The sequence below is a fragment of the Nesoenas mayeri genome, assembly GCF_963082525.1.
Source record: "Nesoenas mayeri genome assembly, chromosome: 1".
Classification (NCBI taxonomy): domain Eukaryota; kingdom Metazoa; phylum Chordata; class Aves; order Columbiformes; family Columbidae; genus Nesoenas; species Nesoenas mayeri.
Genome location: NC_137541.1, coordinates 41,203,267 through 41,273,891, shown reverse-complemented (window position 1 = coordinate 41,273,891; position 70,625 = coordinate 41,203,267). Strand labels below are relative to the sequence as shown.

At 49.4% G+C, this 70,625-nt stretch overlaps 2 protein-coding genes across 2 annotated transcripts; both read left to right on the top strand.

Moving 5' to 3' along the window:
• Positions 1-11,093: 11,093 nt before the first annotated feature.
• On the top strand, positions 11,094-26,308 carry LOC308052265 (suppressor of cytokine signaling 1-like; the record flags this gene model as incomplete). Its single annotated transcript, XM_080363140.1, has 3 exons — positions 11,094-11,107; positions 21,804-21,928; positions 25,559-26,308. Exon 3 carries the CDS (start codon positions 25,625-25,627, stop codon positions 26,306-26,308), a length of 684 nt encoding a protein of 227 aa, XP_080219266.1. The 5' UTR covers positions 11,094-11,107; positions 21,804-21,928; positions 25,559-25,624.
• Positions 26,309-42,832: 16,524 nt separating this feature from the next.
• NFAM1 (NFAT activating protein with ITAM motif 1) lies at positions 42,833-56,453 on the top strand (the record flags this gene model as incomplete). The annotated part of the gene is made up of 6 exons (XM_080351113.1): positions 42,833-42,887; positions 44,985-45,323; positions 46,367-46,476; positions 49,015-49,122; positions 53,648-53,734; positions 56,394-56,453. The coding sequence occupies 6 exons, from the start codon at positions 42,833-42,835 to the stop codon at positions 56,451-56,453; spliced, it is 759 nt and encodes a 252-aa protein (XP_080207239.1).
• Between the last annotated feature and the right edge of the window lie 14,172 nt (positions 56,454-70,625).

Below are 70,625 nucleotides of genomic sequence, written 5' to 3'. Positions count from 1 at the left end.
ATTTCTTCACAACAAGCCACGAGAAAGCAGAGTAATTGTTAGGCAGTGGCTGCTAGGCTTGCAGTTGTTCTGTCTATGGCATGGATGTTGAGGAAGAGAACGCTGTGTCAGCAGCAGAAGTGATGCAGACCCCTTGCACAAACCTCTGCACTTGGTGGGACAACAGGCCCTGGCCGGGAAAATCTATTGCCACTTAACTGCAATCTGAAAAGGAGAGAGCATCAGGCACATAGACCTGAAGAACAATACACAGCCCATCTTTGTGAGCCAGGCCCACCTCTGGCGAGCAGCGGAATGAACCCACCAAAGGCAGTGGCATTTTCCAGCCAGCCATGCAGGCAACAGTGCAGGGTATCACGCCAGGGTCCTCAGGCCTTGTCTGCCACATGTCCCCAGGGCATGGGGAACTTCACCTCTGAGAACTTGTACCCACAAGCAACATCCTCTGAGACCTACATGCTGAGAGCTGTCCCAGGGAGCTTGTTAACAGCCTGGAGGTCTGGATAGAGCTTGTGGATATGTGGTAGTCACCAAATTCATCTGGCTCCCTCACCTCTGCTTAGTACCAGTTTTCAGGCACAAGCCTTGTTTGGGATAACCCCAGGATCTTGCTGTAAGTGCTGACCCTGGTAGTATGTGCATCATCATTCACAGGTCTTGGACCTTCTTCCCCACTCCAGCAGCCAGTAGGATCTGGGCTCTCTTTGCTTTGGGTCACACAGAAAGGAAAGGTGTGTTCTCCAGTGAATTCTGACTCCTGTGACTTGCAACCCAAGTCACTTCTCATAGGAGGCTCCATCAGCCTCCTCATGGGAAAGAAAAAATTCCTCGTGGAAATCATCAACAATAGGGGATAGAGCTCCAAGTGGAGAAGGTTGCACTGGGATGCAGCCCTGGACTGTGATCCTATAAGCCAATGCCGGGTTGTTGAAATCTTCTCCAGGTCCCTCATGTCTTCTCCAGCAGTGCTATTTACCCCTCCAAAAGAGAAGCCCAGCATCTTACAATACCGCGTATCTCCCCCAGCATCACTGGCAAACCACCCCCCAGGAGGAGAGCCCTGTGCAGGATACATGGCAAAACTTGGGTGCCTCACAAAGTGCATTTTGCTGCATTTACTTCTAAGAAGTGCTGCAGGCTACTTGCAGTGGAATTGCTGCCTGTGGACGTGCAAATTAGACTCCACCTGGCAAGGTGCTGGGGTGTTGGCTGGACTGCACTGGCCTGGTGGTAAGAACTGGGAATTAGAGATACCCCATGTACTTAGCCAAGGGTAATTTAACCTCTGTGTCCTTGCAAATGAGGAGAAGACTTGCAAGGGTGAATGCTGGGACATGCAAAGCTGTTACGCTCTGCTGACTTGGAACAGCATTGATCAGTTTGTGCCAGCTGCAGATTTGGTGAGGAAACTTAAAGTACAGCAGATTGATTGCTACCAAGGGACAAATTCCCTGTAGCTGGTTGGATTCAAGCACTGAAGTACTGGCGTATTGATCTATTTATGGTGATTTATTAGTAATAGCCCTGGACCCCAAACTCTCTTGTGCAGTTATACAAGTAAAAAAGCATGCTATTGCCAGCCTAACCGATTTCTTCCAGAGGATATATAGAGGCTTATATACCTCTGTATAAAGCCCGACATTGTGGGCATATGCTGCAGACAGGAAAATAAAAGTGATCCCAGGGCAAAATGTATCACATAACCAGCCTCAGCATGCTGGGTCCCAGGCAGCAAGAAGGTCTAGGGTGCTGTTGGGGCCCACAGAGTGGTTCTTTCTCTGAGACAAGGACCAGCTCCTTCCCTGCTCCAGCAACCTCAAGCAGGGGAAGGATCCCTGCAAGGAGACGAGGGAAATCTGGCAGGTGCCAAGCTGTTGGTGTTAGGTGCAGGCACTGCCTGTGCAGCCCACAGTGGGGTCAGCGGGAGCAGAGCGGCACTTAATGACCAGAGGGAAGCCCCCACCTCCCCGGTGCGTGGATCCTTCATGGGTTTTGTTCCCTTTGCCATGCATACTGCTTGATATCCCCTTGCCTGACGAAAGCTGCCTGCTCACACCTGCCCCCTGCACAAGGTTGCAGAGTTGAGTACTTTATCCCCTAATTTGACTTGTTCTGGAAGGAGAACAGGACTTGTGAAAAGGAGAGGCCTCAATGAGGGGCTGAACCACAGGTTTGCACCCTGCAGACATTTCCCAGGAGACATCTCCCTCCCTTGATCCCCATCCACTAGCCTTGCTTGCCTTGGAGATGGTCCCAGGGAGTCACAAGGATTTAAATGAGCTGCCCACATGGGAAGAATTGAGGTAGCATATAAACATTCTGCAGCCCAAGAGGTTCTGCCACCCCAGGCTCTGCTCGACAGCAGCACACCCATCCAGGTACCTCATGTGGTGCACTTTTCCTTCATTTTTTTTTCCTAATTTCATGTTGAATTTCACTGATGTGAATGAGTTTCTGATGACTGAAATAGCTGCTGACATTTTACGCTCAAAAAATGCTGTGATGGCTTAAGTTGGCTTCTCTCCCCTTGCTCCAGGCAGGTGCCTGTTGCACTCCTTGTCCCAGAGCTCTCCAGTCCTGCAGAAGGCGAGAGAGACAAATGGATGCTGGCTCTGTACCCAGCACAGTCTGGGGCCAATGTGATAGTTTAAATGGAAATCTTTGTTTAAGTTAATAAGCCAAGCTATGAGCGGTTGAAAAAGTGGCGTGCATCTGCTCCAGGGATTAACCTGCAGCAGAATTTGGATAGTGGGGCTGCTGGAGTGTTAAATCATCCCCACATGAACCACCGCTGTTGAGCTGGAAACAGCCGCAGGCACACACCACACATCAGCGGCAAGTGGTGCACATTTGTATCACTTTATTTGCAACTAATGAAATAGCTAGAAACATTTATTGCGTATAAATTATATATGAGCACCCATCATACAAATAAACTCCTGTCTCAGCTTTCCATTTCCTCCTTTATCAGAAAGTCTTTTATATTTGGGGCAAATTCAGGAGTCCCTGCTGGTGCACATCCCCTGGGCCTGTTTTGGTTAACTAGCAAGCTACTCTCCAGGTCTCTCCAAAACCCATACACACCTTTAGAGTAAGCACCTATTTTAATGTTTGAAGCACCAGGAGAAGGAGAGGAGTTTCTAGCCAGCTCTTGTCTAGGTTTAACCTTCTTTCACTTGGAAAATCTGGCAGATTCCCCATATGCTGAGACAAAATAATAGCAAAAACCAGAAGTAATCTGACACTTGTAATTACAGGCCTACCAGCTCCTTAGTGACCTCAGACAGAATAAGGAAATAGCACATACAGAAATCATTTAAAACAAGGGAAGAGTTCTAGTTAATGCCAAGTCTCATGTGTTTATGGAAAAGAATCCATAAAACTGCTTGGTAACTTTTGGAGATGTAAGTTATAGGTTTGGGTTATGGATTTGGCTGATAAATGTAATAGCTGTTGATGTAATAGGGCTGCCGCAAGGAATATGATACAGTTTTTTATTTAAAAAAATAATGATAACAAATTAACAATTTTTGCAGTAATTGGATTGAAAATTGACTTGCAAGTGAGAAAATGTTTAAGTTGGTACAAGCACATAACGTGTGCTTTAGAAACAGCCCAATGGTAAGTTATTCCACGTGGGCCACAGTTCTGGTCTGGCAGCTCTGCCTGTGGAAGAAGTGACGCCAGCAAAGGCTTGACTCATGGCGTAGGAGCAGCTGACTGTGAGCTCCCCATGCAACGCTGCAGTCAGAAGGTCTAATTCCACCCTCAGATGTATAAGCAGGGAATGTGGAGCAGGTGTAATGAGATTAGAGTGCAGGAGGTTACATTGCGTCTGCTAATTGCATGGATGTGGTTACTGATGTGAAAGGATTCCCAGTTTTGACACCTACAATTCAAGGAGGAACCTAACAACTTGGAGAGGCTTCCTGCAAGAGCTCTAAGGCCTGTTAAGGGATTGGAAGACATCTTATGGAGGAGGAGCACTTAGGACTGATATGATCCAAGCCTAAATACACCTATGTAGGATTAAGTTTTTGCTCCTCGGATTGCTGCTCTGCCCAACGATGGTACAAGAAAAAACAGTGTAGAGATGAGGTATACATTTTATAGTGAAGAAAGCCATTAAATAATTGAGCAGTTTACTTAGGGTGGTGGCAGCTTCCCAACCATTGGCAGTTTTTGAATTAAGGCGGGATGTTTAATAAAACAACAATGATTAATGTGACAGAGTCTTTTGTCCTGTGATCATCAGGAAAGCAGACCAGTCTGGAAATCAGTCTAGTTCAACAGACACTGCTGTCAGATAGTACCAGCCTGCAATGCTTCTGCTACAACCGCTCTCAAAATTATAGCCCATTGCTATACTCCTTCTTGCCTTCAATGTGTTTTTTCTTCATTTAGAGGCTCAGCTTACTCAGCTGAGGAAGCCCCAGCTTCTGGGTGTTGCAGTTGAGACGGACAAACGACATGGACCAAATTCTTTCAAGATGAAAGTAATAGGTGCCATTTATTGCTACAAGTGCATTTTTATACAGTTCTACCAGTTCATGTGTCTTTTCACTATTGGTTACAAGTTACAGCACTAACATCTCATTGGTTAATTTTTCTATCATCCATGTTATTCTTCTATCCCCTTCTCTCTCACGGGTACATCTCTCCTCTCTCCGGATACTCCTTTACTCCCATCCTTCTCAAGGGTAAATCTTAATATCTCAAGGCTGATCTCTACTCTCATATTTTCTGTCAAGGATTCCACAGACCCGCTGCAGTTTCCCACATCTGGGTCCAGCTTAGGACCTTTCTGCCATGGGGTCTGTGTCTTGGATTGCTTCCTGCACTCCTTCGGGGTGGCCTCTCGACGTCTGGGTTTTGTTTCCTTTGGGAAAAACCCTAAAGCAGTGGGCACAGGTCAGAACTCAGTGCCTGGCTCCTGTGAGTGGGGTTCAGCATCAACTCCTATCTCAGCATGGGGGAACAACTCTGGGGAAGCAAGGGCAGGGGTGCTCCAAGAAAGGTTCACCATTTTTGGACAGCACTCCAGGAATGCGATCTGAAAATGTGGGATAATGTTGGTGTAGCAATAGGCCTCATGTGCACAATGAAACTCCTAACTGAGCTTCTCCCTCCATATCTGGTAGGCAGCAACATTAGGAGGAGTTAGCTGAGGTGGTAACAGATTTACGGGGACACAGAGCCCCCAGGAGCTCACACCTGAGTCCACTGGTGCAGGTATCTCCTCTCCCTGTCATGGATCATCCTCTGTTACAGCTCTGGGGTGTTTGACATGCAGGCCAGATTCAGAGGTGAGGGAGCAGTTCACTGTACAGTTAAAAAAGGCTCGTTTTTTTCTCCGCAGCTGTTTAAATCTGACCTTAATACCTTCCAGTCTATGCAGCCTGGTACTTTCTTTGAAAACCTAGAAGGTCACTGACAGCTGGGTCTTCCTCCCTCAAATGAACCAGGGAGATGTATGGAGCCATAACTGCACTGGCAACAAGCAGGAACTGCCCTCCCTTTTTTTTCCACTTCTCTGCTTTTGGAGTTTGGCAATAATAAACATACTAGGAGTTGCTAGACTTGTGTCCTCACAGAAATAACCATGCATATTATAAAAACCCAAAGTGGTAGATTGGGGACATTTTCATCTCAGCTTTTTGGGCCTACGTGACTGTGGGGAAAGGAGCTGGTTGTGCCCACCTGCCCTGCTTTGCATGGGGAAGACCCTTCCTTGGCACAGCAGCCTGAACAGCCACTAGGAAAGCATCTCTCTGTCCTGCTGTACCTGGAGGTGTTGGTCGACAGCCAACTGAACATGAGCCAGCAGTGTGCTCAGGTGGCCAAAAATGCCAACAGCATCCTGGCTGGTATCAGAAATAGTGTGGCCACCAGGACCGGGGCAGCAATCATCTCCCTGTACTTGGCACTGGTGAGACCTCACCTCAAATACTGTGTTCAGTTTTGGGCTCCTCACTACAAGAAGGATATTGAGGTGCTGGAGAGAGTTCAGAGAAGGGCAACAAAGCTGGTGAGGGGTCTGGAGAACAGGTCTGATGGGGAGCAGCTGAGGGAACTGGGGCTGTTCAGCCTGGAGAAAAGGAGACTGAGGGGAGACCTTATCACTATCTACAACTACCTGAAAGGAGGTTGTAGCATGGAGGGTGTTGGTCTGTTCTCCCAAGTAGCAAGTGATAGGATAAGAGGAAATGGCCTTAAGTTGCACCAGGGAAGGTTCAGATTGGATATTAGGAAAAGTTTATTCACAGAAAGGGCTGTTGGTCATTGGAACAGGCTGCCCAGGGAAGTGGTTGAGTCACCAGCCCTGGAGGTGTTTAAAAGATGTGGAGATGAGATTCTTAGGGACATGGTTTAGTGACAGTGTTGGATTAGTGGTTGAACTCTATGATCTTGAGGGTCTTTTCCAACCAAAATGATTCAGTGATTCTATTCCCCACTGCTCCACGAGCCTCAGGCCCAGCGAGGGCTGTGCAGGAGCCCTGTGCTGGGCTGGCAGCACCGGCTGAAGCACACGAGCACAGTGCCCCCCACAGCTGTGGGGGGAAGCCAGGACAGCAGCTGGTGTTGCAGACTGGAACGAAGGCACATCGGCAGCACTGTGTGGGGTGCACATTGCACAGCTGGCCATGGCCCCCCACCCTCCACGACACCCCCCACCCTCCACGACACACAGCATCGCCGGGCACGGGAGCACAGCTGGGTGCCGGGGGTTAGCAGCCTGCAAGCAGCGGCACACGGCTCCCCGCAGCTGCGCTGGGTCACTCGGCTCTGAGCAGCCCCTGTACCTTCGCTTTCCTGGAAAGCAGTTTCTGTTCATTACTGAGAAAGCCCTGCTCTTGGAGGGGAAGGAGGGGCCTGGCCACCGCTTCATGAAAAGGGACCACTGCTTGTGCTAATTTTTTCTCATAGGAGTTGAACTAATACAGCCTCCGCTCGCTCTAAACCACAGAAAGGTGTTTTTGTTTGGTTTTTTTTTTTTTTCTGGGGGCAGGGTAGGAAGGGGGCTGGGGGATTTTTGTGTGTTGGTTTTGTCCTCCTGGCTTTCTCTTTCTGTGGTGGTGTTGGGTTTTTTTCTTCTTCTGAATGCTTCACTGTGAGCATCTCCTAAAAGGAGGCTTTTAAGAAAGTTATGAGAGGGACCACCTAGAAAGGGGAAGAAGGGTCAAAAGGGAAAACCACCTGTGACTGTATGCAGTAAAAGGTTGTACATTTGTACTGTTTGCAAGCTGGACTTGCAGCACATCAGGAGATTGTGGCAGTCATTTCCTATCCACCCCCCAAGCATCCTTCCACCCTTCTCTCTGTACCAAATCTCATGCACTGCCTGCATCATCTCTCATGCCAGGGTACCCACCCCTGCCCTATGCTTTCTTCTCTCCTTGTCTTCCCATTTGACCACCTGGCAGGAACCCCCCAGATCGCCCCATCGCCAGGATGGTGTCACCTCCTACTTACATGCTATCCACAAAGCCAGTGTGCATACTGGTAGGCGACAGCACATCTGGGTCTGGCTGGGGGCCCAGTGAGGCACTGAGCCCCTAAATAATTGGTCACTCATCATCTGGAGATGATGGTCCAGCCCAAACTGAGCTTCCACTCACAGGTTTGTGGGCTGAAGGGCAAAGCAGTACTGACAGATCTAACATGTTCATCCATCTTCCCACCCCAGTCCCCTTTATGTTCTTCTCCTTTTGCTTTTCTGTACCTCTTTTCCTTTCTGCAGATTTTCAGTGCTTCATTCTCTCCACCTCATTTCTTTCCCTCACCACACTACCTTCTCCCTTTGTCTGGGGCAATGCATGCCTTTTGCTTTCCCAGAGAACCATCTTTATTCAGCAGTTTGCAGTGACTGCCCCAAAATACCTTTTTTGCTTCCCACCTCTTTTCTTCCCACACCTCCCAAACTGACAGGGCCAAATAAGCAGCTTGTGGCTTTCTACCTTGTGCAGGCTGTAAGGAATCTGCACACTGAGAAGGAGCAAAGCTATTAGGGTGTTACTGGCTTTTGGGCTGTTGGATATCAACATCTTTGAACTTACCCAAGACTTGGGTGTTGCTGAAGAACAAGCAGAGAAATTCCACAAAGCAGAACTGCCCAGGGAGGTTGTGGAGTCTCCTATTCTGAAGGCATTCAAGACCTGCCTGGATGCCTTCTTGTGTAACCTCATCTAGGTGTTCCTGCTCCGGCAGGGGGATTGGACTAGATGATCTTTCGAGGTCCCTTCAAATCCCTAACATTCTGTGATTCTGTGATATGAAGTTAGGACGAACTCAGACCTACTGCCTTCAGCAGCTGGACTGCAGACAAAACTTTCTGGAAAAGGTTCATTCTGTCAGCATCTTTATCAATTAATGCTTTCATGTTTAATGTTTTTTAAAGTTTTAGTATCAGGGATAGTGAAGGAATATGTATTCTTAGGCAAAGGAAAAAACGAGGGGTGGAACAAAACTTGTAAATCATAAGAACAAATCTTGGCATCTTCTTGGGAGCTATTCCTCTCCAGGCTGTCAACAGCATTCTGGACATCTCAGAAACCCCGTCTTTAGGGGGGATCCACTTTTCTCCAGAGATGCACCAGTAGACAGTGTTCAAAGCAAGTTGCTCCTGACAGGACCATTACCCTGCCTGCATCCTCACTGTAATCACATGGAGCTTTTCAGGTGGGTATCCATATGTTGAAAGCAGTTGGAAAAAAAAAAAAGGATCAGTCCAGTGGTGAGAGCATGGGGAGTCTCTTGGTTCTAGGGAATTTACCTGTATTCTATTTTTCTTAAGAAAACTCAAAGACAGGGTTTGTTTTTCACCTTAAACACATCCAGGTGGTTTCAGGCTAGCAGGGAAGAAATGCAGCACCAGCAAAGCCACTGCTTGAGCATGGTTTGGTTGCCGTCTCCTCCTTTGTATCACAGGACACAAAGCTACTTCAGCATCCTCGTGTTTTCCATCTATAATGAAGCCACCTCAGAGGCACCTCAATCATGAACACATTTTGGGCCATGTGAGTCAAGTCTGGGCTTTGGAAAACTGTGGTTAATGGTGCCATCGTGTCGTGTCTCACCAGCTTTTATTGCTGAAGAGGATTGCAATACATTACGGCTGTAACTGCTGCGAGGTCATGATTTCAAGTGGATGAGAGAGGGAAGAGTGAGACCCACAAACCGTCTCCAAGCAGTGAGGCTGGTTGTTACTTTTCACAGGCAACGATGAAGAATAAAAGGCAGAATTAGACTAGTCCATTTAATGTTAAGGCAAGGTAGCTGGTACAGTCTGTGAAGTCACCCAATAAACGCTATAAATATCCACAGAGGGAAACGGAGTCCCTACTAGGCAACTGTAAAGCAAACTGCAGGGTATTTTTGAAGCTGCCATCCAAAAATACAAAGAAAAGTGTGACAAGTCTACTTAAAAACCAAAAATGGAACAGATGAGCACTTAGTCTCTGCTGTGATTTAGGGCTCCAGTGGCAGGTCCTCCCACTGAAGCCTCCCTGTAAAAGAATGCTTTGCCCAGACTCTTGTGGAAGTTCAGAAATCCTTCTGTGGTCAGCAGCATCTTCATGCTTGGTTGAAAGAAAAAAAAACCACCAAAACAAGCACTGATGTCTCAGTACACAGTGGAACTTCTGGCAAGGCTGCAGATCAGATTCGGTGGTGTGTTTCTGACTGCTTTGTGCTTCTTAGCAATGCAAAGCAGCTGTAAACCCCTTTTAGTCAGCTGTTCAACCCACAGTTACAGCTGCTTTGCATCGCTAGAGTGGTGCAGAGCAGCCAGAGCGCGTCTGCGTTGCGTGTTTGCATACAGCTTTTTCAAGAAGGCAATTCATCTGGCACGCAAGCAGCAGTCTCGGATCTGGCAAAGGTATACAGGTGAATGAGAGCTCTCATAGCACAATCAAGTCGTAGCCTAATTGCAGGCTAGGCCTTAACTGTGGGGTTTGTATTTAATTGTGAAGTTTATCTTTTGTACTATCATTTCTCTTCGAGCAATACTACACTTACTGTATACACCACGTAGAGCATTATTTATATTTTACTTTTTTGTGTGTGTGCGTTTTCCCATTTTTTCTGTGATTTCCAGTATTTTCATTCGACCTGCTAAGGCGGCAGCGTGTATTTTTAGGCACGTTCCTCAAGTGCACATTATGCTGCTGCTCACTCTGCGCTGCCAGGGTGCCAGGTGCCCTTCTGGGGGCTCCTACTGTGCCCGAGCAGAGCTGGGAGAACTCTGGCAGTGAAGATCAAGGCCAGGACAGCCTCCCCTGTTCTCCGCCGGTGTAGAGGGGCCCTCGTCTGCCGGCTCCGCTGCCCGGGCCCTGTGCACAACCCCCCGCCCCGGTGACTCATGGCCCTGCGGCCCCAGCCCTGGGCACCGTACGAGCTCCAGTGTCCCAGCCCAGTGTTGGAGGGCAGCAGACGGTAACCGGGAGGAGGGGCAGAGCCCCGGTCCCCCGCTGCCGCCGTCGGGCCCCACCGCGACGTCCCTGGGCCGGTTCGTGGCTCCGGCGGGTCCCGGGGGGCGGTGGATGCTGCGGTGCCGCCCCGGTGGGGTCCCTCTCTCAGTCTGCGGCGGAGGGGCTCCCACAGCCGCTTTGTGGGTTTTTATTTTCTCTCTCTCTCTCTCCCAATCCGTCCAACCTTTCCTTTTTAGAAAAATATAACTTTTTTCTTCTTTACCTTTTTTTTTTTTTTTCCCCTTGCAAGAGCCACGCCGTGGAAAGACGGGGTGGTGGAGGAGGGAGAAACCCCTCCCCTTCCCCTCCCCCGTGGCTCCTTCCTCGGAAAAGAAACACTTGGGGGGTTTCCTCCCCTCCGCTCCCCGGAGCCGAAGCCGCCGCCGCGGCGCCCTCCCGCCCCGCGGCCGAGGAGGGCCCGCCGGGCAGCCGCGCCACCTCCGGTAAGCCGCGCACTGGCCCCCGTGTGAGTTGAGGGGCCGGGGGGAGGGATGCGGAGTGGGGCCGCCTGGGTTTCGCTTCGGGGCGGGAGAGCGGCGGCGGGGGCAGGGCCGGGCAGCGCCGCGGTCGCCCCGGCACGGAGCGCTCGCTCGCACCGGCGGCAGCGCCGCCAGCCCGCGGTCCCGGCGGTGCCGAGAGTAAGTTGTGCGGCGTTAACTGAAAACGGCCTTTTTGGGGGGGTGTGTGTGGGTGGATGTTGTCTGTCTGTCTCCTCTGGTCCCCCTTTCCGAGGGGTGGAGTGTAGAGGTGCAGACCCAGCTGGTTTGGCTCCGAGGAGCATTGGGGCAGTTGCTGGTTGTAGAAGAAAGAGGTAGCGTGCCCCGGGGGATGGCGGCGAGGATTTGGGGTGCCGGCATCTCTGCTGGCCCTGGGGGGAGACCTGTGCCGTGGTGGGGGACTGGTGGGGTGCTGGGAGCAGCCCGGGGGGGCCTCCCGCGGGGCTTGGGGTTGTCCTTCCGTCAAGGTGTTCTCCACAGCATCAGGGCAAGGAGATGCTCGTTTTAAAGTGAAACCTGCAAATTATGTAACGTCTCAGATGGGTGTGTAGCCAAGCAGCCGAACGGGTCCAGGGAGCGGGTAACTTGGTCTTTGTGTCACTTCTTTTCCTTCATATAAACTGCTGGAGATGCAGCACACAGAGTGTTAGACTTAGTCTGAGCTGGAAAAGCCAGCTGCCTGCCAGAATCAGAGGCATTACAGGGAAACGGGGTAACTCTGAACCAGGAGTGTATGTGCCCCTTGGGGTTGCCTTTGCAAGGCAGAGGAGCTCACCATCCTCCAGAGCCCGCACAGTCAGAACGCAGCCTCACACCTGCCTTTTCTCAGAAGATCGGTGCCGTGCACCCATGAAAAGCCTCATCGGCAAAGGTTATCGCTAAAACCTCCTCCTTTATGCAATCTGAGTCATGGTGCTTGCAGCCATGTAGGATCCGCTACTCACTTTTTCCCACAAACACACATGCTCTTACTGAGAATTTTGGAATAGTTACCACCTAAAACCTCAGCTCATGCTGCTCTTAGGATTTTTTTTTTCCTTTTTTAAAATGTAGTTTAAGAGTATGTTCTTTCCTGCTCACTAGAAGCTTGGAAACAGGATCTGGATGAACCCTAGAGGTAACTGAGAGGAACTCAAGAATGTTAAATGAATGTCCCTGGCTTTTTTGTTCCCCTGGATGGGTGAAGGAGGGGGATGTGGCTTGACCGTTGTTCTGGAAATGTGAGGGTAATGAGTATTGTTAGCAAGCTGCTATTTAGGACTGTGTGGTCCAGACGGTGTCATTTGCTAGTTCTAGTCCTTGCAGCTCTCAGAGAACTTAAATGAAAAACCCAGTCACATGTTGACCATGCTCAACAATGTAAAATGGGGTGGGATCAGAAATAACTAGTTTCCTGATGTTTCATTCTCTATTGACCGTGCCCTTAAGAGGGTATACAGACATATCTTCTTTCTCCAAACAATTGTGACTGCGGTTCAGATGCTGCGTGAACGTCAAATAGCCCATTCAGTCACAGCAGGGCTACGGTCATGTGCTTAAAAATTATGCACATGCACAGAAGTTTGTGGAACTGAGGCTCTATTATCACATAATGTTGGTCTTGGTTGAATGAAGTTACGTCGAGATGTGGCCAGTCGCTGCAGATGAAGCCAAGCTTTGTTTCTGGGTATGTGATTTAAAACGTAGTTGTTGAAGTGGGGATTCTTGTCTCTTCCAGAATGGAAGGCTCTTGGGCACAAACCCGTGGGATTACTGGGATGCCAGCCTCCCACACAGGTTCCCATCGTTTCCTGAGCTAGGCTGGGATCTGGGCCTTTGTTATTTCTGTGCTCTTTGTTATCGTTCAGCATGTCATATGTCCTTCGATGACCTGGCTTGCTTATCACTGACTTAAATGTAGTGGGGTTGAGAGGTAGCACAGGGCTTTTGTTTCAGATCACATTGGAAGGCACAGGCAAACTGTGCCGGGGTCCCAAAAAGCAGGCATAGAGGAGCAGCAGGGAGAGCCTGAGCTGCTGCAGATCCCGCTGCAGTGCGTCCCTGCCACGACTGCCCAGAGAGGGCCAAATTCAGATTCTAGATGACAGCTTCAAACATGCAGCCGGTGCCTCTTACCCTCAATCCAACTGGGAGTCCTGTGAAGTTGATGGTCGGTTTGCGCAAGGGTAGAGCTGGAGTTGGGTGGTGTAAATTCTTAGTTGCTGTCACTAATACTGTCATTGCATTGCTGAGAAACAAAGGAGAAAATATGCCTTTTGGAGCTGAGTTTCTTCCCTTGCTCCTCATTTTCTCCATCCCCGCTGGGGCTTTGCTCTGCCCTCCCAGTCTTTCCCTGCAGCTCCTCACCACCCCCATCTGCCCTAACAACCCACAGGCTTCTCTCTCCTGGTTTCTCCCACCTTAGCATGGTCAGCAATAAACAGATGGTGCCAGTACTTAAATATGACATCATTTCGGTCAGGTTGACACTGTGGTTAGATTAATAAAAGCTTTGGGGAGGTGACATGTTCCTGAGCTGTTATTCCAGGCCGCTGCAGACCTCAACTAGTGGTGTTTGCCAAAAGCTCACAACCCAGGAGAGGTAAATGTAAATGTGGATGGTACAAGAACTGAGTATGCCATTCAGGGATGATATATTTTTGCAGAGTAAATCTATTAAGTGTGTGTGTCATTAGGAGGCATCATATATTTATTTTAAATCGTGCAACTAAATGCTACATTAATTAGACCCTTGTTTACATGTAAGTAGAGAGGCAGAAGGCAGGCATGATATCAACTTACCCCATTCTATCCTGTCAGTCTGCTTCACTGCTGGCTGCTCTTCTGGTTTGCATTTGTGCACATCCTGCAGCCTTCTGCCTCAGTAAGGTATTTATTAGGTCACCGTTTTGCCAAAATTGGTCTCAGACCCTTAAAAAAAGTGCAGTGGTGTTTGATGTAGCAGGATTTGGTGGCTTTGTGTTAGTGAGTGGTCAAAATGACTCGAGTAAAATTCATTTCCCCTGTGACCAAGTGCAAGATTTCATGTTAAGATTTAAAAGTGAGTGGTGTAAAGTCCTACTTTTTAAATTTCAGGGAATTTCTGCTTCCCTTCGTAGGTATTTAATAGTATGAAAACATTAATTCAGTTTTAGTAAAATCGCTAAATGCTGGTTTTGTGTTGTCTTTGGAGACTTTAGAGCTGCCCCCTTATTTTCGTCCTCTTCAGTGGAGAAATGAAAAGGCCTGTGTGCACTTCACAGGAAATGAGTGTCTGATACAGGCTTGCAGGCTGCACATTTCCAAGAACTGCTCTCAAGGTATTTTGATAATGCACATTCTCTCTGCCTTCTCCCTTCCTGCTCCCCATGCGTTTTCTGTGCCTCTGCTTGTTCGCAAACACACGCAAAGTATGAGGGAAAGAATCGAATGGTGCCAATATTAACTTTGCAAACAGGCTACTCTAGCTTTACATCTGCTCTTTTGGAGCTGTGGCTGGTAAAATTGGGTTAAGCTGGCAGCATTCAGTTGCCTTTGTCTAAGCAGAGAGTTTTTGTCCTCCTCCTCACTGCCTGCAAATGCTGAAGAAAAATTTTGACTTCAGATTGTGACTTGTGCAACAGGGTTTTTTTCTGTGTATGTGTGATTCTGCAGTTCAGAAACAGTTTGGATCTACTTTCATACTTCCTCAGTAGCAAACTTTATTTGGAAACTTAGGCTGAGGCTGTCAGGGAAGAAAATAAGCATGACTGTTAGCAGTTGGAAAATATTGGAGATCTCCATTTGTGCGATCTAAACTGCATAGTTGGGCTCCTGTACAGAAGGTGCCTTGCTAAAATTGAGAGGGGGCCGGTGTGGGTTTGCCTGGGTCAGCACGCTCATAGTGATGTGCACAGGTGCCCGCAAAAATGGTTTGATGAGGCTTTTTGACAGACCAGCAGTGTTGTTCTTCATCTGTATTTGAGTTCTTCCTTGTTTTCAGGTGGGAGTTTGAGATGTGGAGGGAGGAAAGCTGGAGCTAGAGAAGCATTCTCCAGTCCTCCCTGCTAGAAGTTATGTTTGTCCTCCAAGGTCCAGCTAAGTGACGTGATGGACCAAGAGCCCCACTCAAGGGGATGCTGAGAGAGAAGGAATGTCTCCTACCAACCTCATTGCCACAGCCATTTCTGATTCTGAGCTGCTTTAGCAGTAACCACTGAAATCTGCCGTTTGCGTAGGATGCACACTGATATTCAAGTCAGCACATCCAAGCAAGTGATGCTGTTCTCTTTCGTCATTAAAAAATGAGATAAAAATGGGCTGAGCTACTTCTAACTACTCTGCAACAGCTCCATAGTTGATTCCTCATCATGACTTTATATGCCATTGTTTACTTCTTCAGTTTTGCACAACTAAAGGGCCTTTGTGCTTTGTACTGGGCTACTCTTAGTCTTATATAAAGTTTGAGTGGTTAGGAGGTGGCTTAAAAAGGTGATGCTAAAAATCCCAGCCCTTTGCTGCTGAATTCCTCTGCCTAAAGTCTAAAGCATAGCGTAGTGGGTGCTTTACCGAGACAAGGCAGGGACATTTGAGAAAGAAGAGAAATGAGACTCTTCAGATCAGCTCTTTCACTTTCCCCAGCAGCAGCATTTTAATGTCTATGTGATTGGAGTTTTTCCTTTTATGAGTTTTAAAATTAGTTACTTTTCAATCTCAGTCACCTTTGAACTTCCTCTCTTCTAGTTTTATGAAAGAGCATAAAAAGAATGGCCCGATTGTGCTGTATCTTTCTCTTGCATCCCCCTGTATCTCTCTGCTCTCTAAACTGAGCATGAAGTTTCTCCACGCTCTGTCTGAACACTTACATGCGACTTCTTATCGCCTGTCTTTAGGCCCATCCCCTTTGTTTCAGCTCTGTTTTTATTTAAGGTGACTGGAACTGAATGTGTTATCTCAGGTGATGACATTACTGTTACGCTCCCACCCATCCATTTTGCAACCTTACACTCATGTTTGCTTCTTGGTTTTTAATGACTGCTTTTGCATTCGGAGCTAGAGCTTTCCTTAATGAACCCTCAGCGTGGTTACTTGGCTCATTGATCAGCTGCACCACTTAATTTTTTGCTCTTTAAAATACAGAGCCAAGTCTGCATGCACTTGCATTGGTCAGGACAGAGTCTTGCCCCTGACCCTGGTGCTTGCCAGCCTGCCAAATCTCGAGTGACCTCTGACTTCTCTGGCCTGCGGAGAGTGAAGTGGTTTTGTCACTGTTCACCCTGGGAAGGTGATGGAGGGGGCTCGCTGCTTTTCCAGCTGACTGCCTGGATTTAAGGAACGCAAGGCTGGCAGCTGCCTGCTGAGGGGAGAGGTTATACCTCTGGTGTTTGAAGTGTCATGGGCAATAGCAGCTTGAAGACAGGGGGAGCTGATTTCTAGAAAGGGACCTGGATCAACGTGTGTGTTTGGATGGGCAGGGGGAAGGGAGCTGCTGGCACCTGATCTAGGGGAGGCTTTGGGCTTCTTGTACCCACCAGCTCATCACAGGGAGGGATGCTCTGGAAAGTGGTCAATACGGGGGGAAGGTGCAGCGGCTGGGAGGGTGGCAGAAAGGTGGGTGGATATGCAGGGGCTGAAATGCCTTGATTTCCTCAGGACACCCCTTTTCCACGTCCTGTCACCCTGGAGCACGACTTCTCCTTGCCTTCTGCCCATCTGGTGTACAGGTCCTGGGGTGCTGCTGGCTCTACCTCGTGCACTGTGTCTCACATTTTGTTGTACTTCTGACATGGAGAATTTGGGGAAGCGCAAGGCATGTCCCAGCAACTGTTGCTTCTTCAGATATTGTCTTCCTGATGGGGAGCTTTGTCTGGGGATTGCCTTTCCCCTGCAGCCAGGCAGACGTGTGCTGCTCCTGCCTTAGCAGTGTATGTCAAAAAATGTTCCCTACAGCACTTGCAGCCCTCTGGAAGCTGTTTTGATTGAGAGAGCACCTCTCTTTGCATCTCAACGAGCCATTTCCAAACTCCTTCAAAATCCCTGGGTATACTCCCCTGTGTCCAGCTGACTCTGCTCTAATGTCACTTTCCCCTGTCTCTTCTGATGGAGCCCTCCCCCACTGTTGCCCCTTCAGGTTAAACAACCTTAAATACTGGGGAATCTCCTCAGCATCCTTTGCAAGAAAAAAACAAATATCTTCTTATGTAGCTTTTCTGTGCTGTCCACTTGGTGACATCCCAGTCAATTAAATTATTCCCCCAGAGGTCTTCTGGTTTTGATAGGCTGAAAATGCCATTCGTTTTCTTGGTTTTGTTTTGTTTATCTTGGCTACCTGCCATCCCCATTTCATGACAGCTATCCTCATGTAAATTTGTTCCCTACCGTCAGTAATTTATATTCCTTTGTATCAGCTTTGCCAGGGTGAGCTTTTTATCTTCTGAAGGATTATTGAGGTGGTAGAGAGATTTGGGCAGGGACCGTGGTTTTGTAGTGTGTGTGTTTGGTGCCTCTGATCCATGGCAGAGGCCCTTGCAAGCTGTCACACCTGCGGCTAATACCTGCAGTGTCACCTGTGTTTTCCCCAAGCCTGTCCTCTTAGCCAGACAGCATCTCTGCTCCATTGGTTGTAGGAAGTCTTCATGTTCTGTCACTTTAAGATTTCCTAAATAACTCCTCATGACTTTTTTTTTTTTTTAATATTTATTCTTTTCACTTTTGACTCTCAGGACTGGTTTCTTTATTTTGTATGTTGGAAATCCCCTGTTACAAAACTTAGTGCTGTGCATTTGTACTTTGTGATCCTCACCCCCTTCCTCTGAAGGCACGGTCCCTGTGCTGCCCATGGCCCCTCACATCTTCTGAAGCTTGTCCTTGAGAGCCAAGGGAGGATCTCTGCCCTGTGCCTCTGTGTTCTGGCTCACGTTGGTGAAGTGCCCGGGACTCTTCTCTAAAATTCTAGTTCTGATCATGATACTCAACCAGTTTTAGCTGCAGACACTGCTCATTTCTCAGAGTTTGCTGCTTCTTGGAATTCCTTTCCAGCTAAATGCGATGGTTTTGATAAGAGGGACCGCTGACAGCCTTCGCTTCTCAGGATTTACCAGTTTCCTCACACAGCGCGCTGGGACAACTGAAAAAAAGTCAATTTAGCTGGCAGAGGCTGGACTGGAGGAAACATACCTGTGCTGCTGGCCTGGGGATGGCGGGGCAGTGATCTGCCCCAAGGGAGGGCAGGGACACCACCCTGGGCGCTGCTGCCCTGGGCATCGCTGCTCCCTTCCCACCGATCCCCTTCTCCCAGCGGGGAGACAGGACAGAGTGTTTCCAAAAGGGAACCATGAGGGCCTTGTGTTGTCTTGATCTCCTCGTTGTGCTCTCTCCTCGTCTCCTCATTTCTTCACCTAAACCAGGGCGAGCCCCGGCCGCCTTGCTGGGGTCTGTCCCCCAGCCGGTGGGCAGTGAGGAGGAAGGGGAGGCCGGGCAGCCGTGGCGGCTGAGTTCCCGGCTGAGCACGGGGCTGGGCCTTCACGTAGCTCTGCTACCGACACGCGTGGGGATGGCTGCTCGCTGTGAAACTGCGAGGCTTGGGAGCAACACAGCCTGGCCTCCCTGGCTTACCCAAAATCTGCCGTGCTGGCCAGAGACACAAAACAACAATTCCCTTTAGCCACGGCAGGGTAGCCTCAGCTGCAGCTTTGAAGCTTAGCAGTAACCCATACTGATGTCCTTTTTCTAACTTTCTTTTTTTTTTTTTTTTAAATTCTCTTTTCCTCAGTTACAGAAAAGGAAAAATAACTGAACCAGAATTCAGTCTCCAGTAGAGGCTGTTCGTTGCCAAAAGTCAGTAATTTTGGTAGTTTCACTTGCTGTGCAACAGGCTGTAGTTGCTTGTGGCTACTGTACAGCAGCCTTTGAGTTCAGGGAAGCAACGTGGCTTCTCTGTTACTCTTAAAGGGCAGGATTAGTTTCACACTGGGCTACTTCTACAAGGAGTGAGCTGTTTCACTTGGAAGCAGTTGTTCTGAACGTGCATAATATTTCCAAGGTATGAGTAGGGGACCCTGAAAATGGGGTCTTTCCAGCTCATTCGGTTAGTCCAGCAAAAACAATTAGCTTTCCCTGTAAACTGTCACCGTCCCTTTTCTTGAAGCATGTTACACAGAAACCAAACATGCTTGCAGGCTTCCCTGCCTTGAAGAATGCTCAGTGTACATCACACTGTCTTGTGGGTTTTCTTGGAGTAACAACCTTTTAGCCTTTGTCAGCAAAGTGTCATGTTAGCGCAGAAAGCATGTCATAGAAAAATATGATAAGAAGTACAAAACCTAAATATCAGATCCATGGGAAATTATTTGTGGTTTTGAAATGTGTTCTCCAACCCCAACATTTTGGAAAGGGATTGATGGCTCTCTGATCCTTGTGGGTCCCTTCCAACTCAGGACATTCTATGATTCTGTAAGGCCAGTCCTCCCGCAAGGTCTCCAGCAGCTGGTTCCTGGAGTCTGTGTCCAGGATTCTCCTGCTCTGTGTCTTTACTGCATGGCAGCACGAGCCGTCACAGTGCGTGCTGCTTCAACTTACTTTATATAGCATTTATGTATTTTTTTTAAATATTGCATCCTTGTTGAACACTGGTCTTGCAGGGAAACGCAGTTTTGGTCTGGGGTGTGCGTGTGTGATGTGGTTTTTTTTCTTTTCTCCTCGTATTCCCTCATGTGTCAGACGTGATGGCAGCCTTGCACCAAACCCTATTTATAGCCGTGGCATAAAAGATAGAGGGAACTGCAACGTCTCCTAGGCCTGCTTTGTGCTGGAGAAATTGGCTGTGATTAACGCTGGTCCTCTGAGCTGAGCTGCGCCACATTCCTCGCCTAACCACAGCTCCCTCTGTGCTCTTTGGCGCACGTCTGTCTGTCCGTCTCCTGCCTTTCCCTTCACGCTCCGCGAGCCCTTTCTGGATCAGCCCTGGTTGCCTTGGCCATAGTAGGATGCTCACAAGGGGCATTGGTGTGGCTGTGCAGCCACGTACCGTGGCGGTGACATTGTGGTTTAAACTGGTGCCAGTGTGTGGCAGACGGTGGCGGCTGTGGGAACCAGGCTGGCCCACCATTAAAACCCAGTGCTGCGTGCTTGGCTCTTACCAGGGAGGTTTCTCTTCCAGAAGTTGGCTCGAGCTTTCCTTTGAAACATCCTCTCCAGCCACAAATCAGTAGGCAGCGCATTTTTGTGGGATGCAGACGTGCAAGCAAGGGATGTCTGCTCAGGCTCTGCTGCCTGTAATGGGGAAGCTGCTGCAAGAGATTGTACCTCAGAGAGAGCTTTTCCAAATTATCCCCATCTCCATCCAACTGCTCTGGGAACTGCGGGATTGATAACTGGGAAATGCTGGAGCTGAATGGAGTGGGTGGTTTAGTAATGGGGTACACCAGCAGCTCCGTGAGCTGTGAGTCACCGTGGCTTGTGGGGTGTGTGCCTGGGCTGGACTTGGCTCAGGAGAATGCAGAGAAGTGATGTTAAGTCATGGAGCCCAGGTGTAAGTGAAGCCTTGCAGAGACTGCCTCTTGAAGGCATGCAGAAGACTGGGTTCATTGTTTGAACTTGCTGATGGATCTGCTAACAAATATGGGGTTGCATGGGTGGTGGGTCTGCTGCTCCACTGGGTCAGCAGGTTTAGTTTTCCATCTGTGAGGTGAGAAAGTAAAGCCTGGAGAGCCAGAGAGGCAGGACAGAATGGTACAGGCCACAACAGACTGGGTTGCTATTCAGATAACTCAACAGGCAATGGCCACCTACTCTGTTTCAGATAAAAGACTCTAAATGTTGCGTGTTGCATTGAGCACAAGTTTGAGTTTGGTGTTCTGAATTACAAAATCTCAGAATAGTTTGGGTTGGAAGGGACCTTCAGAGGTCATCTAGTCCAACCCTCTGCAATGAGCAGGGACATCTTCAACTAGATCAGGTTGCTCAGAGCCCCATCCAGCCTGGCCTTGAATGTCTCCAGGGATGGGGCATCTGCCACCTCTGTGGACAACCTGTGCCAGTGTTTCACCATCCCCATTGTAAAAAATTTATTCCTTATGTCTAGTCTGAATCTCCCCTCCTTTGGTTTAAAAAAATTGCCCCTCTTTCCCATTGTAACAGGCCCTACTAAAAAGTCTGTCCCCATCTTTCTTACAAGCCCCCTTTTATTATTGAAAGGTCTACCCAGAACCTTTTCTTCTCCAGACTGAACAACCCCAACTCTCTCAGCCTGTCTTCATAGGAGAGGTGTTCCAGCCCCCTGATCATCCTGGTGGCCTCCTCTGGACTAGCTCCAACAGGTCCGTGTCTTTCTTTTGTTGGAGGCCACAGAGCTGGATACAGAGCTCCAGGTGAGGTCTCACAAGAGCAGAGGGGCAGAATCACCTCCCTTCATCTGCTGGTCACACTTTTGGTGCAGCCCAGGACACGACTGGCTTTGTGGGCTGCGAGTGTACATTGCAGGCTCGTGTCCAATCTTTCATCCACCAGTACCCCCAGGCTTCCTAACCTTAAGAATCCTTAAGCTAATTCCTGTTGTTGTAATCTCTTAACGTTTGGATTTTACAGTTCCTGCTTCCAGGATTTGATGGCAACTTTAAGGTCTTAGTATTTGCCCTCAGACCATCTGTGAGCTGCCTGGACCTAATCAGCTCATGGCTTTGGAAGTAATAATAATGATAACAACAATAACAATCTGTTGTCGTCGTTGCTATCTGAAGTGCTGTATAGATGTTTTTACAATAATACTGGTCAAAGAGGTTGAGACAAACAACCTGTTCCCAGTTTTGTTGTATTTTAGGTCCATATTATGGCAAGCTAATGGGCTTAGTCACCTCTGATGGACATCTCTTTCTTTTCAAAGGATGGATCTGCTCATAGGTAAAGCTTTGCAAAAACTGCAAAGTGCCACATCGGAGCTCTTGAATTTGGACCATTTCCAGCCCTGATGTCCAGAAAATCATCTCTATGGGTGGTAAATTTAAAGAGGTAAGCTCTTTCAAATGTCCTGGGGGAAGAGTGCAAGAACAAATCTTAGCTGAGTACTTGAAGCTGCTGTTGAACGTGCTGGATTTGTCAAGCCCCAGGACACAGAGCTGGCTTGGCTGACACCCGTCGCTGTGTACAGTCCTCTCGTTTACTAGAATTGTCTCCTTATATGAAATACGCTGCTTTGCCTGGTTAGTGAGCGAGGAGGAAAGCAGAATGCCCTGTGTCAGGAGCACTTATTTTGAAAAGCTCTTGAACCTGCAGTAAATCAGAAGGTCTGGGGAAACTCATCCAGCTTTTAATTAGTGGGACGCCATCTTTTTAGGGTATATTGCTTTGGCTGCAAGCACTGTTCTGACTGTCTTGCAGTAGGGAGGCAGTAACATGTTTGGGCATTGGGGTATTTTGGTCATTTGTGGAGGGAGGGGGAGAGATAGCAAATCGTAGTGTGGCAAATCAGAAGAACAACTAATTATGCATATGTATTTCATTACACCCTTGGGCTGGCTTATTCCTAATCCTGAGAGTCAGCTCATCCTCCTTGACGTGGGAGGCCACGTGCACATAGGACCTGTTGACCCATTAAAAGTTAACCTTAAAGATAATATCAGGAAACACTTCTAGAGCTAATATTAATACAACTGATATTGCACTGCAGGCCGGGCAGTCATCTGTTGGAAATGGGTCACTGAAACTAAACAAATTCACACCATCTGAGGCTCTGACCCATATGTAGATTTCAAACCGAGTGAACAAATTATGAGGGTGCTATTTTTGCATTTACTTTGAATTTGAAACGATGACACAGTCTCGGTTCTTAGTCAGTCAGACTTCCAGTAGCAGTGGATTTTTCTTAAAGGACTTGGGAGAATGACTCAAGGTTGAAAACTGGGACAAACAAGTTTATTTTTTTTTCCTGTCAAATGGCATCAGCAGCCTTAAACAAATTTTCTATCTGTTTATTATTTTTGAAACTAGCCTGGAAATGAAAGACAGCTGCCTGCTTCTGTTTTCCTGCTTGAATTTGTTCTCCAAGCTAAACCCATGAGATTGGCAAAATTTCCATTTGGATCCAAGAGAAGTTGCTGTTTGGGAAGAGTGGCTGCTGGTGGGACTGGGGCTTCCTCTCGCACCCGTCAAGGCTGTGCTGCAGCCTGGGAGGCAGCTGGTGGGAATATAACCTTCTTTTTCTATAGTCACTGATGTCAGGGGGCTCTATAACTTCCTCACCAAACAGAGAGGAGGAGGAGGAGGAGGAGAAGGAAAGGGACAGAGACGCTGCAACTTCTTGTGGCACCTACAGTGCTGAGTTTTTGCTGGAGATAGATGGCCACAGTCGCTGCACGTGGCAACTGTGTTTGTTTGCGTTCTGCTCACTAAATCAGCTTCCCCTGAGATTTATTCTGACTTGCTGAACCATCCGAGCAGCTTTCAACTGCTGCTGGTTTTTTGTTTTTTGGGTTTTTTTTTAGCAGAAAAGAAAAAACGCAACTTGATGAACTCTTTCCTACCCCTCCCACCTTTCTGTATGCGTGGAATTTCCCTCCCATGATGACATGTAGTGAAAGGGCAGGATCTGCAACATTCAGAGTGGTACCAGGGACATTAACGGGTTGTGGAGTGGAAATCTCAGGGCTAGAAACCAGAGAAGCTTCCCAGGCTGCTCTTGGAAAGGGTGTTTGTGGCTCCATGTATGTAGATGTGCCTGACAATTACATTAGTGGTGTTACTGTTCAATATTGAGAGAGATAGAATCATAGAATCATTTTGGTTGGAAGAGACCCTCAAGATCATCGGGTCCAACCGTTAACCCAACACTGCCACTAAACCAGGTCCCTGAGAGCCTCATCTACGTATCTTTTAAACATCTCCGGGGATGGTGATTCCACCACTTCCCTGGGCAGCCTGTTCCAGTGCCCCAAAACCCTTTATGTGAATAAATTTTTCCTAATGTCCAATTTAAACCTCCCCTGGTGCAAGTTGAGGCCATTTCTTCTCATCCTATCACTTGCTACTTGGGAGAACAGACCAACACCCTCCATGCTACAACCTCCTTTCAGGTAGTTGTAGACAGTGATAAGGTCTCCCCTCAGCCTCCTTTTCTCCAGGCTGAACAGCCCCAGTCCCCTCAGCTGCTCCTCATCAGACTTGTGCTTCAGACCCCTCACCAGCTTTGTTGCCCTTCTCTGAACTTGCTCCAGCTGGCACAAGCACTGAAAGGAGCGCAAGGCTTTTGAATAGCCAGCAAAGAGTGCAAGATAAGGGGAACCTGGCAAAGAGCTAAGCCTAACCTGAAGCTTTCCCTCTGGTGCAAACCCTCCACAAGTTCCCAGGGCGGCTGCCTGTCCGCTGTGAGCCCTGATGCTCCCGCGAGTCTGCGGTGGGAGACTGACAGAGATGGAGAAGCGTGTCTGTGTCTGCTCCGCTGCAGGCTGTGTGTCAGCAGTCCGTCCTGCTCCCAGCACGGCTGCACTGTCAGCCAGTGTGACTGGGTTAATGGAGTATGTCAAGGGACCGAGGGCAGGGTTTGGTGGTGAGCTACTGACTTGTCAGGCCTGGGGAAGTGGTATGTAACAGCTCAGCTTCTCGCACAGAATGAGCCTCTGGCTTGGGGCTGTGGTTTTTATGTTTATGCATATATATGTACACACACACACACACACATGCAGAATATGTATTTATATGTATATGTAATTGAAATGACTTGGATGGCGGATGGCAACACTGAGTTCAAGATAGTGCATTTCCAAAAACAGACAGCCTGATGATAACATGAGGTGCAGGAGATGAGCAGGGTTGTGACCGTACGGGAGGGCACGTGAAAACACAGCACATGAGCAGGGGACAGTGAATGGGAGAGGGCAGCATCGTCTGATGGCTGGGGGAGATGTCCCTCTGGCAGAGGCAGAAGTCGAGGATCTGGAAAGGCCTGAGCAGAACCATTCGTGTGACATCAACAGTGCCTAGTATCAGTGTTAGGTGGTCTGTCTGATAGCAGTCTCAGCCCTGTGGTTGATGATGTAGCATTTCTTGAAGGGGTCTTGATCGGAACCCTTTGCTTTTTCCTGGCACAGTGAAGCAGGCTTGAACTGAGATAAGGCAGTGGTTCATGGGGTTTGCTGGGAAAGGCTCATTCCCATCTTCTGCCTCTTCTAAGTCATGTTGTCTGTCTTTATGTCAGAGAAACCTTTCCACCTTTCATGGAATGACAAAGTGAAGGATATGTTCCTGCTTTGGAACATTTTTACCCTTCTGATTTCAGGTGTCATTTCCCCTTGCCAGACTCAAGGCCACTCCGAAAAGCACCTAAACACCCAACAGAGGGAAATCTCGAAATACCATGATCTGCTAGGTTCAGACCAGCCTGCTGAAGGGTGTGCTGGGGAGTCCCTGGCTGTCACTCACTGAAACCCAACGGGTGCAAAGCTCTGTAAGTGCTGCCTTGTGCTGGTGGAGGACTCATATGGAGCCCTTCCTGCACATATATCCTCGATTGTCCCTGCATCTGGGGGTTGGTGACGTACAGTAGCTCTTTGCTGCTCTTGCTGGTCTTTCTCCCTTGTGAAGTGTCTTCACTCACCCAGTTAGAAGAAGGTATTGCGTTTGCTTCACTCTCGTTCTGTCCTGCAGGCTGGATGCAAAGGAGGAAGCATGATAAAGGCAGCATCTTCCCAGGATCCATGGGCTCTTTGAGAGATGATCAGAGGGAGGCCAGATGATCTGCACAACACGCACACCACTGTTTCTCGTCCCCAAAGGCAGCATCGGAGTGTTCTCCCCAGCCCCGCGCCCCCCGGCTTGCCCGATCGGTTCCGTATGTTTCGCAGCTGCGAGTGGGAGGTCCTGGAGCGATCCCTCCACATCCTCCAGGCCAGCGACTTCTACTGGGGCCCCTTGTCTGTGGGGGAGGCTCACGCCAAGCTCCAGCGGGAGCCCGTCGGCACCTACTTGGTGCGGGACAGCTCGCAGGGGAACTGCTTGTTCAGCCTGAGCGTGCGGATGCCAACGGGGCCTGTCAGCCTTCGAATCTCTTTCCAGGAGGGTTATTTCCGCCTGAAGAACTGGTTTTCAGACTGCGTGGTCCGGCTGCTGGAGCTGGTGGTGGCGGGGACCCGGAACAACCCCTTGCACTTTGATGAGATGGGGGGAACCCCCCTGGTCTTCTCCGAGCCCCTGTGCCGGAGCCGCCGGGCAGTGCCCACGCTGCGAGAATTGTGCTGCCGGAGCCTGCCTGCCAGCGCTGCCGTGGGGGACACAGCAGGACAGGGGAGCTCCTCGGGTTTGTGCCTGAGAGAGGAGGTGGTCTCACCCCTGGGTGGAAGAGGAGGGTCAGAGGGGAGCATCATCCCCAGCCCCTCTCCATCATGGGCTGGGAGATGACACCACGTGTCTGGCAGACGAAAGGAGGTGCTTGTTACGTGGCTGTGCTGGTGGGATGCCTGCCATGCTGGTGGGGCTGGACTGGCTGCTGGGAGAGCAGGGGGAGCAGGGCTGGAGCCCGCTGGCTGTGACAGCTGTGTCCTTGTACGTGCACAGCGTGTGTGACCTTCCCCAGAGATGCCTGGGGTAAAGCCAAACCTGAAGAGCAGAGATTTTCCCCTAGCCATCAAGTCCTGCTCATTGCTCCGTTTATAACGTATAAGCTTGAGAAGAAGGTGAGTTGCCTGTCCTCCCAGGTCAGCCCTGTGTTTTCCTCTGCCCTGAAGTGCCCAAACTCGTTTCTGCTACAAATGTGCCCTCATGGTGTGCCTGAGCCCAGTCCCACAGCTGTGCAGCTTGGGCATCGGCGGGCACAGCCCCTGTGCCAACCGGGTACCCACGTAGCTGCAGCAGAGCAAGAGCACGTTGTGCTCCTTGCAGCACCAATGTGATGCCCACCACTTCAGAGTCCAATGTTTGCACAAGAGGGGAACCATTGCAGCCATGTACGATACATGCAGCTTCACTGGCTTTTGCATTGCTTTGTTTGAACAGATTTTTGGGAGCACAGATGAGTTACGTTATGCTAAGGGCATGGTATTCTTGCAGAGGTAACGCTCATCTGGAGAGTCGGGTCTGCTCCCAGAGGGTGTGAATGGATGAGATCCAGTGCCCTTTCTTGTGCTCATCTCACAGTGTGCTGCTGCCATCTACAGGAAATAAAGACATTTTGGTTTTGCCTTAAAAAGGGCAAAAAAAATTTTATACAATACTTTTTAAAAAATGTAATAAATGTGGTTTTTTATACTTATTTTCAAGAGTCAATGAATATATGGTGGTATTTTCATTCCTTTGCAGTACTGGAAACCTGGTTAGTTTAGTGCTTGGACATGGTAATCAAACTGAAACTGGGCAAGTGAGTTTTTTACAAAGACCAAAAGCAGGATGTAAATGAATGGTCCTGGATAGGAACAATAAGCTTCATTCATCTTATAATATAATCAAGTAAAGAATTTTCTAAACATAAGATACTTCCTAAAAATATAGGGGTGAGATTTCCAGAATTATTTTTAGTACCTTAAAATTTGTACTGAGCATTTGAAAGAAACATCAGTAATTCAAGATGCTGCAACAGGGCACAGCATTAGTGGACTTGAACTGATGAGGATGTGAGTACAAATGGGAGGAGTGGAGTTGTCTTAAAGAAGGGTTATGGTTCACTTCAGGGGTGCAGGCAGGTATTGATGTCTTTGAAATAAGTGCCTGAAACCAGCTATGTGAAAGGAGAAATTCAGATACTGTAAAATCTGAGCCAGCCCACTTTGTATGCTGCCAAGGATCCACAGGCAGGCGGGCAGCCTGCTCAGCCTGCCCCACCTTTCCCCTTCAGACCCGTACAGTGGGAAAAAGAAAAACGTGGAGAGAGATTACTCTGAATTTGCTCTTTTGGCTTCAGGTACGTTATCTGAGGAACCAAAGTGTGCGGTCAGCAGAGAGAGAGAGATAGAGGCTGTGATTCATCGCAGGAGCCTGACTTAGGCGCTTGGATTTATTCTCTGGAGGGCTCTGTCGTTCTGCTGGTGGCAAGGTGCCTGGCTTCCTATCTCAGGGTGCTGGCTTATGAACCAAGGTAGTTAAATAAATGCTGGAGAAGCGGTCGTCTTCTCCCTGCCGCCTGCTCCTCTCGGTCTCAGGGAGGCTGGGGGCAGCTGGGTTGACCTGCAGCTGCTGCAGTTCAGCCCGGTGCAAAAGCACAAGCTGGGGTTGTTCCTTATCACAGGGCATGTCTGCATGATGGCAGTGACACCTGGGTAGGGTTTTGCTTGCTGCTGGAGCTGTAATCTTGTGCAGGCCCAGGGCAAAAAGCTAAGCAGATAATTGCTGCTGTTGTCATTGCTGGGTCCATTAGAGGTGGTGAATTGGAGCCCTCAGATGTCTGAGTCTGGCTGTGGTGCCCCAGGTGAGGGTTGGGGCACCCTGTGTTACCCCACGGAGCATCACCAAGGGGGGTACCCTGAGAAAATAACCCTGTGCATCCCCTGCTCAAATACAGGCACTGTCTCTCATGGTTATTGGTATCTCCAGCTCCTGAAGCAGCCGTGTTCAGGCACTGTAATCCCTGCAAAGCTGAATCCTCCTGTGGGCTGTCTGGCAGCAAAGGCATCCGGGATCCTGGGCTGCACTGACAGGAGCAGCGCCAGCAGACAAGGGGACTGGTGACCTTCCTGTCCCACCACTCCTTAGACCCCAGCTGGAGTATTGCACCCAGTTTGGGGCTCCCTAGTGAAACAAAACGACAGTAAATTGCAGTGAGATGGCGAGGAAGGGGTGACCCCGAGAAGCTATGGGGGCTGGAGCACTTTACCTGTGAGGAAGGGCTGAGGGAGCTGGGCTTGTTCAGCTTGGAGATGGCTTCAGCAGGACCTAACATCAGCCTGTCTGTACCTACAAGGAGGTCCGTGAGGAGCCAGGCTCACCACAGTGGTGCATGGCAGATGTAGGGGAAACAAATCCAGGCTGGCTATGAAGGAGGCTTTTCCCCATGAGGGTAGTCTGGTTGGGGGACAGGTTGCCCAGGGAGGTACAGTCTCCACACTTTGGAGTTTAAAAGACCCAGCTGGATCAAGCCTGGAGCAACCTGGTGTGACCTCAGAGTGAGCCCTGGTGTGAGCCCCAGGTTGGACTAAAGACCTCCTGGGGTCCCTTATCCTGAACAACTCTGCAGTTCTGCATTTTCGTAGGGCAGGAAGGTGGGACTGGCCATGGAGGAGGTGGGGGTGGTGGTCCTGTCACTGAGCAACCAGGGTGGTAGCAGTGCCCACCAAGTACTGTGGCATGTTGGTAGGTGGAAAATCACTTCCTTCCTCCTTTCCCCGTGCTACATGGAGCAACCTTTGGTCACACAGGTGCTCTGGGTGCTGCTGCCTGCCGTGGGTTTGGCCTGGTCTCGGGCACCATCCCGTTCCTCACCCTCAGTGCTCTTTGGGCACAGCTCCAGCAGAGCACAAGTCTCCTGTGGCTCCTTTGCCCACCCAGCCCCTGTGGGTGTCTCAGGTGGCTCTGGACACCTGTGTTTTGGGACCATGCCCTGGTTCTCCAGTGCAGCCCCTGCCTCGGTGGGATCAGCCGCATGGCTGCCCTATGGCTGCCATCCCTCTCTGCCCGCTGTGGCAGGAGCGGGACTGTCCCCACTGCCCTGAGCACCCTGCCTGTCCCCTCACTCCTCATCTTCCTTGGGGGTGTTGTCACCGAGGCACCTTGGCTGCCTCCCCTTCAGAAAGTGGGGAGGGGGGAAGGAGTGGGCTAATTTCTTCCACGTTTATAACCGAGCAGAGGAATGCTTCTGTTTTATGGCCCCAGTTATAGCTCGCAGAGGGAAGAGCTTTCTAACCGGATTGCTCTGACCTGGCTGTGAACCGCTCTCATTTTGCCAAAAACGAGCATCTTGGGTTGTGTGGCTGGGGGCTGCAGAAGAGCCCCGTTTGTGGCCAGAATTGTCCCTTAGGAGAATCACACCGAGGGAGGAGGAAATAGTTTGGATTTTAATAAAGTCTGCTTTATTTTGTTCATTTATATATATATATATATTTAATTGCACAGCAAGTGCTCATCTCTGTCTTACAAGTAAGTCAATTCCATGCGGGGCTGTAGCGAATTGATTTGAGATCTGTGGATGGAAAGCAGTGAATGACTGCCAAGCATTGTTGTATTAGGAAGGTTTAAAGCATATTATGGGTGAGTATCCTCATTATTCCCAAGGAGAGGTCGCTTTGCAGATCAGGGTTGGTGGAAGAAAGGAAAACAATTTGGGAAGAACAGGAACGTGAAAAGTAAATTGTCTGGGGCCAGCTTTACAGAGTCCTCCTTCGTTTTCTGCTTGGACATTGAAAGAGAAACCTTTTTCCTTAAACTCCTGAGAAAAAGTTGGACAAGTAAAGCCGTACGAGTTTACTTCCATGAGGTGGCTGGAAACGATGTCCTGCTGCTTTCATTAACGAGTGGGAGACATCCACTTTAATCACTCTGCCTCTGAACCCGTCTCTTTGCCATGTAGGAGCAGCTCCTGGTGGCCTCCATCCAAATGTCTCTTTTGGTGGCTCCTAAAGGGGCTTATAAAGAAATCACAAACTTCCTCAGAACCTCTTGAGCGCCATTTGGGGAATAGAAGAAAATTGTTTGCATTTTTATATGTTATGTTATACATTTCTCCAGATGACTCATTTCAGTTTGTCGAGGAAACTTTTACAGCCTTGCAGATGGTTTTTTTCAATCGTTCTTCCTAACAGCAGAAGTTGAAAAGTTTAGTCCTTGTGAGAGGGGCTTCCTCTACCGGGCTGCGAAGGGCCTGGATTTCGGTCCCAACACACCACAGGCATCCAGTGGGAAACTGCTCTTCATCTGCTCCCAACTAGCTGTCTGTTAGCAGTGGTCTGGGGCCCCAGGGGTTAATTTCCCAAAATCCTTCGCTGAAACTTGTTAATAACTTCCATATGTACCCATGTGTGTGCACAGGAGGGGCCCCACAGCCAGCAGCTCTTGTAATAATACTTGATTACCTCTGACATAAGGGTCTGTGTGCCATTAGGGATTTGCCTCAATGGATCGGGATTCACTGAAAACCGCAAGTTTGTGCAAAACACATTTCGAAAAATTTATTAACATGTGGGTATCCTCAGCATTTGGAAATAAGCTCCTCCTAGGTAGGCAAGCTTCAAAATAAAACTTTCTGTGTACACACAGCTGGGTCTCAGTCTTGGACCCTTACCCTGTTGTCCCTCCCGAAATGTGTATTTGAATCATTAGCCTTTAAATGTGCTAAAAATCTTCAGTTACAAGAATACCTTGGATGGGGGAATGTGATGGTTTTGTCTAATTGAGTTCATTCTGCACCAATTCCTTAGATGTTTGGCACCTGTAAAGTTATCACGAGTGCAATGCACTGGAGCTTTTTGCCTGCCCTGCGCCACGGCAAAGGCAAAGAAGGCAAAGGCAGGGCTGCCAAGGGCAGCGTTCAAAGGGAGCAGGTGCCCGAGGGATGTGCCGTCCCGATGCCTCCCCGCAGAGGTTCTGCTGCTTTGTGATCTCAGCTGGGGCTGGTGGAGCTGGGGTTTTGATTCAGGCAAAGCAGAGCACTTCCAAACGCTTCCCACGTAAGGGCTGGCTCAATAGACGAGGACTTCCCAGCTGGGAAAAAGAGAGGGCTGAGGTCTTCAGTAGAGATCTGTGAAGCCTAAATGCCATGGAGAAGGTGGGGTTTTTTTCCTAAAAAAAAACAAGGAGGTACATGATCAAATACTCAAGTGCAAGACTCAAAAGAAACAAAAGGAGACATTTCTTCATGCAACATATGGCTTAAGTAGGGGAAGTCCCTGCCACAGGCCACCAGAGATGCCTTGTGGGTATGAAAAGGGATTAACGGTGATTAGTGAAGCACCTCTGGAGCAGGAAATGTTGAGCCAAGAAACGGGAGAGATGAGATCCAGGTGCAGCTTTCAGCTCTGTGCCTCGTTGGGCACACCTCTGCTATGGCAGGAGTCTGGGAACAAGCCAGCCTAAGCTCAGGCTTAGGCTCAACAGCACGGGGTGAGGCCCAGGCCAGCTGAGCCAGCTCAGCAGGGGATGGCTGTGCTGAGCTTTGTGTGTGCGTGCAGCTCCTGTGCGGAGCTCTGGGTGTGCGTGGAACTCCCAGTACCCGCACTGGGGCCACTGGAGGCCGGGGGGTGTGTCTGCACATGCCAGACCCCCGCACCCACCCCCACAGGTGTGCAGCTGCATCCCCCAGCAGTGGTTTGGTGGCAGCCCAGCGGAGCAGCCCTGGGCACTTCCTCCCAGCTTTTATGAGCAGAAGAATGGGGAAACCCGCCTGATGCCCGGAGGGAAGCACCAGCACAGGCTGGGGGGAGTAATTTCACCATAGTCCAGAATGAATGAAAGGGTCTCACTTGCCGGCTGAGGGCATCAGGAGAGGCCAGCATCAGCTGGGACGGCTCTGCCTTCCTGTGCTAGGGGGCTCCAGCCCAACTACCCTCGTGTCAGAAGAGAGCTGCACGGCTTCGAAAAAGCCATGCAAAATACCATACAGCGCTGGCAGCCTCCTAGGTCTGTGTTGTATTAATCCAACACAGAGCAAACATACACACACTATTAAAGGGAGATTTTTTGGCTCCTGGGCTACCTGCCTTCCCAAGAGACCACCCTTGTTGTCAGACCTCTCCACCTTTGAGCTGGTCCCAGATGCCATTGAAATCAGTGACCAGTTTGTTGTTCCCTGTGGCAGGTTTTGGATTAGTCTCCACTCCCCCGCTCCGTTTTGTCAGGCTGATGTGAGCAAACACGGGTTTTCCACACTACACTTAATCAAAACAAAACCTGCTCCCACTGGCTTGTGCAACAAATCATGCTGGGGGAATTGCTGGCATTCGGCATGATTAGCCCAAACGCAGATGCCTTCCAGCTTGTAAACAATAGCCTAAAGGACTGGAGAGGATCACAAACAAAGCACTTTACAGAGAAGACTGTGTTTTCAAAAGGGACTTGAGAGCTTATGTCCATTGGGGGTTTGTCTTTTAAAAATGAACCAGAAGTAAACAAATTGACAAAGACAGTTCTGAAGAATTTAAGAGAATGAATTACTGGATTTAATACTCCAAAGTAGAAGGATGAAGTTGGGAGAAAACTTAAAGCAGGACTAATGAGTCCTTTTAAACTCTTAAAGAAAATGTGCCCACAGCCTTGTGGATGGGCAGGCACTGGAATCCCCACCTGTCCATGCTGATGAGGCCGGGTGGGAAGTGGAAGGGATGCAGGAGAAGACGTTGCTTCAATTCACAGAAGAAAAAAATATCCCTTAAAAAGCAGCGAGAGCAACAATGGAATTAGGCAACTTTGTTAAGTTTTATGGAGAATAAGTCTGAAAGGGATGTTCCCTGCACTGTAGACTAGAGACAAATGGCTGTGAATTTCAGACTGTAAACGGTTCAGTTCATGTAAACCATAGGTTTTGTATCATGTTTTTATTTAAAAGAAGGCTGCTTTTTTATAATAAGATTTTTAAACAAAGGCTGAATTATTTTCAGTCATGTCTGTTTTCTCCTGGCCCTGACAGAGTGAATTAGCAAGTGCCCAGCATCACACCCAAGAGCTTCCACAAGGGGCCAATGAAGTTCTTGACCCTTGATGGAGCTGCTCACTCATTTAGACGCCACGGTGACCAGGAGCTGCGGGGGCAGCTCGCCAGCATCACCGTACTGAGATGGCATCACAAGGAATGCTGAGTCCAGAGAGATGCCGGTATCCTTCACACCTCCTCCTGTTCTGTGCATGCCGGGAACACACGCACACAGCAGCACCCTCGGTTTAACACCATCGGTCTAAAAGGCAGCAGCAATTCTGACTGCGGAGCGTGCACAATGGCACAAGATATGTGCCAGGTCCTTGCCGCTTAGACTTCTAGGCGCCTCTAGGGGCGTTTTGGGATTAATTGAATCTCAAGCCTAAAATAATACAGGTGCAAATCCAGATGTTCTAGGTAGTATCCAGCCTCTAGGCTGTAGCCCTTGCTTTGCGGTACTGGTTTGGGTGGGGAAGGAGCTCCTTTTATCCTTGGACTTCTCTGAAGAAGTGTCCGAGGCATTGAGACGGGAGAACGGGGTGATAGAGAAGAGGAGCTGAAGATCCTTCCTGCTCTTGCAGACTGTGCAGGGAGTCGGCCAGATATGAAGGCAGCTCTAACGTACGTGCTGAAATACCTAAAATAAGCCATGCAAACAAATCAGTCGTATGTTATCCAGATGGGACTGTTCAAATCCAATAATAGCAGTAAAGTGCTCCCGAACTCTGCAGAGAGAGAGATTATAGAAGGATCAGGTATAATTATAGTGCCTTATTATTACCATTCTCATCATTCTTTCTAACAAAGATTTTCAATAGGATGAAAAAAACTTCTTGCAGGAGAACGTAATGTGTTTGCTGGCATTTCTTCATTCTTCCTTCCAAGGCTGTTGAAGTCAGTCCCTGTAAATGGTGTTAATAAATACTGTCATGATCTTGGGCTATATTATCTTTCAGGTGATACCTTCTTTAGCATTTCTCTGTGGCCTTGACTACAGCAAACCCTTCTCCTGAAGCGCCTCACTGTTGCTACCGCTAGTGAGTGCACCCCCAAAACTACCCCACTGCTGCTCTGACCCTTGCTTTCACACATGCACTTCCATGCAGGGTTAAGCAATGCCCTTAAAATATTAGTGGCTGCAAGTGGCTTGTCTGTCTGTGTACTACTCCAAAGCTGGAGAAATACAGGTGGAATCACTTAGTGAATGTTCTCTGCTTTGGAGAAAGTCACAGAACCAGAGGTGTGTATCTGCACGCTGTTCTCCCCCACCCAAGTCCTGTCTCCTTTGAATACCATCAGTGCTTGTGAGAAAAGCCCAGGGTTATCTGAATGAGATCCTGGGCAAAATGGGTGTGGAAAACACGCATCCTTGTCTGCAGGTTGGTCTGGTGGGCTGGCACCACTGAGCGAAGGAAAAAGGCCTCCTGGCATTTTTTCAGCAGTGTCCCTTTCCAGGTCACTGCAGGTTCCCGCAGCTGCTATGCAGCCCCGCAGCAGCTCTGCAACCCAGCACGGACTGCCCAGGGAGGGGATTTCTCACAGGAGGGAAGTCCCAGGTGGCTCTTCCACTCCTGCTGGTCCCTCGGCCTCAGAGCAGCTTAGTCTGGGGAAAAGCTGTCGGTGAGTGTGTAGCCAGTAAAAACTCTACTGGCACATCTCATTCTTAATCTGCAGCACTCCCTGCATTGCCATCCTCGTGGCCCTGATTCAGCAAAACCCTCATGCCTCTCTCAGCGTGGGGAGATGCCCGCGCCTGTGTCGAGTGTTGTGGTGCAGGAAAACATCTCTCCTGGGCCTCGGGTCTGCATGCCCTGCTTGCTTGGACGTCCCAGGCAGCCCAGGAGAGGTGGTGCAACTCAAAGAGACCCAGCAGGGTTGGGGGGACAGGTCAGGTTTGTTTCTTGGGGCAGGAGGAAGGGGCGGTTTGCTGAGATGGGTCTTTCTCTTTTCTCCTCTTCTCTCCCCTGAGCACCTTGGCAGAGCCTTGCTCTCAGCTCAATGAAAGTAGGGCAGAGTCTAACCACATTTCAAGCTGTCTGCGTTTTTGGATTCTGGGTAACTGCGATCTCTATCTGTTCCTAGAAAAGATTTAAACAACTTATAAACCACAGCTGGGCAGAGATAATAAAGGAAGCAGTACTGGGGTGGAGAAGAATCTCCCCAGCATGTGCAGAGTGGGGAGAGGGGCGCTGCAGAAGGAGCCGTGGGCTTGGCTGTGGAAGAGGATCTCCACATGGCTGCTTGGGCTACGGGGGGACATAGGAGGGCTGCCTGAGACACCTCAGGAAGTAGCAGTATCTCAGTGTAAAATGTGTGTATGTACATGTATATACATGCATACATCTATATAAAGAGCAAGTGGAGATAGATACATTTAGCCAGGGGAGAAGGGGTCCAAACCCTGCCATGGTATCCAGAGTCCCACGTCTCTGTGCAAACACAGCACATGCTTCGACTCCCAGCTCCCATCCCTGTTGGCTCCACACCTGCCATTGCACAGCTTTCCAAGCAGGAGAGACTCTGGCAGGAGAGGGTTTAAAACCCTGCTCTGCAAGGGTTTGAAAAATAAAACCCTATGATGATCCTCTTGCATGAGGCCAAAACTACAGATCCTTGTCCTGTAGTACTGTCAGCCAGGGAGGTAGACGGCAGGTGGGAAATTGGGAGGTGAGGAGGGAAGACAGAATGAAACACATTTCTGTATTGGCAAAAATCCTAGCAGAGAGGTAGTTCTTCCAGCAAATGCTTTTGCCAAGATGCTTTGTTTAGTTTGGATAGCCAGAATAGGGGCTGGTGGCAAAAAGATGTTTTTCTACCCTAGGAGAGCGTGCTATAACAGCTGTATCAGCCTGTATATTCTCCACAGTTCACGATAAAAGCAAAGCTGAGGAATTATTAGGAAAAAAAAAAAAAGGCGCCATATTAATTTGCCAGTGAGATACTTAGCTACTTAATCCCTTCCCAGCCTTCCTCTCAGGAGCTGGCGGAGGCCTGGCATGCATGAGAAAGCTGTGCCAGTCTAAAGCGGGGTGCAACTGCACGCATGTGTCTGCTGCAGGGGGACAATGCTGGTTCCCAAGGTCACTGTGATGAGGGTCGTGCCCTCAAACACCCTGAGCTAGAAAGCTGCTGCAGGCCAAAGGAAGGGTCCCAGCTAAAAAACAAACAGCACAGAAAAATAAGTGAGGGCAGCAACAGGGGGAGGAATGAGGCGGTCTGGGTGCAGGGGAGCACGGGGTCTCCTTGAACAAGCTTGGGGGGAAGGAGCTTGGATTTGGAGGCAGCCGTGGGGCAGGCCGGGGTACCAGAGGCGGTCAGAAGCTGCTCCGTGTCAGGGTGCGGGGAGCCGGGGCTGGCACAGCAGCTGGCTTGAAGCAGAACTTGCTGAGGCTGGAGCAGCTTTCCTATGCAGACAAGGCCAGAAGGGCCATCTGGTGATGCCACTGCTGGCAGAGATTCATCCTGTGGCTCCCTCGGAACTGCTGCCACCTTGTCCAACATGATCCTCCCTGTGTCTGCCCCGCACAGGACCCGGCCCTTGCCAAACCTGCCCGTCTTCCACCCTTCACCCCTTGCAGAGAGGATGCACCGCCCTTCACGCAGGATTTCAGGGCATGATGTGCACATTGCAAGGTGTGCAGCTGCCAAGGAGAGGGGTTGGGGGGCTCCTGTTTCAAGAGAGCACGGCTGGGATCTGTCAGCAGCGTGCCCTGCTCCTGCCCAGCATTCCACCCACAGCGTTTTTGGTGCTAATGTGAGAAAGCTCAGCCCAGCCCAGCCATGGGACTGGTGACACATCCTGTGGCCGTGGGAGGGCCGTGTGTCTGTGACTCTTGCTCTTGTACTCCCACAGGGCTGGCGAGGCAGCGGCTGCTGCCAGGCTGCTCACAGCAGCTGCACACCCTTGGGGCACAGCAGCGGCTCTGCCGCTGTTTGGGGAGGCTCTGATTTGAGCCTTCCCCAGTCGAGGCAACCGTGGCGAGCTAAACACCATTGCCAGAGCCTTGACTAGTGCAGCGTCACTGGTTAGCAGCATGAAATAGGCACCTGGGCTTTGCTGGTCGTGGAAAACACCCACGCGCAGTGTCAGGAGGCCTCTGCAAGCTGAGAAGTTATCATTCATAATAAAACCGCGCTCCTCAATGGCGCTGGCAGGAGTTTCCAGAGTGCCCCTGGCGTAGGAGGGGCGGCTGGGGGGCGGCTGGGCAGACGGTGCCAGGTGCTGGAGGCAGCGCTGCCCACAGCTCCCCTTGCTCAACCCCCTCGTCTGGGGGCTGCTGCCCCCCAAAAGTCTCAGCACAAGGGACTCGGCTGCTGCCACGCAGTTGCTGTTGCTGCAGGGCTGTGAGAGGGGCTGCTGGAAAGAGGGGTGTGGGGGTGACAGGAGGGATGCTGTGGGGACAGTGACCTCTGGCAGCAGAGGGGTGTGAGGGTGGCAGCAGGGGTGGGTGAAACCCACTGCAGTGGGGCTGTGTGCCCAACAGAGCCTGCAGCAAAGGTTTATTTTCCTTTTCTGCACCCCATTTTCTGCTTGCTCTCACCAAACAGGCAAACTGCTGCTACGGTGTCTGCAGCTTGCTGAGTAAATGTTGTTCTCCGAGTTGTTGATTACGGTTAATTAGCATTAATTTTGCCTTAAATGGATCCTAGTCGTGCTCGTTCTCTCCGAGGTCACGGCTGCGCTGCTGCTGAGCTGGGGAGACACCGGGCGGCACCGGCTGCGCAACGCGGGGCCGCGGCGGTGGGTGGGTGCGGGGAGGCGGTGGGTGGGTGCGGGGGGGCACCGGGCCCGGCGCTACGCGGGCCGTTCACACGCTTCATTTTCTGTGCGACCCCGCCGAGCCCGGCCCCGTGTCTGCATCTCGCTGGAGCTGAAACACAGCTGGCGCAGTCCCAGCTGCGCGGCTGAGCCGGACGGCGAGTGTTCACCTGCCCCGAAAGGAAAAGCAATCAGTCCCCGCCGCTTAGGGCCCCGCCGGGCTCGGCCGTGCCGCGGCCGCTGGGGCGGGAGCGGGGCCGGGGGCGGCCGGGCCGACGGCGCCATCTTGTGGGCCCGGGCGGGGGTTGGCGGATCAGGGCCGCCGCCCCTCAGCTCCCTCCCCGCGGTCCGGCCCCGCCGGGGCTCCGCGGTGGCCGGGCGGGGGTCCCTCCGCCTTGGCCGAGGGGGCTCTGCTGGCCCGCCCGCTGCGGGTGAGCCGCTTGGGGGAAGCTTTTTCCCCCTTGCGCAAGTGGAGGAAACATGGGCCGCTCTGCAGTCGGCAGGGCAGCTCCCGCCCCGCTGCTGCCCCCGGCTCTGCCGGGTCGGTGTCCTGCGGAAAGGTGTCGGCCTAAGAAGGCGCAGTGCTTCCAGGCAAAGCCCTTCCAGGCAAAGCAGTCCCGCTGCCCCGGCTCGGCACACGGGCTGTGCCGGGGAGCCTGTGCCAGGGAGCCATAGGGAACACAGTGAGGCTGAGGCGCAGCATCAGCCCCAACAGCGCGACAGGCGTGTGATGATAATTTAGTCCTCTGGAATCTTTCCAGTAGACGAACAGAAAAAGAGCAGAAGCGGGGTGATTTCTGCGGCAGACTCATTTCGCTGGTGAAAGGGAATTACAGGAGAGCCCCCTGCCTTCCCCACGGCGGTGTCAACACCTTTCTTTTTCTGGTTTCCCCTCGAGTCGCTGATTGTTCTGTTCCCTAGAGCGGTTCAGCGAGTGCGAATGCAGCGCGGGCATTGGCAGCTTCTGCCTCGGCATCATCCAGCCCTGCTGAGAGGCACTTGGCGCACAGCAGCGCTAAAAACGCCGGCAGAGGTTTGGCCGCGCTCGCTGGCTGTGCCGTAGCTCCCGTGGCCAGGCAGAGGGGAGCTGCACAGCGCGGCCCAGGTGAGAGGAGTCAAAGAGATTCTGAATCCTCAGAGGCGCGTGTGTTGCCGCTGGCTGGTTTTCCAGCATTGGGGATTGAGCCGGTTTCTGACAAGGCAGCAAATCCGGAGCGGCCATGCTGGGGAACGCTCTGAAGTGCTTGCTACAGTCAGGCTCATCGAGTTGCTGCAGCTCTTCTCTGTGCCAAGCAGTGTTTCTCTTTTGGATGGTTGTGGTGTTAAACGCTTCAGCAATAAAGAGGCTTTGTTGTGGTCTCTGCAGCATTGCTTTTGACTTGGCTAGCAGTAGCCTTTTTGTCTGAATAAATGCCTTCCCTGGAGTTGGCTGCGGGGGCATGCGTGGGCACGTGTGTGTGTGTGCACCTTCACTTGCGGGTGTACATTTGACACAGCTGTGAACAGGCAGTTCTGGTAGGTTCAGCACTTGCCCAAACTTGTTGGTTCCTGTGTGCCAGAACAATGTGCTTTTCCTCATGGCTGGGGATGCTGGCCACTGTCACCAGCTTTTAACAGCGCTTCAGTGAAATTAATGGCCACTTTCCAGCTCCAAGCAGAAACTGTTGGTACAGCCCAATCCTGTATTTAGTCTGAGGAAACGATCAGCGTTTGCTGCATCAGAGGAAGGACCAAGTCATATGGGCTCTGGCTGGGCCATGCTGCGCTAGGGCTGCAGTCGGGCAGGCAGGTCCCCCCTGGCCGTGCTGCAGGTCCCAGCTCACACACGGCAGTGTACTACTGTACAATGCGTGAGTGAAGGTCATACAGTGACCTATTCCTTCAGAGCTTTGTAATTTATTTCCTTTGGCACAGGTATCCTGGCGAGTTCCACCTAAGGATTTTTGGGGGGACGGGGTGGAGATCAGTTCAGTCCCGCTACAGGCTGGTAATAGAAACACAGAACTCCTCAGCTTTTCCTCATCTTCCTCACATTTATGTCTCCAGGGTTAAAATCCAGTCCAGAATCCCCAGACCAAATTGAATTAGAATTTAACATTCAAAGATTCAGGCTCCCTTTAGGCTCTAAGGAACAGAATGTCATCCTGTCTCGCAGTTAATAGCTGCTGGGTAGTCGTTTCAAAGCCATTTCTTTTCAGCGAGCTCTACCATAGCAAATTCCAGCAGTGAATGTATTTCTGGTCTGGCCGTGCCACTAATCCCACAGCTGAGTCTTACGTGTGATCTCTTTTGAAATGCTAGATCTGTATATATATATATATATATATATATATATATATATATATTTTCATTCCAGACAGCGATATTTCTCAGACTTGGCATTTAGAGTGGCAGCAGGGTTGTTTATAGAAAGAGAAGGGAAAGGACGGAAGGAGGATGTTGACCTAGCAGCCCTACAAACCTACCGCACTTAATCCACTTATCGCTCTGAATTCCTGAAGCAGATAAATGCTGATAACAGTTAAAACACATCACTGACAGGAGCAGCATGTTCTGTCCTCTAGAAATACATCAATGCTGGAAACCGCAAAGCTGCGCTGCCATGGGGATGAGCGTGATATAAGAGCCGACGAAGCCCTCGCTGTTCCGCAGTGCTCTTCCACAGGAGGGTAGCAGCCCCTGCCCCCTTCTCTCTCTCTGCCCCCAACTACCTTGTGATGGTTCAGGTCTGACAAATGCTGCCGAGCGCTGTTGTAACCCCACAGCCCCCCAGAGCCACAGCTGCCTGATCTCTCCCTACACATCTGAAATACCAAGCGGGCCCCAAGTGTCTTGTTACCGCTCCTGATTGTCCTTGCTGCTTGGCGTTAAGACCTGTGAGGAGCGACTTCCAGCTGAGACCAGCCCCGTGCAGCTCACGTCAGCGTGTCTTGGGGAGAGGAGTTGGTTTTGGCTAATCTGAGCTAAACCTTCCCTGGAGGAGTGCAGCTGCTGCACCAGGCTTGCAGAGCCGCACAAAGCCTCCTCTCCCCATCTGTCAGGGCTCTCAGCGAGCTACCGGAGCCATCCCTGGGCTCAGGGGGACGCAGCGGCCGCAGCTGCCTGCCACCCCCTGTGCCAGCACCTCTTCCTCCTCAGGACCCGTCCCAGGCTGAACAGGAGGAAAAATGCTGTAAACCAAAGATTGCTCTGGAGCAAACCTCACGCCTACAAACTCTGGAGGGATAAAACAGCTGATTGAGAGTGACTTTGACAATGCACCATTTACGGGCTCATCAGTCTTCTTGGATCTATCCCTGCACGGCCATCCCCTACCAGTCTCCACAGCCCAGCACCCCGTGTGAGCGGGCACCCTTGAAATGGCAGCAAAGTGCTTTCTTGTGGACGGTGCGCATGTCTAACGAGAAGTGCAAAAGGAGGAAGCTGCCTAGAGAGAAGCAAGGACCTCAGACATTGGGGCTTTTTTCGAGGCAGACACTGCTCAGCTGTTGCATTGCAGGTGTTGTAGCTAAAAACAAGCTTTCGTTGAAATCAAAGAGACTTCATGAGTACAGGCGGCAGGATTCTCCCACAAAAAGAGGTTTTTCTTCTTCAAAGGGCTCTTCTTAGATTTCCCTACAATAGATTTCTTCAGGCTTGCCTGCATTGTGAAGCTGATTCAGAGCCAGCATCATGTGGATCTGAAACATCCCAGCTGTTAGAGATGGATTCGCTGTCTGGTCGTTCTCACTTCTGGAATACGAGCGCCTTCCTCCAGAGCGACCTCATGGAGGAGGTGGCTGCTGAGGGGGGTTTTGTGTGCTCGGGAGCACAGTGGAGCCGTTCCTCTACTGACTGCTGATATGGGCACTTGTTTTCCGTGTTGAAGGTAAAACAGGTGACCCCACACTTGAGTGGTCACATAAAGAAGGAGTTTGACGGTGCTGCTCTGCCCTGAGCCGAAACCCTGTGGCACTGCTCAGTAGCTTTCCTGTGTATACAAACCACTTGGTTAAGATAACTTAAAGTAAGGTGCCCTTATTCCAAAAGCTGGATGGTCCGTGCAGTGGGATAATCATGAATAGCTGTTCCAAAACAACTGTGTAAACAAATTATGGTGCAAGTCCCACTGTGCCGCTGTTAAGCTTGCCCGTCACTCCAGAGCCCGTTGAATCCTTCCCTGAATTTGACCACATTCACCTCAAAACGCCTCAATCTGCATCAGTCAAGGCACATTTTTTTTTTCTGTATTCCCAACATGTGGCTTTGGTTGTTTCGGAAGGGGGCAAAGTTTGCTTTAAATGCGCGTGATACTTCACAGTCATCAGCAGACAAAGCTCTATGCGTTATGGAGCTTATGGTCTGCTCTTGGGTCACCGGCTGGTAGGTTTAACACCATCACAGTATCACAGAGAAATGACCCCAGTGCAGGGAGGAGCCTGACCGAAAAGCAGAAGAGCCCGCATTTGCCAGGAAGAGCTTGCCAAAAGCAGTGTGTGTCCATCCTGCCCGTCCCTTCACCAATGAGGGGGGATCAACCAGCTGCCTGGGTGTGGAAATACCTGACAAACCCCCATCTCTTCTGCCCTTTGGATCTTCGTGTCTAGTTGCTTTCTTACAGCCTTTGGCCCCTGCCATGGCCTCTCATCTAAAAGCCATCTTCCTGTTTCTTTGGTTGCTTCAATGTGGAGGTAAAAAACCCAATTTTTTAATTGCTTTTGTTTACTCTCACGTTTGTTCATAGTAGAGCATTTCCAGCTGCTATCTTTTGCTAATTTCCAGAGATCCCCTCTAGGAATTCGCGCGCTGCTGCTATTTCTGTCTTTAAAGCATTTCAAAGCTGAGCGAGAGAATCCTCAAGAAAGGAGGAACATGGGAGAAGGGTTAGATAACCTAAATAAAATGGTTTGGCTTTTTCCCTGGCATGTTCTTCTCAAGCTAATGGCTCCTGGGATACTGTAAAAAGATGGATCTCTCCTCTGTTTTGTTACAGCAGTGCTCAGACACGTCTTGTATAGAAACTATATTCATGTGTGTTCTGCTGGGTAGAGAGAAGGATGATGAATGATTTTAGAAAATAAGGCCCAGACGAGACCACTCGGGTTATCACTCCTGCAGTGCCTGCAGGATTGTCTGTTACCTCCTTTCCATAATATTGTATCTGGTGTACACAGGACTGTGCGCTCACAACAAATGAGCGTGTCCCTCAGGACTGCTGTATCTCCGTTGCTTTTACAGCTAAGAGCCTTTTTCTAGTGGTGTAACCTAAGCTCTTCCTTACTCTCAGGTTATTGTCCCTGCCTATGTTGTCTGTAGAGGATTTGCCCTAATGGATGTTACTTTCTGACAGTCCTTTCTGGACAGTGGCCGTGCTCTCACTCCCTTACCGCCCCCCACAACTCTCTGTGGCACTTGGCTTTCAGTAGCGCCGAGTCCCGCTGTGCGGAGGTGAGGCTGCTGTTGTGATGCAGCGTTAGTGCACGGTGACGGGAAAGCAAGGCTGGCTGTGCTCTGTGACAGCTTTAATGCCTTGTTATGAGCCTGTTCATAGATGCAGAACCCCAGGGAATCCCATCAAAAGCATGAATGGAAAAGCCTGCCTGTCCCCTACTTTCTCTCTCTGCTGGTTTTTTCCCCTTATATTTCCATGTCTCTGAAAGGAGCCTTCATTTTGTAAGATGACTTCTGCATACATTTCCAGTTCCCCTTTTTAAAAGACAACGGTGGTTTGCACTAGCCTTCTCTTAGGTTGCTTTGTATGTGGTGTTATGTCAGCTGCCAAACAAATAGATCCAGAGTGTTAAACCCAGATTTAGCTGTGAAGCCAAGGAGATCCTATACCCCAGAGCTCCTTACTAGCCCATGGCTCACTCTTAGCTTTTTTAATATTTTTATTAAACAAAACAGCGAGATGAACTACGGTGTGGTTCCTCATCTGTGCTTATTCATCGTCTCTCAGTAGACATCATTGTCTACTGAACTGCAGTGACGGATCACTTCCAGCAGCCCTGCCTGTGTGAGGAGGAAGCACATGAAGGGCACGATCTCCCATCTCTCTGCCTAAGATACTGTCACGTACAGATACTGGAGATCTGTGGTCTTCTGCAGATAGTTCCCATATCTAGCATCAAGTTCCCATATCTAGCACTGAGTCTCACCCTTAGCTGCCCATTTACAGCAGCGAAAGTTTGGAATGATTAAGCTGTGTCTTATTTCTCGTGGCCTCAGTACGCGGCCCCCATGCAGAATATGCAATTTCCTTCCTTGCTTGTGCTTCCGAAACACACAGTCCCACCAAAAACACCTGTTTGTGTACAGCACCTTCGCTGCTGTGGAGTCATCATGTGGGAATATGTAGATGCCCAAGCAGAGGTTTGTAACTCAGGAGTTTCGGGAGATGTCCAGCCAGCGTTTGTCTTGGAGAATTGCTTTCTATTCACCCGCTGTAAGTACAGCCTCACAGCACTGCAAAAATCACTTCACCTCCCGCTTCATTTCCTGTCTCGCTGCGTGCTGGTGCTGTACGGAGGAGCTCACAAGGGAAAAGGGGAAGCCTGTGAATGCAACAGGCTATCGCAAATCACACAGCAATTACCTAAGAGATGTGGCAGATCACACAGGGCACGTGCTCTGAATCACTCAGTTTCTGACAAGGACCAACACTGCATGCTGTGGGTGCACTTCCTGACGTACAGTGATTTTCACTGTGCAATCTCATCTTTGGGGTAGCAGTCTTCTCTTGACTTAAAGTGGTATTAGGTGGCTACTAACAATTATTACCCTTACAGGGGAAGATGTCGATGTACAGCAGAATCCTCCAATCCAGGTTGCACTGCTCAAGGAAGGGATATCCATCCCCTGTAAAGTCACCTTTCCTTACATACCGAAATACACCACATTTTCAATCACCTATTACTGGATAAATTCACTGGGCCAAAAAGCATCCATCTATAGTAGGTCAGAAAATGTAGCCATCCCTTCTGGAAAAGAGAATACGACTGCTACCGTATCTTACGACCACAGGATCATGACACTCGGAAACGCCTTTTCTACTGGTACATACTACTGTGAGGTCAAATGGAATGACATCCAGAAAATGGGAAAGGGAGTGTTTGTCCTTGCTAGAGGTAAGTGAACAACCAGAATGGAGGGGCATGTAGTTAAAAACCAGCTGGATCTGGCTATGAAAATATGATCTTTGCTCTTCTTCACCCAAATATACTATGAAGCCAGGTTGGAATAATATTTTATGCCCAATTCTTAATGCCATCAGAGTTGAAAGTGCTTTACACAGGTGACCTGAGCTGCTGTTTCTGGTGCACAGATGAGGACATGAAGGTGCAGGAATTTTTATCTGCCCGGCTGCAGCTTCCTGGGAACAGCAGGATTAAAGTAGGGGTCTAACTAGGGACCCCGGGCACTGGCTCAGATGGTGCCTTTAGGTGTCAGTGTTCAGGGGGCAGTGTGGTTTGGCCTTCAGCAGTGTGACAGAGACAGCTGAACACAAGATCAGTGGTTAGGGTGCTCACTGTAATCAGATGAACAGGTTAGGAGCTCACAAACAGGTTAGGGGCTCACTGGAATCTCCCCGTTTTCCATGTGGTATAAGGGATCGGTTGTGCATTAATGCACAGACTGGAAAGCGAGGGAGAGCTTAATGTCAAGGTAAGAGGAATGTTATAGAAAAGCGATAAGGACTTGCATGCTGGATTTGTATTACTGAATGCTGGGTGTGAAAAACTTCTTAGAAAGTGTAAATGCAAAGAGCTGTGGTGAAATAGCTTTGCTACACTGGTCAGAGGGTGCCCACAGCATCCACCTTGCTAGTTTGTGTAGCCTGCATGCTTTCCACCGTCTGTCTTTCTGCCCCTATCACTAAAGACCTTTGCCAGCCTTTACCTACCACCTTGCTTGGCTCTCATAGTCTTGTCACTTCTCTCTAATCTACACTAAGTGCAGCTGCTCATATCCTGCCTCTTTGGTGTGATTCTTTCGCTGCACCCTGCTTTCTGTTCAGCCAGACTAGCTTTTGAAGGGTGTGTGCCTCTGTGCCACTGTATTCTGCACTGCTTCTATGTTTTAGCCCTCTCAAGGCTCTTTCCAGGGTTAAAAATGCAGCAGGATTGTAACTTCCACTCACGCTGTGAATCTTTTGCATTCTTTCTTACAGATACAGGGTACGAAGAAACCTCTTATGGGTGGGAAATCCTTGTTACCATTACCGTTCTTCTTGCTGCACTGAGCATCGCTGCAACAGGTCTGCTTCTGTGGAAAAGAAAGGCAAGTTATAACCAGATTCTAGGAATTTATTTCACTTGCTTCTAACTTGGCTGGATTGGAAGTCCCCATGCTGAAATTTTCCATGCTGAGTGTCTGCCTCAGGTTTATTAAGTTCAGTCTTTCTGAGAAAAAAGATTACAGGAAAGACAAAACGAGTTATTGATTTGTCCATTAAAGAAATTCTAGTAATCATTTTGACTCCAGCGTGCTCTCCTTTAGAGCAAGGATCTGACACAGGGCAAGAAGTCACACTAACAGTGTGCTGGCCCTGAGACTACTCAAGGAGATGTAGCCTTGTGATGAGTCTTTGGAAAATTGCAGCTTGTGCCCGCTCAGTCCTGGCTCTTGTTGATTTAGCTCCTCAGTTGTCTAAAGGAGCCCGTGTGAGGCTGCCTTTCCACGCGGTGCCGGGCAGACAAGTAACGTCCTGGGCACACAAGTGAGTCTGTTGCAGTCCTGATGGCAGGAGGAGGGCAAGACTTCCCCATTTCTAATCCTCTTTCAAGTTTGGTGCTGTGACCTCATTGCAGGGAGACTGTACAACTGCGTTCCTGAGCCATGTCTTGGCCACCATAGAAGAAAAACAATCTGCACTGTGGAGGGGATGGTGACCAGAGCCTTGGGCAGGTGTTTGGCAAAAAAAAACATTGAAACAGAGTGAGAGGGGAAGGTCAGGACAAGGATCACAAGGAAGCCTCTATGGGAGTCCCAACTAACTGGAAAAAAAGAGAGAGACAAGGACCTGAGGAGCCACCTGCTTTAGTTGTTTCTGCTTTGAGCAGAAGGGGATTGGACTAGACAATCTCCAGAGGCAACTTCCAACAGCAGTGATTCTGTGAGCCTGGAAGAATGAGCCTTGCGGGGGAAACTGGGACTGGAATCCAGAGTGAGGAAGCACTGGACCTTGGAGGAGGGTGTTTAGACTGGACTGACGGGGCCCCTCAGGTGAGCAGACCAGGGGCACACGTTGGGACCAGATGGATGCGGAAGTAGAAGCTGGGATGAATAGCTGAGGACAGAAGAGAAACCAAGAGAGGGGAAGAAAGGACACAGCAGAAGAAAAGCCAAAAGTAGTGCTGAAAGATCTCGAGGTGACAGGCAGCCTGTGGAAAAAAGCTTTGGAGTCATGATACTGGAATCCCTGTTATTTGGGGAAAACCTACTGCTCCTAGTACTGCCACCCTCTGCATTCTTCCAGAGATCTCAAGGCTGGCTTAAAAAAAAAAAAAATGATGTCTTTTAGATCTGAATTTGGAGATTGTTGTCTTCTAGCTAGAGTATGCTCCGTATTTACTCATTCAAGCTGCTCTCTGCCACCACGACAGCAGACTCTGTGCATGCATTTTTATGTGGAGTCCGTGCTGCTGGTACAGTGCTACGACTCCAAGGAGCATCAGGCTTCAGCACACCCTGTCAGAGATCATCAGGTTGAAAACAGAATGGCAGAAGTTGGCAGACCTGCTAATCTCGTGAGATCTACCTTGCAGGCGGTCTGATGAGGGAGGAAGGAGTGTAACCAGCAGAGTGACCTGGCTGGAGACAGGCCCCCATGTCTGCTGGCCTAGACAGCGTCTCCATGGGGATAAGGGGAGAGGCACTGCCATGACTTGCCGATGGGCATCTCTAGGTTTTGAGGTGGGCCAGCAAGTCTCAGACCCACGGCCTCTCCATGGGGCCCATGCAGTCATTACACTTGCCCTCCTGCAGAACACAGCCCGTATTTCTCACCACAGCTTGCTCAGACCTGCTGGTTTTAAAATGTTTATCTTTAAGAGAAGCTATTTAGCATCCTCCTTAGTTACTAATGGACTGGAAAGCAGTTCATCGTTTTCATGTGATGTGAATATAATCATCCCACTTCTTTCAGAATTAGAACAGAGATACTTAGCAAAGCCTCCTGCCTTTTCTGCCGCCTCTCTTGCTTGCTGAGCAGGGCTAACCCTTATCTGTGCATGAATGGAATGTGTTCAAGGAGAAATCATCTGATACAAGAAACATTTCAGAGGAAGAGACCTTCTTCCTTCAACTCCATGCCAGGCTTGCACATTGGTGTGTGTCACTGACTATATGTTGTCATTAATGGTCACCTGGTGCTCTTCTCTAGACTCCACGTATTAGCCAAAGCTTTCTGGCCAAATCCTGACAAAGGTCACTGTATTTTGCCTCTCTGAAATTTCACCACACACTTTGAACGGGGCCCTGCTTTACTCCCTGTCCTACAGCATTGTTGAGCATTGTTAGATATAATACTTACATCCTCTGTCCAGATAAGTTTCAGCGGTGGAAGTGATTTCTGTGTGCACACAGAGCCCAGTTCTCCTTTCCACTGCTCCCGTGTTAAGTCAGCAGACTCCTCCATTTTACCCTGTGGTCAGGAAAGGGAGCAGCCCGTGTCCTGCAGAGTGCCAGCAGTCTTTGCTGAGGAAGCACTCGAGGGATGTGCGGGCAGCTAGCTTTGACATGACATTGGTGCTCTCTTCATCTTTGGGGAGATGGTGTTTTCTCCAAATGTGCCATTGGGTGTCTTGTCCTGAGCAGGTGTTGTGCCCTAGAAGGAACCGGCTGAACATCCTGACACAGAAGGTGGAAACGCAGCCCCCTCCAGTCACCCCAGCACCACCACCACCACCTTCTTCTGTCTATGACGTGAGTACCAGAATCACCCTCCATCCCATCTGCCCACATCATGGTGCAACCCTTCCTTTCCCTGCCCTGCCATGGTACAGACAGCACCAGCGTCATTATGTGAAACGTAAGCAATATGTGTGTACCAGTCTGGTACTGGTGACCTTGCTTCTGTGACTGTTGCGTGTATCCATCCTGGTCCCACTCGTGGCCTCCCCAGTGCGAAAGCCCTGCCAGGCAGCACCTTTGCTCTGCCAGCACCATGGCAGCACAGAGCAGCACGTGTGGGGCCAGAGAGGGCTCCTGGTAGTAGAGGTAGACGGGTCTCCACAGGTCAGGAAGGAACGGGGGATCTCAGCCCTACTGTGTACTGTGGAGTGTCTCACGGACATGCCCTTCCCCGCTGGAGAATGATGACTCAGTAAAGGGGCAGAGAGTAGTGGTCCTCCCAACAACCCCAGCTGTTTAGAGCTCTTGCTGTGACACCTTCACTGATGTCAGTGTCGCAGTGGCACTGCAGTCCTGAGCAGGGTGACTAGCTCTTGAGGGGAAAAGGGCAGGAAGAAAGTGAAGGGAGTCTCTCTTTTGGACCATTTCCCCTTTCATTGCATAGGATCTCCTTTTCCATTCCCCAAACGGGGGAACGCCGACTGCTCCCACTCTCTGAGCCCAGTAGCCACAGTGTCATAGGTAATAGGATTGGAGTGGCTCTTCTGAAGTATCAGGCCCAGACCTCAGCTACCTCAAGTAACCATGACCCGTAATCGCATTTACAACCCACCCAGCTCCATTTAAAATGGATTCCCTTTGCTCCTTTTACTCCCATGGGAGGGCTGCTCCTCTAAGGAGGGAAGGGTGGGTTTTTTACCCTGTAATCTGTGGGACAAACAAGGAGAAATAAAATGAAAGTGAGTAGAGAAGGATGCTGCCTGGATATTAGGAAACCTTTCTGACTGTGAGGTCTATAAGAGCTGGAAAAGTCTCTCCAAGGAAAACCCGTAAGCGCTGCTGCATTAATCATTTAAACTAAACAAAGCGAAGCTCTGGAGAATGTACTACAGAGAGGAGCAAAGCTCTGCTAAGGAGGCAGGAGACCTGATAGGGGGAAGATACAAACAAGAAGATGGGTCTGCCCCCTTCTCATTCTCACTTCACAGGGGAGGGCACCGTTTTTTTGGCCCTTTAATTTTTGGAGTAGAGCTTTAAAATAAAGCTCTATGTATTGCATGTGATATGTTTATTCTGGGCAAAAAAAAGCAATGCTTTGGGTAAAGGAGGCTGCAGGTTATAAACCTTTTCATTTGTATCAAGTAATTTCTTTTTAATTCGGGCTTATAAAAATCCGAATGGGTAGTTTCCTGCTGAAGTGGATGATTTCTGCGAGGAGACAAAAAAAAAAGTCAAATCCATTTCTCGCTCAGTCGGCCTCGTCATGCATCCTTAGCTCCATCTTAATTACATGTTTCATCATGTTGCTCTGTTCAGGAGGCCCCGCTAAGGCTAATCTAGGAAGCCAGCAAAGCCAGCCTCAGGCACAGGCAGTCCTGGAGCAGGCTGGGCCCCTGTGCTTGCAGCCGCCCCATGGACCTGGCCCTGCCGGCCTTTCTCCAACCCCCCTGAACCACTCGCCAGCTGTGTGGGGCTGGTGGCCAGCCCGGTGTGCAGGGCAGGTGGCTCCGCTCTCTTTGGCAGAGCAACAAGCAGCCTCAGACCATTTGCATGCTGGGGGGTACCAGCCCACCCACCAGAGGGTGTTTCACCGTGGAGCAGCTGCTGTGGGTGACTCGTTCAGGCACGAAGCAGCAGCTCCCGCTGCAGACATGGCGCGTGGGGAGAGAGCAGGGCAGCGAGGTGAGGAGCGGGCAGCGTGGGGTTCTGAGGTGTAGCAGGGAAGTTAATGGGGGAGACAGGGCAAGAGCTCTGGGATAGAAACCCTGCATTGGATGGGCCCTCAGGACAAGTGAGGGGAGTGGTCAACAAACCTTATTTCCTTTGAAAGATGAATCTGGTATCCCACTGCTAAATTCTGTTTGGACTCTGCATGGTGTAAGCCCAGCCCTGCAAACTGCGTTTGAAACCAGGTGTGTTGTGAAAACCTGCTAGTGTTAAATTAAGTGTTGAACACTTAGTGCTTAATTCATGGAGAGGACAGAAATTGGGATAAGCTAAGGCAAGGAAAAGGAAAGGACAAGTGTGAAGTAATTCTAAGTGATGAGATAAAGAAGGTCAGAGATTAGGTGATGGGACGGGAGAGCAGCATGTGCCAGATGTGCTATTTGTGAGGGAAAGCAAGAGGACAGGGAACCACAGTGTCTTTGCAGGCTGGGAGCAGGAGCAACAGGAGGCAGCACTGGACATCGAATTAAGGGCTTGGGACTGCTTGGGGCAGCTCATTAAACACTCTGTGTCACCCTACACAGCAGCAAGGCTCACCCTGTCATGGGAAGAGTCCCAGAACACCTTCTGCAAAGCCATGCTGCTGAACATCCCTCAGAGCAGATGCCTTCCCCATCAGCTCTTCCAGGTGCCCCTGTTTACCTGCTGGTACCTGGGAGTGGATGTATGCAGTGAAAAGCAGCAGGCAGCAAAAAGCCCTGGGCACTCACTTTGTTCCTGCTACATTGCAAAGTGTTCCTAGACCTCTTTGTCCTGCAGCCCCGGAGCTCTACCCTATTGCATTGCCTGGACCCAAACCTGTATTTTACTCCATCTTCCAGCTTAGCTGCCTGGTTAATGAGCAGCTTGGAAACAACAATCTGAGGGACTCGCTTCATCCGCTTTACACTTCAAACAAGCTTTTTTGAGCAGCAAACAGAACTCCTGCGGTGCAGGCGGGTTCCAGAGCACAGGAGCTTTTCCCAATGCGAGGAAGATGAAGCTGCTCAGGGACGGGAAGGCATCTGCCAGCAGAGAGGAGAGAGGCCTGTGTGCCTCTGCTATGACAGTAGCAGGTGGTCAGTCACCAAATAAAAGTAATTAATTTGCAAATGGCGGTTGGAGACACCGGCTTTCCAACTGGCTAGCAAAGGACCAGCATTGTCAACAGCCTCCATGGGAAGAGGGCTCGTGAAGGGAGGGAATATTTTTTTGGAGGTTAAATGCCCAAAGTATCCTTCTTTAGACTAGAGCAGTGGAGGAGGCTGCTGCCTGTCCTGTCAAGGGGTCACAGAGCCAGGCGGCTGGGAGAGCAGCACATGGGACGAGGTCCTCGCTGCGAGCATCACAAAGAGAATTGAAAATGAGGATTGGGAAATGGGATTTTCTGTGTGCGCATGTGCACACATGAATAGTTGGGAATGGCTGCTGTAGGAAAGCAGGTTGTTGGGAGTGCGAAGCAGGCAGGTGAAATAATTCGACTGTTCCTGGAGGAAGCTTGGGAATGGGAGAGCTGTCCGGTGCAACGTTCAGCACAGGCCCCTCCTGTCTGAGTGCCTGTTTGTTCCAAGCCCTCATCCCAAATGCTGCTCCTCTGTCATCCTCTTCAAACCACCATCCTGCTGGCCATGATCCTGAAAGATGCTGCAACTCCCAGCAAAATGATGGGGGGGTCAGGCAATTGGCTGCCCCAGAATCAAGCCCCCGTGTTTCGCTCATCCTCTTCAGTGTGTTGCAGAGCATCTCGATCCTTCGCAATCTCTCCACTAATACCATCTGCCCCTCTTGCGGATGAAGCTCCTCCCATCTTCCTGTTGCCAGAGAAACAGCCACCTTGGCAACCTGCTGTCATCCTTGAAACACACATGGAAAAGTCCTCCGGATTGTTATGTTTGATCCTCCAGGCAGATCTGGAGCATCACTCAAACTGACACACATCTCCTCTGACACAATTACCTGGGGGGCCAGCGGGTGTATGTGTGTTTCTCTGTGTAGCTGTGTGGGACCACAGGTGTCTTTGAGGGCCTGGGAGTGTATTGATTTTCTTTCTATTATTCTTTGCTCACTCTAAGAAGAAAGGGTAGTTCTGGTTTGGAAAAATTAAACAAACAAAAAAAACAAGCATAGAAAATAAATAGAAATCATGCCCAATTTAGCGTTTCCCATTTTCAACACCCCCAGTGCTTCAGGACTTCAGCCTCACCTCTCTTCTCACCCTTGTATGCCCAGAATAACCAAGAGCAAGAGCTTGTGGGTGTCAGGCACCTAGAGAGTCTTGGGCAATGCAGAGCACTGTTGGTTACCTGTGGTCCCCATGGTGCACGATATCCTTTCATGTGGCAGAAGAGTCTTTATTCTGCATTCTGGGACAATTTGGAGCAAAGGCAGGGGCATTGGCATTGTTCTCCACTGCCTTACACAGGGTAGGTGACATCAAAGCCCATCTCTGTGAGCCTGAAAAAGGAAGATGATGCAGTTGCACTGTAAAGATTTCAGGGGAGAAGGATTTTCTTTTTGCCCAAGTTCAGGTCGGGAACTTAAACATTTTGGAAATGGCAGGGGTTCCTAAAAAATGTCAGGCACGAGATGCGGAACAAGCCAGTGGAAAATAAGTTGTCTTAAACCTAAGTAATTTGTTTGACCCCTGCTCTCTTCTCTCTTCCCTGTGCAGAGCCTGGATTTGCAGCACGTTGATGTCTATTCTGTCATTGAGAACGACACAAACAACCTGTCGCCCAGAAAGAGTCCTCCAGGGAAGGTAAGGGCTGGGGCCCTGTTTTTGGAGAGTTCTCTTCTGCACTGGGCACATGGGGAAAGAAAACCCACAGTGTTGCCATGGCCCTAGCGGGCAGTGTCTGTGTCTCCAGTCCCACCGAAGGGGGAAAACGGGACGTGGCCTCCACTCACCAGCTGGGCTGCACATGTGGGCTGTCATCCCTGTTCCGGCAGAACCCTTGCTCCTGCAGCCCCGTGTTCATGCAGATACTTTGCTGTATGGCATACGCTGAAAGGCATTGAGGGGTTTGGTGTCGCTGCTCCCCCTGAATGAGATAGACATTCATGGAGAGTTGGGCAGATGCTGGTCGCCACTATTGCCTTTTCCAGATTATTTAGACAGCTGGGAAGTCCTCTGGGGTAGAGGAGTCTGTGCACCCAGGGCAGACCCTGGACACAGTTTGCTTTCACCAGCAGTAGCCACCTGAGAGTCCTTTCATGGTAGCAGAAGGTAAGGTGATCTGAACAGAGGTTGGGCTGAGACAGTCTCTGTCAGCTCTGGAGCTCAGGAAAAGGTGGTGTGGGTACGTTCTGGGCTTGGATCTTCTTGCTGGGCTGGGACTTATGAGCTAGAGATAAGGAACTAAATCCACTCAGTGAAAGCAGCTGCAACTCGGAACATGCAGATCAGTTGTGGGGGCCACATGAATCAGTCCAGAGGCCCATGCAGCCCTCTGCCCTGCCAGGCATCAGCTGATTCCTAGGGACAGAACTTGCATCAGGCAACCCAGGGAACATTTCCTTCCTGTCCTCAGAACTTTGTTGTTCTTTTTCCCATCCAGACCTCTTATCTGCTTAAAACTTATATTTACCCTTCTAATGTTGGAAAATGTTCCTGAAAAATGCCTCCTGCTTCCTGCCACCGGTGTCCTGTTGGGGAGAGCTCCCCATGTTTCCCATGCAGTGTGGACCATGGTGCGAGCTTCAGTTGGCACCATCCCTCTGTTTCAGGAAGGACAGTATTTTAGTGTCTCAGGCATTTTCACAGCTTCCACCTTTTAGGAAAAGGTGATCTAAAATCAAGCGGCCGCCTCTGTGTAAGAGCTACTTGCCATGTGGTCTGGTCCCAAAGCCACTGGCCTCCTGCAGTGACTGCTGTGGCCCACAGTGGTTGGTGGTAGTAAAGGCAGCGGTAGGTATGAGGTTATTGATGGGAAGGGTGGGTTGTTTTCTATAGGCTGTCTTATACTCCAGTGCATCATATGCTATGGAAAAGATAGCGTCCTTGGTTTTGTGTTCTTGCTGCAATTTGATTTAGTTGGTTAGGGAGAACAGTAGGTCCTGATCCCTTTTCCCTGTCTGATTTATTCTTCTGTATACCTTTATCAGCTGCCCCATTCACAATGATTCAGTCTGGATGATGAGATGCAGTAGGTGTGGGGTTTCTTTCCCTACCGCGGTACTGCCTGGACTGTGCTGAATTGCTTGTGTGCGGCCCACACCACTCAACTGCTGCTTCGGGAGGCAGCAGGTCTGTAAAACAGAGCAGGATCAAAGCAAGAGCAAAGGAGGATCTGTGTGTGAGTGGGTCTGGCGCTGGCAGTCTCAGCCAGGGCTGGGTAAGGGTCAAAGCAGAGATGGGAGAAACAAAGGAGAAGAAAGCAAAGAGAGAAGCTGGGATGAGCTCTCACACCAAGAGCGAACACCAGCAAGTGTCCTCAGTTCTTGTGCTGGTCAGAAGGAAGCGTGAGTGGCAGGGCTGCATTATTTCTGCACAGGAGAATTTGACTGCGCTTTCCACTCCTGTTGCAAGCACCTTAATCAGCTTCCCTCTCAATCATCCTGGGCTGTGACTGCGTGGGACACTTGTCCTCCAGCCGGCTGTGCCAGAATATAACAGCGAGTTTTCTCTAGAAGTGAGACTCCTGGGCCAGTGGGTTTGGCCTGCGAGTGGGAGCTGGGATTGCTGAATGGTGGCTGACTCTGCTGCTGGTGTCCAGGCCAGCCCTGGCTTTGGGGAGCAGCGCATAGAGCGGGAGCCCTAGAAGGGAGCGGGGCAGAGAGCCCCTGAAACGAGAGTATTTGCGCGCTGTCACACCGGGCCGGCAGCCAGCTCGGGTGGCAAAGGGTTAATCCTGCATGTTTTGGAGGTGCCTGCACTCAGCACATTCGTAAAATGTTTCCCTTTGGTGGTGGCGACAGAGAAAATGCTAGTGTAGGTAGGGCTTCCTTCACCCGGTGGCATTTCAGCTGCTTGCTGTGTAACCTTGCTTACAGCAGGCCTGTGCCACGCAGCGCTTAAAATATCAGTCTGTCAGCGCCTTGTCTACACAAGGAACGGTTGTGAGGAATAGACTCAACTGTTGAAGAAACAGGATTGAGGAGGTCAGGGAATTCCTCCTTCACAGAATCCAAAGTGATTTATTTTTTTACCAAGTCCAATTTTCCCTCCCCTCCTTGTCTGACAGCTTTTTTGGGGGTAGAGTGACAAGTAGAGGAGGCATCTTTATCCCTTGGGCTGTATTAGTCACGTTCGTCTCTGGCAGAGCAACATTTCTCACTGTAGTGGCTTCCGTTTCCGTGGATCACTTATAGCCATCTCTAACAGAACAAATGTCAGTGTCTGCTTATTAAGAATCAATTAATCTTCTTTTGAATAATTTTCCTCCATTTCTTTTTTTCTCCTTTTCGTCATTCTGCAGACACCTAAGAAGCAAGCAACTCTAGATGAATCCTGCGATACGTTGTATGAGAATATCTAGCAGGGAAAATCTGACCCTGTGAGGACCAGACATCTTTCTGTGCAGCAGAACTACTTGCCTCCCCCGAGATCTACAGCCACTTCAGGGCACAACCACGAGGGACTTGTGAAACCCTGGCTCCTTCTAAACTGCCCTTCATTAACAACAGAATGTGTCTGTTTGACTCCTGCTGGGGCTCAGTCTGCACTGATGCTGTAAAGCTGTTTTGCAGATGCAAAAGAAAATCTGCTTTTGTCAAGCACTCACAAGTACCTTAGAAAAGGTGCAGATGGGATCTGTGGAAGTTTCTCTCACCTGGCTTGGCTGAAATACTTAAATCTCGATCTTCTGTAAATGAGAGGACAATCCAGAGACCTCCCTGCTTGCTGGATTGATCTTCCAATCCTGACCTGCAGCAGTTCGTCTGATCCCGTGCCTACGGCTTTCCTGACATGGCCATCCATCAGGCCTTCATGCATAGTTTAACTGAGATCCCAGCATCCACCTGCCCGTTTTTCCCCTCTCAGGAACCCCACAGTGAAACATGCTTTCTCATAATCTGCTAATCCCATCAAGTAGTCACAGATGCCTGCTGTGACCATACTCAGCCGACTCAAATCAGTGCCGCCGAGTAAAAGCTTTCCCTTCAGCGCTATCAGCAGTATACGGTGAGGAGTGGATGCATGGACAGAGATAAAGATGGAGGAAAGGAAAACAGAAAATATCCCTGCCCGGCACCATGTCTCAGTGGCAGCGCCCTCTCCAGAACAGGGAAGAAGAACCAGGAGGTGGGAACCTGAAGAAACTCATTTCCCGGGGCTGCATACGCCAAGCGGGTCTGGGGCCAGGTTCCTGCCCAGAGAAGTTCAAGCAGAACCTCCCAGTTTCCTGTTCTTCTTGGCAATGAGCGTTAGTACCGCCTGGAATTTTGAGCCCCTGTGGGAGCAGGCACGGTACCTTTGCCCCACCAAAACCAGTAGGTTTGCCTTTGTTTCAGCTGGCCAGTATTTCCCACCCAGGGTATAAGGCTTCCTTCCCCCAACCCCATATGTTATTTGGCCAGGTAGGCCAGTTCTGAAACTCAGAACAACTGGACGGAGGAAGGAGGCCCTAGAGGTGAAATTTTTATTCAAGCTCTTCTCTCTCCTGTCAGCTGGAACTTGCCTGCCATTTGTGCTGATGCATATTCTAGTTCTGGTAGGCAAGAGGTTACATTAAATATCCATATAACACGATCAAACCAGTGGATCAAAAAGCTGAAGCTGTTTTATCTCAGATTAAAAAACAACAACAAAATAGCAACCAAACAAAACCAACCCAAAATAAGAATATGCAGCACAACTTGAGAGGAATCATAGAAACCTCTTTAAAGAAGAAGATCAAATTAAAATTGAGCTCCAGGGTCATAGGACCCTCTCTACTTGAAGATAATGTTGCTATGCATCAGAGATAGAGGCTATGGAAAATGTCTCCGGGGCCTCCAGCCTTCCTATACTATGTTTAAAGAGATAATCCGCTTATTGCTTCGCTCTTTTTATTAGAAGAGATTTCAAACATGCAATTTGGACTTTATTTAACCACAGGAAAATGCTTTTTCTCTTTGCAGTGTTGAGGAATTCATTTCAGAAAGAGCAACGAATAGACAGCATGGCTTATTAGACCTGTTTCCCGTTTGTTAAATGATTGCAACAATTATAAATAAATATTTTTGAAGTCAACAAGTTTCGTGTTCACCAGAAACCAATTGTTTTCATAGAAGAATTTACAGAGGATTGTACAGGTATGAAAATGCCTTTCCTTAGCAAATCTGAAGAAATTACGAGATGAATTATAAATATGTTGCAGTATGGCAATAAAATATTCAACAGAAGCTGGTGGATTAGATGAAAAGTGAAAACTTTCAAAATATTGCTGCTTAGTTTTTGTGGTTTGCTCTTTAAATTTTATGAATGCTAAAAATACTGGGTGCTACTGGAAATTTCCTGGCAAGAATCTCACTTTGCAGTGAATTGATTTGTCTTGTCTTTTTGTTAACTCTTTAAATAGCATGTTACTCACATTCATGCCTGAACAATTCTATATATTATATTAAGTAGCTGAAGCTGTTTAAAATGCAACATGAGAGGAAGAAAGGTATTTGGAATAGAAAAGGCTATTCCAGAACAGTCAGTGCTAAAGCGCGGGAAGAATCGCACCAGGTTCTGATCAATTCAGTGAAAAAGTAAAGATGTCCAAGAAACACCGGCAAGTCTGGGGATTTGGGCTGTGCGCCAAAGCTCCCGCAAGTCAGGGGGAGTCGTTGTGTTAATTTCAATGGGTTTTGGATTGGCCCTGGAAGGGTAAAAGGCTGCTGCCCGAGATAAAGGAAGTTTTGAAGCCACGTAGCCACAAGCTAATATCGCTTCTTTGGCACCGTGCACCACGGGCAGCCACAGTAGCATCGGAGTGCGAGAGAGAGAAGTATAAAGCAGAAGACTATGAGAGCAGGGATGTTTGCAAATGATACGGAGTTGTCCAAGGAGGTATGAGGAAAGGCCTCCAGGCACAGGTAGGATTGACTAGGAAATATGATTTATATAATATGGGCATAGCTACTCTGTAGCAGAGATCCGTTCAGGGGAAAGGCAGTCATTTGGTCTTTTTGTCCTACCTGGCTGAATGGCCTGTAAGAACAGATGCAGAAAATGAGTATTCCTAGCAAGAGGAAAGGAGTTCATTTTTAAGTGTTGAAAAATTAAAAAAACCACAAAACACAAAAAAACCCCACCCAAAAGATAAATTAAAGATCAGCTCCACAAAGCTGAGAAGGGATGACTGGCTTGTGTTTTCTCTGCACGTTTTGCTTTAAAAGGAATGTTGAGAATGGATTCCTCTTTAAAACTGTGCTCCTAAGGGCCTCAGCTCCACTTGCATCCCCCAGCACGGTGCTCTTACGCACAGAGTATGCTCCCAGGTTATGGTGGTATAATCTTTGATTCCCAGGTGTTGAATTATCCCTTCGCATTGACAGGATTTCAGGGAAGTGGAGACCTGGTATCAAAGTAAGCTGTGGTCTAGGTGGAAGTACAGTGCCTGCCTTCTAAAGGAGGTGCCATGTTAGCACCAGGACCCTTTGCCCTCTCCACCAGGCATGAGCCTTTGGTCCTGAGAGATGCAATCTCTCACCGTGATCATCTTGCCAAGTTGTCTGAGCTGGTATTGCTGCAGAAGGTGTTGGTGACACTGAGGTCATCTAGTCCCTTTAAAACAACCTCTTTGCAATGCTCTACGGCAAATCCTAGTTTGGGAAGGCAAGAAAATGGGTGCACTTGGTTGGTTTGTTGCTTTCCTCCTTTTCTGCAGAAATCTCTTGTGTGGGTACTGTTGTGTTGTATGAAACATGCCAACTATGTTTTGCCTTTATCTATAGACAAGAAAGACCTTGTTGTGGTGGATAATGACAATGAAATGTATGTCCAAGGTGTAGTCCAATGTGTTCTTCTTCATTGCTTCTGTCTTCTTGTTCCTTCTCAGAGGTGACGCTATCATTCATCATCTGTATAGCAATAGTGTCTGAAGATCCAGCTGGGGCTGGTTCTTTATCAAGGGAGGTGCTTGGCTGAACAGCACCCAAATGAAATGGTTCTTACTGTTCTAGCTTGGACTCCTGTCCCATGCAGCAGTACCCTGAGGGTGTGCGAGTCTGGGCCAAGGGCAGAGGTCTCTTCTTCCTGCTGGGCTGTCTCTTGGGAAGACCTGATGTTTCTTCAGCCCTTGGCCACGCAAAACTCTGACCCTGTGAGAAGGGATTTAGGGAAGGCAGTGAGTGAAGCCACCAGATGGTGCCCTAGGTCCTCTCTGCTCCATTTCCTGTGCCCTGCCTGCCCACATCCCCCTGGTAGTCCCTAGACCACAGACTACAAGAGGTGGGCACCTACAGCCATGTAGAACGTCACCAGCCATGACTGTCTTCTACCCCTGCAGCTGGCACCCCTGGCACCCCTCACAACTCTGTGCCATAGCCCAGGTGCCACCAGCACCTGTGAAGACTTGAGGACAGGACAGGTCCCCCTCCTGTGCATCCATGAAGTCTGGAGAAATAGCTTCATCAGATCCCAGCATCTTGGCACAGGGCTGCCCATGTGAGGGACAGGAGGGTGGCTGCTGACACCATCATGGGGTCAGACTGGCATCTGAAATGCAAAATTGGCCAGATGTTGAGGGCTGCTTGGAGCTGCCACCACTTTCTTTCACTGTTAGAAAACTGCATCTTATCTTGAGTTTGGGAAAATTTACTGTGCATCAGTGGTGATAAAATCCTCTGCTCCTCTTCTTCGCTGTGTCAGAAAGCTGATGAAGGCTCAGATACTGCCCTTTCTGTGTTTTGGGATTCTGTGGTGGTCAAGATTTGCTGTCCACAGTGAACAATCATTAAGAGCTAATAAATAAAAAAGGAGGAAGTCAGAGAGCACCAGTGTCTACCTGATCTCCAATGGAAGAGGAGAATGTGAACCATTAATGTCTTCTCTTTCTTGATTCTAGGGCAAGCCAGCCTCCACTTACTGTCAGAGATAACATGTTTTTCTTAGTTAACAATAAAATAGAAATGCAGGTTACTATTAGTAACTAGTATGTTACTAGGTACTTCACTATTAATAACCAGGCCTTTAGCTGCCACCCTGCACTACCAGCTGTGGATCCGCAAGGTTCACAGCACCAGCGCTGCGACGACACAGCCACCTGGGGACAAAGCACCACAGCGCTTCAGCAGTGCGGGCAAGTCCCATAAGAAGTGACACAGGATGGCAAGTCCTCAGCTCCTGAGGTGAGGGACATTTAGGCAGGAGGGGACTGCCACAGCCTGCACACCAGCACTGCCCCATTCTGGAGGAAGCCCATGAACGTCTCATAGAGCTCCTCTCTTCCATCAGCTCTTTGAAATCTGTGGTTCGTATTGCATTGCTCTGGGCCACGTGAAGATTTGGATACACAGCTGGTAGGGCCAGGCAGGTCAGCCACCCTGCTTTAAGGAGTCAGAATGTAATTAACCAAATTGGAACAGGGTGAATGTGGAAAAGCTAACATATGGGCTTCTTCAAAATGTTATGTCTTTTAATAACTAGTCAGGGCCTCTGGTTTCTATTCCATCTGAAAGATTTGTCTGGCTACAATTTTATGCAATGATACCTGAGCACTTCCAGGGGTAATAATTGTACCCAAAATACCTGTGCCACAGTGAGCTTCCCTCCCCTGTGAGGGAATTAGTGTAATAATGCCACTAACAGTGCTTTTGGCGTGGACATGTGCCATGAAAATGAAATATTTCATATGTCCTTGAAAGGCTCAGTATGACATTTTAGTTTCATACATGGAGAAATGGTGACTCAGGAAGTTAAACAACTTTTCCAAAATAGCAGATAGTCAGAGATGAAGTCGGGAACAAAATTCAGGTTCCTGTGTTATTTGTATTAGGTTGTCCAGGTAGGAGCCAGTAGCTGGGTGAGTAGGAGCTGTTGAGCTCCTTATAGTTTAGGAAAAAAACACAAAGAGGTTTCTTCCTGAGTCACCAGCACCGGTTTCTGCAGAACTTCGCTTTTAATTTTTGACTTCTCATGCAGGTTTCGATCAGGCTCACATATGCCTGGCTGAGATCTATTTGTTGAGGTAGCAGAGCTGCAGGAGAAGTTACTGCCTCTCTTTTATGGAAGTATCCACCATTTTGGCAATAAGGAAATCTCATAAGAACCAAATTACCATGGAAAGCCAAATTATGTATGCAATTCCCCAAATAAATGTTTATACAGGGAACGTGATGAGCTGCTGCCCATCCACTCCATAAAGTCTTCCTGACTGCTGAAGAAGTTCCTGAGCTTGTCGAGAGGGTTTAGACAAGGAAGAGCACGTGGCTGCAGCAGAGTTGCAACATCGCTTTCCGCTCACAAGGAAAGGAGGTTAGGGAAGTCCCAACAGCTGGATGCTGGAGAAGAAGGAGGTGTAAGGAGAGGTGATAATGCTGATAATTACGTGAATGGAAATACTTGCCATTCTTTTTAATGTTTAAAGGAAACCACAGCGTTGAGGTGATGTAATTCCTGCTCGGTTGGGTTGTTTATTCAAGCAGGGCTGTGCTGCCCTGTGCTAGCACATGGGAAAGGGAAAGTAAAACTTCAGCTTGGCTTTTGCTCCCTGGGGCTTTCTCTGCACTTTCAGGCTCACTTGGGTCAAGGCAAGGTGTGAATTCAATGTACAGCAGCTCTTCCAGCATGGCCCTCTGTACAGACCAGCCCTTTGCTAAGCAACATGCGAAACGCAGATGTGGGTTTTGAAAAAAAAAACATATGCAACAGTATAATAGAATGAGCTGTAGCTCTTCTTTTCCTCCCCAAAAGATTTGAAATAATCTTGCCGTCCATAAAAATCAGGTTAGCTATTTTTGGTTCTTGCAGAGCTATAATGAATGCAGCATCTCTCATTTCCAGTCATGATAAGTCACTAGATATCAATTCTTAATTGCTTGATTAATCTTGAATTTTCAGAGCTGACAGTGCCTGTCCTAGCACTTAGACAAGAGCCACATTTACGGAGAAAGGAGAAAACACTTCCTTTTAATTTTTAATTTTTTTTTAATGTAACCTGCAAGGTAAGAGCATGAAATTACAGCGAGGTTTGTAGCATATGTTGTCCCGAGAAATATGGGCCATTAGGCAGAGTGCAAGTGAAACAGTCAGAAGCTCGTGATAAACTAGGGGGGGGGGTGATGAATTAATTTTATCACATGCTTCAGCAACTCATTACAAGAGTATCTCAAACACAAATGTTAGTACATTTACATTTGCTGTATGCTCATGCATGTTAGGCCATGTTTTTTCATTTCAATAAATAAGAAGTTTCCTTCATGAAGCTCATGACATTTCTATGTAGAGAAAGGCCATTTAAGGTCAACGGTTTTGAGGGAATATACCTTGGTGTGCTTTGTGTATGGTTGGACTTATAATTATCACTGCACACACCTCCCTGAGGGGTGCTGTTAAAATAATATTACCCAAAGAAGAAAAGGCATTCAACCCCCTTGTAGAACATTCATTACATTCTTTGGGCTTCTTTTTTCTTCCACCTCCTCCCCGCCCCCCGAACAATGTGTATGTGGCACATTCAAGATGAGCAGCAAAGTGATATATCAGTCGTTGCTTGGGAGAAACATATTGTACTGTCAGGTCTCCTTTTCTGTATGACAGGCAGGCCAGAATACATGATGGCACAGAGTGATGTAAAAGTGTTATGGGTACAAGTTGAAGTTAGCTTTCTCACTATGTTAGAAAGAGGACTTGCCTTGATCTTGTCCCTCTAACTAAGGAGTAAGAAAGCCTGATTTTTTCATTCCAATTAACTGCTCTATCTGGATGTCACAGACTTCTTGGGAGAGGTGAGTGCTGTCCAGGACATCTACTCAAGGGTCTGAATGTTATGGTGACTATTAAAACACAGGAGTGCTATCACTGCTGTCCTTACCAGATGATGAGCCAGTGATCTCTCAAGAAAATCCCAGTGGTAAAAGTGCAAAATTCTGAAAATTCCCTCCACACCCCCCGCCCCGAAGCCCCTCTGAATACAGCGCTCCTCCATGGTTACCTGCTGGAAATAACCATGGTTATTTTGGTCTACAAGCATCTCCAGCAATGGTGTAGAAAAGGGAAAGTTTCCACCATGTACTGAGCTGAGACCTATTGCTATGCAGATGTCTCACTCAGTGGGCAGTTAAATGTCCCCAGAGGTGTATTGTCCTCATTGAATCCCTTCCTGCAGTCAGGGTTTCTTATGTGGTTTCTTGTGTGCTTTGCTCCTTCTAGTCTTGTGCGAATCAGGTGATAGGAACTCCTCTGGGATGCCCTCTTGCAGTCTTGTCGATTAACATTTCCTTTGCTTAATTTAATTTACATTTATACCATTTATACTCCCCCAGACAACCCTAAACAGTCTTTCTTGCTCCCTGGTGTTTCTGCACCCCTGAAGTTCTCATACACAATTCCCGTGATGTTCTTCACAGTTGTTATTTGGCCAACCTACACATGCTGTAATCCCTTCCAGCTTTTTTATCATTTTATGTTCCTCTTTTCTCTTTTTTTTTTATTTCCCTCCAAGTTGTTGACATCTAGCTAGCACCGAGTTGTCCAGAACTGAACATGTCTTCAAACTGCGGTCTCATCACTATATTAAAAATTGGGACTATTGCCTATATCTCTCAGAAGAGGTCTCTGGCTTTACAACCCCAAATTAAATTAACTGCATGATTTTTGCTGCCATATCACATTGCAAAAACATATTAAATCTGCTGTCTACTGTTTCCCTGAGGTCTTCTGGTATTTCTGCTTTCAGTGCTTGAGCACAGATGATTCCTCTCTTCACCTCAGATTCTATCTTTCAGTAGCTTGTATGCTGTACCTACTGCCTTTTTAGACACGTGGGATTGTTCAGGGTTCCTCTCTGAGGAAGAGCGGTGCAATTCTTTACACATAAGTAAATTCTATTTTTAGCATGAAATAGTCTGTCTCCACCATTTCACCTCCAGGCTGTCCTATAATAATCTGCCTCAGTGCAATTAAAAGGCATGTTACTTTTCCTGGTTTCCAGATTTTCTTATTTATAACTGTATAGAATGCTGGCCTGTATGTTAATAATCTGCAACAATCTGTTTGAACGTCACATACCAAGGTTCATGGGTTGAAACTCTTTTTCTGGAGAAAGGGAAATGCCGTTCCTTCCCTAGGAAGTTTCTGTCCCAAATGTCAAGAATATGGATTAGCTTTTATTTGGTGGGGGATGATATATTAAAATGTTGCTTTGTGCAGGAGACATCTTTCTATGGGTGGCTCAACGCTCTGAAATTAACTTCCCTGGGAAATAAGGCTTATCACAGAAATTGCTGTCATCCTCATTTTCTCTCGTATAAACACAGAGCAACATGAATAGAAGAAAGAGAAAAAAAATCAAGAAACCAAAACACTTTGCTCCATGCATCATTTTCTTCTTGAGGAGAGAAGAAGAAAAACAAACCCTCCTTGTGACAGATGTTAGTCAGATCAGCTAATGCAGTCCTAGAAGATACTTGGATATTAAGTTTATGAAAACAGTGTAAGAATCGATACAGAACAGAATGGTTTTTATCATATTCCATTTCACAGATAAGAGAATCTAGAAAAATTGGTTAAAGCAAACAAGACATTAAAAGCGGTGGTGTAGTCGTGACAACCTAAAAATCCTAGGGAAGCAAGGTTTGTGGTGAAAGGTAGTATCTTTTATTAGATCAACCGATAGAGCTGGAAAAAGCAAATAAGCCTTTGAGCTCAGGGTCTCTCTGTCAGCTCTGACAGAAAGCAGCAAAATTCAAGCTAACTACAGGTTAGATGCAATTGCTCTTAGTTTAATCTAATTATATTAATTAATTTGACTACTTAAAAAAGAAAAAAGAGCACCTATGGAGCAGCAAGGGGTGTGAGCAGAAGTGACTGACAGCCCGCTGGTTCTCTGCTGGACCACTAGCAAAAAAGGGTTGTTTGTGCCGGTGACAAAGGGAGAAGTCAGCAAGGGAGGCTGTAACGGGCTAGGGAGGACACGTCTCTGTTAAATTCACGAGCTTTATTATCTGGGGATTATAAATTTTAATTCCAAACTTCATCTTTTGGGAACATTTTATAGGTCTCCTTTGGGATAAGGATTGAGGGTTTCGAGTTGTTGCTGTCTGACAAATACTCTCCTAATGACGAGTATGTGTTTCTGTCCTTTGTTGGCTGGCTGTACGTGCTCGTTCTGAGATAGCAATTATTTAGTTTCATTCAAATGGTTTCTGCGGGGGTATCTTGTGTGCTGGATGAAGTGATGAACTGTAGAGATTTGGGACGAGTACACGCAGGAACAAAGAATTTTGGCGGTTTTGCTGTGGGAGGAAGGGCATTGATTATGCTGTCTGTGGAGCAGGACTGGCGTATTTCATATTTGATGTTCTGGCTGTATCTGGTTCTATTTCATGTGTTTTCATCTGCGGATTTGCTTCCTGTAATGAGCTGGGAAAGAGAGAGCCTGAAGGTTAGGAGAAGAGGCACTGGGAAAAAAAAAATCTTTTGGAGACAGTAATTTAAAAGATTATTTTATGTGTGGATTTTAACGTGGAATATTCTCGCTACCAGGGCCACGTGGTTTCAGGAGAGAAATGCTACAGTAGAGATTCTAAAATAAAAAGCAGAATAACAAATTTGCAGAAAGCTAATGGGGTCAGAGACTTTGCCAGTCCCTGTTAATTTTGATTGCACTAGACAAACACAAAGTAAACCTTGATCCCTTGAAAAGTGATTTTTAAAAATTGCTGTGGTTGCTGTCCTATCCTCATTGTAGTGAATTTGTATCTATTTTGCTGGAAGAATGACCTTGCAGGATAAAGCAGAGCACCCAGTGCTCTCCTCAGAGCAGGTGCAACAATATCTGCAGGGCTGGCTGAATCTCACAGCTTCTCGGTGCGTTTTGGATGGCTGTTGGTCTTACTGCATCTGCTTTATAGAGGAAGTTTTATGGTCTGGAGGTTCTTGTGTATGTGCTATAATAGCTTGCAGGGTGGCATTTTTTAGTGTCAATTGTGGTGTCCACAAAGCCAATGCCAGTGTAGGAGCAATCTTGGGACTGACTAGAGCAGCAGTGAAGCTGCTCATTGAATTTGTGGTTGTATTTGATGAAGGAGTCCGAGGTTTTCTGAGCTGTCCGCATTTCTGATGGAAATGTCATCTGTGTTTCCTATATACAGCCTGGCTTGGTGGTGTAATGTTTTTCAGACTTGGCTTGTGAAGAAAAATGGCATATTGGGTCATTAAAGAGCTGCAGAAAGGTGGTCTCTCTTTGCCCTCCACTTGCAGCTAGGCAAACAAAAGGAGATGAGTAAATGCTGTCTGAAGAAGTGAGCTGGATGCTTGCTGCATGATGTAGAAAATTTCACATGGTTCAAAAGAAGAAGACAATGCATTAAAGAAAACCCCTTTAGACCGGAGCTGTGGGTTGGGAAGTGCCCAACCACAGGACCACTAAGTCATGGAGGATCCTTCTGGGGCAGCAACACCGTCTGTTTGTTGGAGCCAACAGTCTGTCAGGGTTTGTCTGTTCAGCACTCTTGGAGGCAGGATGCTGATCTGACTCAGCACTGCTATTTCTCTCATCTCTTCTAGAGAAAACAAGGGGTTTTCCTCTCTTTTATTGCGAGTCCTAACTAGAATGCACATAATTACGTTTTTATTTACTTTCCAGACTGCTGCGGCAGGCCCAGGCCTATGCATCAGGGCCCCGAGTGCGGCAACACCAGCCTCAAGAGGGGAGCAAACTCACTGCTCCTCTAGGCTAGAGGAGGCCGGTGAAGACCCTGCCGACCTGACCCCGCCGTGGCCGTGGGGCGGCGAGCAGCCGTTCGTCTAGGGAAGCCGGCGCCTGCCCCACGGCCCGCAGCTGCTCCCTCTGCCCCGCCGCCGCAGCAGCCAGGCACCGGAGCTTTCACGCCCCGGAGCGGGGCCTGCCGGGCCCCGGCAGAGGCCGGTCCCACCACGGCCCCGGGGGAGGGCGGACTCCGGGCGCCACCTCCTCTCAGGAAACGGGGGCGAGAGCGGGAGCCGGCGAGAGCGCAGGGCACACGGCGGCGCGCGGGGCAGCGCCCTCCGCCGCCACCTCCCCCTCCAGGCAGCGCTGTGAGATGCCAGAGCCCTCCTCCGCGCCCGGCCCTGCCGAGGGAGCCCGCCCCGCCGGCGGCTCCTCCTCCTCCCCCGCCGCTCTGCCAGCAGCCAGTCGGGCCTGAGACCCGCGCCCGGCTGCGGGGCCTGCCCTGAGCGCCGGCGGAGGGCGGGCAGGGGCGAGGGGGGGAAGAGGGGAGGAAAAAAACCAAGGAGAAGCCCCGGATACCGAGCTCTGCCGCGTCACATGAGCTGACGGGATCCGTACCCGGTCCCCTCCGTGCAACAAAGAAGCGGGAGCCCCTCTGCCCGCCGCGGGACGGGGCGGGACGGGGCTGCCATGGGACGCTGAGGGCCGGCCCTCGCAGGTAAGCGGCGGCCGTTACGGCGGTTGCCCGCCGCCTCACCTGGCGCGCGGGGCGGGGGTCTCACCCTGCGGGGGCGGCCCATCCCCGTGGCGGGGGGGGGGCACACTCGCACCCTCCTTTTCCCCTTCCCCCTTGTTTGTTCTGAGGTGACTTTTTAATCTCTTGGCGGTTTGTTCCCTCCCCCCGCGGCGTGTGCGGTGTTTGCTGGGGGGTTGGTTTGTTTTTAAGGGGGCCGTAACTCGAGCTCTGCCCGCGCCCCCTGGGGACGGGGCGCCGCGGGAGGCAGACCCGGCGTTCCCCCTCCGGTGAAGGGCAGGAGGGGCGCGGGGGCTCCGGTCCGGCAGCCGGGCCTGTCGGCGGCGGGGGAGCGCCGGTGCTTCCCGCAGGCTGCGGCTCCCCCCTCGCCTGGGTGTCCGTCCTGCTCCTTGTGCAGCCGTCCTTAATCTCCGATTCCTTCACGTTGTTTTGTTTTTGTGGTGAACGAACAGTTAAGGCCCTGCGGTTTTGTGTATTGCCTCTACCCTCTTCCTCCCCTCCACCCATCTTGCCCCTATCCATAGGAACCAACACGTCGTGACTTTTCTGGCTGTTAAAAAGAATATTAAGGTGATCTTTGTTTTTGTCAAAGCGCCATCCAGTTTATGAGCTGCCTTTCCCCATCCGGATTACTGCTGGCGGTGCTGGCAGCCCCTTGCCCACCCGGGACTTGCCCACCGGGACCGTGGTTGGAAGTTATTGACAGCGGCGGGGACAGCACGTGTGTCACACGCCCCTGGAGCCAGCGGCCTCGAAGCCACCGAGGTTCATGGCTGGATACTCCCGGTGGGAGCCCGGGCAGCGGCGTGGAGAGACCCGCCACCTGCTGAAAAACACCCCAGCAAGGCTGCTGTCTGCAGCCTCTTCTGGTCCGGGAAGCGCTCTGCTGCCCTTTTGCTGCGTGTGGGTGCTGAGAGTGGCACAGGGAAGGGTGCCAGGGGGGCAGAGGTCAAGAGAAGTTTGTGGGTAGGAGAAGGGGGCACTGGGGGGTGGGTTGGGAGCAAGAAGGGCAGGCAGGGAGCTAGGCTGGCCCCGGGGAAGGCTGGAGGTCAGGGAAGAGTGAGCAAGAGGAGAGCACAGGTGATGGGAGCAGGGGGCTTGGCCCTGCAAGCGAGCGTTATCCCATCCTTGTGTGTACGTCACAGTGCGATGCTGCTGAAGGGAGCAGTTTTATGTGTGAAGAGTGGTTTTTTTTATTTTTAATTTTTTAATTTTTATTTTTGGCCTGCAACCCTCTCTGTTGTGATATGAAAATAATTACTCCTGGGCACAGCTAGCATCTTCCTTCAAACGCCAAGCAGCTGCCTGGCTTGAGTCTTAATGCAGGCACCCGTTAACCCTGGGTCTGTCCAGCTGGGAGTGTCCCTGGGAAGGAGTCTTCCCCTGCATGGTTATCTTGGCTTGTGGGGACAGAGAAGAAACCACAGCTCCCTTTCAGAGGAAGATGCTAGGCTGGCCTTGATAAATGTGTCCAATCTTTTCTCTTTAAGTCAAAATTAAAAATCAGTAATGCTGCAAAGTGGGGAGGAACAAGCCACCCACTGCACTCTGGCTGTCCGGTGCCTGAGAGGGCAATAACAGCCCATGTGAAGTCATCTGTGTTTAGATGGTGGGGCAGGACTGTGGTTCAATCAGCAGGAAGCGGATTGCATGCCAGGGAAGGCATTGAGGAGGGGGAAGCTGAGGGTGTGCAGCACCTTCCAGCTAAGCTAATATATCCTGAGATGTTTTGCAGGTCCTCTTGCTGCAAGCTTTGGTAAGGAAAGGGGTGCCTGAGCAAAGAGGTTTGGCAAATATTGCTGCAGCCTCCACTGTTCAAAGACGACGAACTAGCCCGCTCGTTCTGCCCCCACCCCACCGTATTTAAGGAGTGGCATTGGGGTCCTCATTGGCGTCCTTCAGCGTGAACCAGATTTGCAAGTTTATGCATATCTTCATGCAGACTTGGACCTGGAGTTTATTTTAATGAAAACCATGAATTTTAGGTAGTGTGACTTCAGTTAAAGCAGTAGATGTTCCAAAATATGGGGCAAAACTGTGAAAGGAGGCAGTACTGATTTTAATTGCTCATTTTTTCCCAGCCCCTTTTTTTTCCTAAGATTTCTGTCCTGACT